Raw genomic sequence first — 72,089 nt, forward strand, 5'->3', positions numbered from 1 at the left:
AAAGTAGGCAGGGATAGCAGAAGACTGCATTGGCTACTTCATAGCCTGCTAGCCAGGTTTTTCCACTCATACCAATTGGTAGAAAATCCTCGGGTGTATGTCTTCCCCCCTTTGTAGAAACGTGTTGAAAGGTTAAATTTGGTCTTGGAGGTCCTGATTGTTTTAATGCCAATTTATCTGGATTTGCACGCCGACTAAAAGGAACTTCTTTCAAAGACACAATGGAATTGCACTGAACGCTAGCCATCTTGAGAGTAGTAAGTGACTTGATCAAAGAAGCTGCCTGCTTTTTTTCTCAGTTACGTATGACATAAGCGCATAAGGACAAGCCCTCCCAGAACCCATAGAGATAGCATTAAAATCTCTGATATTTGATTAAAAAAATGCATTTTACATGAGAGTCTATGAGAGAACCCTGGGGCGATTTTCAACCTGACTGAGATTGCACCTAAAGGGGCGGGGCCATGTGAAGCACGACTCTAGTCTGATTGGACAATGACATTTTTGACAGATCTAAGAACAGTGATTACGACTGCAGCTGTGTTAGAAAAAAAAAAATCCTCTTTTTTCCGTTGGTAGTGCGTCGCCCAAATCACCCTAATACACGAACCGCCCCTGATATGTATCATATATAACAACAACTCTAAGTCCCTCCTGCAGACATCCTGCTGAATACACAGAGGCACAGAGGTGCTGCACGAGGGGATTTAGCTCGCTGATTGTATATTGCGGACGATAGGTTGAGATGTGTGACGTGGGCGGGACGTTGGCAGGAGTTCAATGTAAAGCCAGCCCACATTTCCAATATGACGTCGTAAAGAAAGCAAATCTGGATCAGCTCGTTTGTACCCCTGTTTTTAGAGATGTGAGTTATGAGGAAAAGAGAGAGGGTTGTATTTTCTGACACTTTGTGAGTCTCCTTACACACCGAGGCGGGGACACATATTTATGTATAAAAGACATCAACAAGTGCATTTTGAATAATAGGGGACCTTTAATGGAGGAGCTACATTAAAGCCCATTTCGGTTTAGATTGTATGTCATTAGTTATACAATTACCAGAAAAGTGTGTGATGACGTTACTGCCATGCAGTGGGCCTTTGGGGCCCATGTAGGTTTGGGCCAGTTTAATCAATGCAATCAAATCAGCTGACCCTGGATCAAACAGTAATACTTCAATTGTCCTAACACATTGATGCATCCGTAATAATATTCCAATATATTACACTGACAGAAGCCAATAAACATTACATTTCATTGCCAAAATCACATTCAATGCATGTTAAAAAAAAAGTTCTGACCACTATAGCCAGCCCCCATGAAAACAAGTGATATATTTTGCTGCCTCCATTCTATCAATCTGAAGCTCTCCGTTCCACAAAACGCCAGGTGTAAAAAGACTTGCGCAGTATTTCAGTGTGTGTATGTGAGAGTAAGGGAGGGAGAGGGAGAGATTGAGGGAGATGAGAGGTAGTCTGTTGAGTGCAGGAGCTGTTGATTGTGTGTGAGAGCTTTGAGAAAGGGTGCAGAGAGCATCTATCTGTATCATTCACTCTAAAAGCCTGGAGAGATGGAAAGGATGGATGGGAGGACAAGTAGAAGTCAATAAAGAGATGGTTGGAATGGAGAGAGGAGATGAGAGTAGTTCTATGTGAAGATGACTTAGAGTCGTCTCAGGGAGGGAGGGAGGGAGGGAGGGAGGGAGGGAGGGAGGGAAAGATGTGTACAGTAGTGGAGGAGGGCAAGCCAGGTACCCAGGGATAAAATAAAGTGTAGGGAGGAAAATTTGGCAGGGCAGGAAGAGGAGTCATATGCAGTTGTAAGACAGAGGGAAGGAAACGCTAGGATTGGGAAAAGAGAACAGTGATGTACAGTGAAAGCAAATCATGTTGGGGAATGGAACAGCCAAACGTGCAGTATCCTTGACACAAAAACACACATATTCTACAGCATGAGCCATTTTCACATCTGTAAAGCCTGTTTATATGAGAGATACACATCTGTCCTCTTTGGGTAAATACAGTAAAGTAACCTTATTCCTCCAACATGCTTCACTGTTGACTTTACTGAGCCTGATAGGCCCGAGTGTTTGCACAGTCCTCAGATAGCCCGAGGTTACACTTTTGAGTTATTGCTCGACTTGTATTTCTCTCTCTGCCTATCACTTTGCACAGCACTGCAGAGTCAGACATACGTTTCCACAATCAGGTGATTGAGAGGGAAGAGTATCCCTCTCGCTCCTCTCACATGGTGATTCATGTTTAAAGATGAATGACTAATGCTCTGTTTTTCTCCAAAGTCGGAGTCAAAGGTTGTACACATACAGTACATACACGCTGTTACGAGGCATCCCTTGCGTGTCAGCGTGGCGCTGCATAGTGGTAGTTGTAAATTTACAAGGTAGAACAAGCAGCCACTGATTTGCCTGTTAGCTGCCATACAAGTGAAACAAAAACATATTTTAGCCACTAAGCCAAGGAAAATCACCACAAATATTATCCATCTGCTAAAACGCATTGAAGGGTTGATCCATCCAAAAAGGGCCTACAGATAGGTCAGAGGTCTTAGAGTAAATCCTCAAATTTGTGCTGTGCTAAATGGAGCATTAATCAATGTTTGGCGTCGCTAACTGAGGGGTTTTACTGAACATCTTGTCCTGTCGCTAATCCTGCCAACAGCCACAAGCCAGGGAGAGAAACAAACTCTGACCCTCTTTACACGCGCACTCTCGCGTACATGTGAAAAGACACACGTGCCGGCCCTGTGACATGTAAAAAACACACGCATAAAACACACTTAGTATGTATGAACATGTTCACAAGCAGCAGAAACATGCACATATTCATGAAACACACACAGAAGCTCTGCCTCTTTTGAGCATAACGGTGCTTTTGTATTCAAAACATCTTAGACCAACATGCTTAATGTGATCTACCAGACATTCAACATTAAAAAAAAGAATACTACTGTTGAGAAAAGCAAATTCAAGCTCATGCAAAATCTGCATTTTCAGTCCTTGTTTGAAAAAAAAGGTGCTTTCCCTTCACCCTTTTATACATTTGCATTTTCTGCTCTAAATTCAATCAAGCCCTGGTGAGTAAATAATACAATGTTATAAATGGCATGAATTTCTATTCATTAGCGTAAATCCCCGTGTTGCAACTAGCTGGGGATACTGGTATGTTAATGGATAATAAATCTATATTTAAGGATATAGGAGAGCGGAAATCCAATTTGTGTCAGGGCTCTCCACTCGATCCCCACTTTTATCCCCATACGCGCCTGGCTGGAGGAGTAATCGGCTTTGTGTAATAAAATGATGATGATGACTTTATCTGACATTTGTAAAAGGGGGAGCACCATGATTTCTGTAGGTCTATATTATCAGCCTCTATCCAGTGAATTAATCCTCTGACGGAGTGAGGAAGAGTGAAAATGTTGTTCTTGGGAGTAAACGCAGGGGTTATATTGAGGTGAACAGAAGGAATGTGTTTGCAGAGGGTAGTCTGTTTGCTTTAAGTGTGTCTTTCTCCCTCCCTGTGTGTACGTGTGCGTGCTTACATGCTCTCGCCTTCTCCGGGATCATGCCCTTACCTTCCTCACCTGCGAAGTGGAAGAGGATGATTACATACCAAGGGGTCAACCTTTTTTCTCGAGGGAGATCTCACAAAGAGCACGGATACGAGAAATACGCTCACAATACAGTACCTCTCCCTTACCTGCGGAACAATGGGAGATCGGAAAGAGAGGACAGCAGAAACACAGAGAAAATGACATGTAACCAGTTATCTGTGAGAATTGCCCCATAAAGCAGTATTTCCAGATGAATCTCAGCTGATTCAACCTAATGATCTGAGGAACTCACATCACAGCCTCTCGCTTCATTAGCTTCAAAACACATCAAGTCTCAAAGCCATGACGTGCATTCTCTTTTGCTCCAAATCCGCCGTTTTTCTATACCGGATTTCATGGTGTAGGGTTTCTAGAGTGCTTTCACAAGGGCCAGATTCAATTAATGTGGCAGTGAGTTAAGTGGGCCCTCAGGGGTTAAGGTCTGTCATGTCAGATGGATCTGTTTGTGCGGAGAAGCAGGAATATCCCACACTCCACTTGTCTTGTGGAGGGGGTTGAGATGCCTCAGAGCCCATCTCAGAATTTCCTTCTCAAGTATGGCTCGGAGGAATTTGATCTAAGAATGTTCAAGTGTCCTATAAGGAGATTTCAGAACCTCTCTTTTCCCGTTGGGTTAAAACTCACAACCTGGTTTGAAGCTTGCGGGTTAGAAATGCATAACCTTATTCTGTTTAGGAGCTCTTCAAATTGGCATGTTTCCTTAAAGTCAAGGGAAATTGCTAAGTGCAAGGAGAGCGTCGCCTGCAATGGATTTTTCATAGATAGATCATACATGTTTATATGAGTTGTGTTTAATTTTTAAAGATCTACCATGGAGATAGTTAAAATATTATGACACACTGACAGGAGGAATCCTTGTTGCTTTCATTACACTGTTTTCACAGAGACAGCGTGCGCCTCCTCTTGTAAATGAAATGGAGTGTGATGTAACAGCTAGTGAGAACAGCTACGTTATCATCTAAGACCAGGCTAATTGATGAGTGCTTGTCTGTAGGATTTAGAAAATGGCTTGTTTGTGAACCTCCCTGTATGACGTGCCGATCTTCTCGCTCTCAGAGCAGCGCCGGAAGCAGTCATCTGAATAAAGAGCTTGTCACACATACGGTGACACCGGCAACATATCAAGGGGCAAACGCCCACATGTTTTCTGTAGGGTTCTGCAAGAGAGCACAGCCATTTTAGGAAGAAGAAAAGCAATTGTTTCCTGCAATGTGTATAATGTACAGTTTTCAAACTACATTGATAACCTGGCCACATCATTTTCTCTATTATAGAAAAGGCTACTCAGAATCACATGAATCTACTTCACTTGTAACAGTGATATTGCTTTCGAATAACAGCATCATCTAGGAATTAAATAAATCTTACAATGGATTTGGTTGTTTGTATAAAACACCAACCAAGGCAACAAAAGTGCCCTGTTCCTTTCCATTCATTAAGGTTTTTAATCGATATTTTTATGTTAAGAAAAGTCTGACTCTCTGACTAAGCCTGCAACTCACTGCCTTTTAAGATTACATTCTCCACTGATATCCATCTTGCATGGCCACTAAATTTGGCCAAGCCTCACCCAAAATAAATTCCAACCCAGAGAGTCTAATGGCTAAACGTTTTATCCTCTTTAACTTGTTTTTTTGGTTTCACAGGCTACAACTTTACTGTTTAATTCAAATCAGAAGTGTTTTTAGCCGGTAGATCTAATCAAAACATTCAAGTTAATAGTCAACTGTTCTGATGTTCACCTAGTCAACAGTTTATGTCAGCTTATAGTTTTGAAAGAACATTTTGTTGGCAAGCTAGTCACATATATCGCTCTGCTTAATAAATAGGAACACAAATACATAAAGCAGAAAGAACTTCTAAGATACCAATAAAAAAGTCTTGACTTTAGTCCCTTCAGCTATTTTTGCCGATTCCAATAATTTCACATTATTTATAAAAATCACACATACTACGTCATATGTCTGCATGATATTTGTAGCTTTTTACAAATTTTACAAAGTGGCAAAAGCCTGCTTGAAGCTAAACCCTAGGCTTGACCCTCTATCAACAAGTTAAAATATTAATATAAAAATCAAAGAAATATTTTTTTCATTTGTTTTCGTGAGCTTTATTATTGTCTTATTTAAGTGTTACCACAACGTTACATGATTTTCCATTGTGGTTCTCCTTAAAATAGCGAATGTGAGCTTTGGACAAGCAGCAACATTGTACTGCGGTTGCAGGGAGGGGCCCATTCTCCTCTCCGTCTTATTGTGGTCCATTGAAAGCCTCCAGAGCTTGAGTCCCTATAGATGCATGTGTCAAGAAGGCGCTGGTGAAGACTAACTCATTACGTCACGTCTTTGATAGAGGAATGAGGAGGATATGGAAGGATAAATCCAGCCTCATTAACGCTCTTAGATGTTTGAGTGATAAAGTGAGACAAGATACGCTGGTATTGTGTTTCTCTACCATTTATCTTTATCTGCTCCCTACTTACCATTTTATCCATGTATTTTTCCTGTCCATTTACTCTCCCCACAAGGGCAAATCAAGGCAAGGCCGCTCACTTATTGAATTAACAGCAATCGGAAAGCATTAGGCAGAGGTCCCTCGACTGATTCTCCGCTCAATACTGTGGCAAATGGGGACAAAGCACAGAGACAGAGGCTACAGCTTGTGGTCTGCTTGGTTGGTCAAGTCAAGAGAAGGGAGAAAGTCAAGGGCCGGAGGAGAGCCACCTGAAAAAAAAGGTCAGGGCTAAGGCTATAACTGGACATGCAGCACCACCCCACCCACCCCCATGGAGTGTCATGTCTGGAGTTGGCACAGTAGGAGAGCCAGGAAACTTGGGGCACTATACAAGCCTTGGAGAAAGGGCACAGATCTGGTCTGAACGCTGCTGGGAACATCTTATCACAGCCTGGCTTCTTCGGGCTGACTCACAGCCTCCAAGGACACGGTGAGGGAGGCAGGCTTGGCATGGCATGTGCTCAGGACACAAGCACACATACAGACACGCAAACACACTGGTACAGGGCTAGGCCTCAGCTTTGGTAGAGACTCATAAAGGCTTGTCACCATGGCAACTACTTCATCATTAGAAAGCCACTGGTGGTGGCCAGAGCCAATGCACTTTCCTCCTTTGTCTCTTTTATGCTGCCTTTGTGTCTTTAGCTTTTTGTCTCCATTATTACATCTTACATGGCATTAAACTAGAGACATTCTTACAAATAGTGAACATCTGTTTTGCTTATGCAATATTGAAAAGGAAAAAAATACATCAAATGCATACTTTAGCTACCCTGCAATGCGTGTCATTATCAATCAAAGCAATGCAGAACATGTTCAATAAAACAGAACTTGTTTACCCTTTAATCTGTAAGATTTACGTGTGTTTTCTTTTTTTTGTTTGCAGTATTTGACCTGAGTAAAGCAGTATTGGGGGACTTGGGATGTGTTTCACATTGGCAATACATTTCAGTTACAACATTAGTCAACATAAAAATGTGAGTGAAACTTCAGTTAGAGGAACAATTTCCACAATTCGATCATCCAATGCTTGTCATTGTGGCAGTACCTCCAGCGTATTTGGGCAACTAACATAATTGGTGGCGGTGGGAAGTCGTTGAGGGATCATGTCCTTGTCAGTAGAATAGTACATAGGGACACATTTGATCTGTTGGCAAAGTGTGCTGCTGCCTGTCACAGTATTGTCACCAAAGTTTGATATTGTTAAATTCTCCACAAAAGGGCCTTAAAACAGGAAAGGTTTGATGATTGCTCCCGCTAAATCAAACATATTAGGAAATAGACTGAAAGGAGATGTGAAAGAAAATGGCCAGAAAATGATGTACACGTTATATATGGTCAAATATATTCTCACACCCAAGTCGTCAAAAATGGCAGTTTGTATGGGCAATACACAGCAAACAAGCTAGCTATAAGTGATGTCCTTTAGCCTCAGGAATGGCTGTGTGAATTACCATTTGCTTAAATATAGTAGAAAAGTTTAGTAGTAATTTTAGGCCACAAAATTCCTTGGTTGAGGTAAGTAAAAGAGTGCAGTTGACATAAACGTCTGTGACAAACAACTTAAATGACTAACAATGGCAAACAAGTCATGTAAAAAATTATGTGAAAATAAATAATTCTAGTTAGGTTTCACACTAAATATTTGTTTTCTGAGTAAAGTCTTGTTTTTGGAAGTGAAAAAGGGTTGACTTTATCACAATATATCATTCCAATAGACAGAATAGTCTTTGGTTTATACAAGCTTTTTAGGGCTTGCATTTCGGCATTGTACTCAGATCCAGGAAATTGAAAAAAGCTCATTTGTGTTTAGAAAGTGCTCTATAAATAATGTTTTACTGAAAATGCACCATTTTGTAAGTAGTTTCCTAGATCTGCACACATAGGAAATACTTCTCCAAAGCTCATAAACCATGTACTATTCGATGTTTTACTTGCAAAGAACTGTGTCAGCAGCACTGATATAGACAAATAAGAAAGCCATGAGGCTTTTTACTCATCTGTGCTAAATCATCAGGGACATGGCATTATAGCTGTCATGTACACATCACGCAAATGTAATTTCATAAACCTTACTTTTTCTCCCAAGGCATGGGTGTTTCACTTAGTTGTTGGTCCTTTATCTATTTATGCATCAAATCAAAAGGGACAGTGAACCACATTTAGGGAGTGGAAAGTGTATCCTGAAGAATTTAATAAGAAAAGAGATCTTGATGGATTGCAGACCTTCTCCACATCTGAGACATTTTCAAAATGATAAATCACAAAGGCCTTTTATACTCCCTCTTTCCTTTCTTTTTTCCTGTCTCTCTCTCCCATTCTCGCTTTCCCTCTGCCTCCTCTCCTCATCTCATGAGCCTTTCAATTGTAAGAGATTACAGGAGCATAGCCGGACTGTGGCCCGTCGAGGGTCTTTTATTAATATTTATATGCATATGAAACAAGCCAATTCTAAGCTGTCGGTGAGCAGCTGAACCCTGCACCCTCATTGTGTGCATATATATGCAGGAACCAGTGTGTGTGGCGGTTATGCATCTGAGAATATACAGTATATGTGTGTGTGAGTTTCATACAGTACCTGTGTTTATGTGTGTTCCATTTTGGCCCTAACCGCTTACCATGTCCCAGGCCACCTAAGCCACCAGTTATGTACCAGAGACCACGAGCGGTGTTTCCCACCAGGAATTTGATCGTTAGCAGGACTTCTGGCTCTCTGTCCTCAAGGTTAAACAGGATTCTGAGGGCGGGGGGTGTGTAGTGGTGGGGGCGCTAAATCTGCAAACAAGTGTGGAGCCTGGCAGTCAAGGCTATCGAGGAGCTGATATCCCGCCGGTGGAGAGAGCAGAAGGAGACTAATCCTTCATACATAATAGATAACCAAATCCTCTAAAACACAGAGACACTAGCTGCCTGCACCACAGAGGCCCTGCCATTGCTAACAGATCAGACATCAGGCATCCACCTCCTTGCCACCTTCATTAATACTCAATTACAACAGAGCTCCTCGAGCCGCACACCATTGTCTCCTCCTGAAAAGCTGGCCTTTGTGAAGAGAACAGGTTTAGCTGTACACAGAGATAATGCTGAATAATATTTCTGCCGCCGGAGTTAAGTGGAGAGGAGAAGCCCCTCCTCAGAATAACACCGCCTCTCAATGAAACCACTTTGTCTGTCATGCTGTTGTGATCAAAACAGCAAGAAAATGAATAGATCTGAGGGAACTTGATGTTTATGCTCGCAGCACACTGGAGTGGTTGTTTCATAGAATGAGAATAAACAAAAACACCATTTCATTTAGTCCTTGGTACTATGTGCACCAGCTGCACAACACATTCATTTCAAGGCATGAAGAAGCTGCAGGCTGTAAGCGTTCTCTCTCCCAGATATTGTCTGTAAGCAATATGGGAGTTGACACATGCATAAGGGCCTTTTGATCAAGTGACAGTATGTTTTAGCACCAGTGTCTTAGTGCTGCTTAACACTTATTTGTAATGATAACTTTTACAGTTATTCATTATTCTGTTTTGCAACTGACACATTGCTGAGTTTTCTCTTTTTTCAATTCTTCTCACCCATTTTGTGTTTCAAAGAATGCATCTCTAATTTTGATCTTAAATATAAATTTGTATCGTCAATGCTTTGAAAATATGGAAATGTTGCACTTAATCATACCATATGGTGGTGTTTGCTCTATCATAAGAGGAAAGGTACAACTGAAAACAGTCAAATGTACAGATTTGTATGCTACCAAATCACCTGTCTACAGTATTTTTGAAAGCCCAATAAAGCTCTTTAATTTCACCAGGGGACAAAACCTGACGCTCTGACTTTTGGTTTTTTGGTTTAACAGTTCAAAACAAGCAAACAGAACTGTTGTATTAAAAAGTATTGACATCAAATGCCCAAAGGTCTTTAAAATCCCCCTAGATGCTGCCAATCTGAAAAGTCTATTTCTTCCTCTTTTAAAAGACATAATGAAGCAGGCTTTGAAGCTTCGGAGTTATTACTTTCCATGTTAACATTTAAACCCTGCAATAAAAAACACTTGTTGGAATAATTCCAGTCAGGATTTGCCTCTCAAAATTGTAGTATGTTATTTCACTTTTACAATTTAAAAAATTCTACATTCACCTTCTCTTCGTGGAGTGCACATTCTATCGGGCCATTATAAAGTAATAAAAAAGCACTACGCTGAGTGGAAGATGTCACTTACAACACTTCCTGTCGTAGAATTAGACATGCAGGAATAGAGTACTGCTGCTGTTGTTCCAATTAGCAAGTCCCTGCATGATTTGAATCTCTACTCATCCCTTCTATGCAAGCCTTTACATTGCCCCATCCATCCCCATTATACCCAGTTTCGCCCTCTCACTTACTTGTTTTTTTTCTCTCTCTCTCCTTATTTCCGAAACGTTTGCCTGCTTGCTGACTTTGGTGCTTTGAGATATTCAGAGAGAAATAACCAAGCAGGTGAAGTTCTCTGTATGCCTCGGAGAATGAGAAACCGAAGAAAAACTTCAGCTTTTTCTCTCTGCATCTATCTTTTTCTTTCACTGGGCAGGGCTCCCCAGGCAGCAGAGTCCCCATGGGCCCCTGGGATGATCTGTGGGTGTTTAGCTGTTAATCTGTCAGACTAATTTTATGGACAAACACAGCAGCGATGTATAATTCCCAGTGTACGATAAGAAAGGACGTGGAGGCTAAAGGCCAGCCTGGAGACTGATGAGCCACATGAGCATAATTAAGGCCAGCACCTCCCTCGGGACGAGCCGGCACGTCCTTACCCCTCTCTGTCTATCTATCTGTTTCCTTTATATCTCCCTCTTCTCCTTGTTTTTATCTTCCTTTCCATTATATTGTGTCCCTGGTGGTGGCAGTCGATGAAATATCCTTTTCTTCTGCTGCTTACATTGCAAATAATGAGAGGGAATGAGAAAAGGAGAATGGAGCTGGATCTATTATTTGTGCAATAGTGTTTGTGAGTAGTTATTTCATCAATCTATTATTGCTGCCCACCTCCACTCTAAACCAGTTGCATGTTTAAAAAATGTTTTACACAGTAATGAGGATATTCAGGGAGACACTGAGCTGGCTAAGAACAATGCTTTCCACATAATGGCTGTCAATTCCCCATTTAATTTGCAGCCATTTAAGGATTAGCCTTAAGTGGAAAGGGGGAACCTAAAAACTAACAGTTTATTTCACTTTCTAGATACAATACATTCAAATTTAACAAACACTAGATGGGTTTTCAATGTATCTTTCTGTTAACATAGCTTTGGAAGTCATGCAAGTGACCTCACTGTAGGCAGAAGTCAATGCCGTTACACAAAAGAATAATAAGTAGCAGCGTTAGCTTTTAGCCTGGGGTTCTTGAAAACATGTGAATGAAAGAAATGAAAAACATGTCTTATGTTAGCAAAGAGCTGCTACATGCTATTGACCACAAAAAAAGGACAACTGTTGACCTTAGCTAGATTGACTGATTAGCTGTACAGCTAGCAAAAAGTAATGGCAGTGTTAGCTTCGCTCAAAGCTAGCTTAAAGTTTCAAGCTAAATGCGTTATGAAATATACACTGGTAAAAAATTCCACATATCACAAACATATCTATCAGTGTCCGCGACAAAGTCTTGAGACTCTTGTATGTCCTAAGAATTTGTTTTCTTGCAAATTGTGAGGAGTGTTTCTGCTTTCCACTTGGTTTTGCAATCACCCCACTAACAGCAGCCATTTAGCAAGATGTGGTTTTTCGAGAGAAAGGGGAGTTTTCCAGTTAAAAATACAACTTTAAAGCGTCTGTAGATTCCATTTAATCCCTAATGTATTTAATAACTTCAAACAATGCTATCTTTGTCCCTAAATATACCTTACTTTTAAATTAGCTTTAATTGGGGAAAATGTTACATGTAAAAGTTTGTGAGTAAAGCAAGTGTTTTGTGTGTGGGTGTCTGTCTGAATAGTTTACATGAAATTAGATATAGATTTTTGATGTAAAACAAGCATTAAGCACAGTATGGGTAAAGTCCATGCTGTTATCCTTGTTAAATGTGACCTGTGTTAGCAGTGGGGGCTGTAGCTTTGTTAGCGACGGCATGTGACAGCTCTGGTAGTGGAAATGGTTGTTACTGCTGATCTTGCTGTGAAACACAGTGCCATGTCTCCAGGCAAGCTGGAAGATACTATGACACACACCCTCACACACACACACACACACACACACACACACACACACACATACAACCTCAATACTTAGGATGGAGAGAGGGATTTCAACAGGAATGAGATCGGAAAATAGACATTCGTCTTTTCCTCCCTCACACCTGAGAGTCCCGTAGGCTGTATATAAGAGCACTTTTCTGTAACTCTCTCCATCAAACTCTCCTCCTCCTCTCCCTTTTTCTCTACTTTCTCCTTTCACTGCAGGCGATTGGTTTGATCTCTGATCCCTATAGTCCTGCCACTTCCCTCCCTTCCCCTAAACCAAGTGCTGTTGTTTTCTCGACCTACATGGATCTGCACTCTTCACACAAAACAGCTCTGGTGACATAAGTACACACTCAATATATAAGTATCATATCAGAATCGAGAAGCAAAAATAGGATTAGCTATTTCTTAAACTTTATAACATAAAGAGCGACTATTTCCTTTATTCTCAGGGTTGTTTTGAAAGAGTAATTCCCGTGTGAGAAAAAAGGAAAGCTAATGAAAAACAAGGCATTAAAAGTGATACCTAAATTTATGTTGTTTTGAAAACATCTACCGAATAGCCTTGACCTAGACCTAGAGACACCTCTTAGTTGCACAAAGCATAACTGCCTCCACTCTCAAAGTAAACTATATTCACATGATTGAATGCGAGAGGTGCAAAGTTATTAAATAGATTTTTTTGAGCACTAATATATTCTCACCCAGTCAAACAATAAAACTAAAAAGATGTTTTTGGTTCATCTGAGTTTGTCTTCTTTTGTACTCGTCTAGAATGCAGAGGGTTGTAATGGGTGCTGGGTCATCCACTGAGAAAGAACAGACCTTGTATTAAACATCAAACAATGCAGCATGTAATTTCACTCTCCAGTATGGACCTTTGAAATGGTTCTCCAGGGACTTGTTTTCTTTGAGAACTGTCAAAAAAACATGGTCGGAAACATGTTCTTTCCATCCATATTGCAGAGTCTTCTCTGACACGGAGCTAAACACAAATAATTGTGCTTCTGTGTAAAAATGCCATTAGTCATTTGATTGAGCCCCTCCATCTTGGAAGGGAAAGCATAATGCTGTAACAACAGCAGCACGCTCCAAGCCTTAGCATGGGTTCTCGAGGGGCGAGAACAGCAGTTGTTGTTGTTGAAGAGCTCCATTCATTCTAAGCTGGCGAAAACACACCAAGGACATATGGCGGCTTGATTTAGTTAGCTTGTAAAATGATTTCAGAAACTACATTTGGATGAAGATAACAAAGTAACCAAGCAATTAAATCCAGTATGGTCAATTTGAAGCACCTGACAGCACAGATCCAGCTGTGGTTGAACATCTGGTGGAGGCTCCACAGACTGGTAAAAGTCAAAGCAGTGGATTCAAATCTTCATTTACAGAATCAAACATGTGCACAGGTAAAATTATGTCCCTTTGTATTGGTGCGCTTTTCTTGTAATGTGTTCCTGAAATGCTATATCAAAGGCACATTTAGAGGTTAGCTAAAATAGCAGTGGCATTTGTCAGTGGTGTCGGAAAAGAGAGTGTTCTCTGCCACCTGGCAAATGAAAAGGGCGTTTGCTTTCCCTGATCCCACCAGCATGGCAACAGCAATAAATACTGGCATGTAGCCCTGCTCCCTTGCCAGTATTGACTACTGAGCTGCTGTGAGATTTGATGCTGGATTCAAGTTAACCCTCGGGTCAGGTGCTTCCAAACGTTTTTTCTGTGTTTATCTGACCTCAACGAGTTGCCAGCCTTATCTTCAGCACATATATCTATCCATCAAACGGGCTACACCATCTTAAAAAAGCAATCTGAATCATCTCTCTCTTAAACCAATAATAACTGATGCTTGTTATTGCGCAGTATGAATGTCGGATCAGCGATGAATGCAATCAATAGATACGAGAATCAGTGAAACAAATGAGGGTAAGTAAAACAAATGGTTTTGATTTGAGCCTATAATCTGTGTGTGTGCTGTATGGGGGCTTAAGAGACAGCAACAACTATTATTAATGGTAAACAGTGAATAAAAAGACCATAATAAGGCATGCATGATTAGATAAAGAGGAAAAGGTCACAGCAGGTTGATGCATCTGTCTCATTAGCAGCTTTATTTGTGTCCCTTCGTTTACCCTTCATTAGCCTGCCTGTTTAATGCTCTTTCTTTCACTTTTTCTCATAGTCTCTTCTTTCATTAGGCCCGCCGCTCTCCATCGCTTCCTCTCGATGTGTTGTTTCTTACTGTAATGGCTTTGCACCGAGTGTCTGTCTTTCGAGAATGTCACCCAAGTCTCCATACAGCGTAGTACTTTTGACATGAGCACTATGTGCAGCAGACAGGGCATTGGGATTAATTTGCCATATGTGTATACCTCAGCACCAGACAGGGGTAGAGACTGTGACTGAGGCCTGTCTGACAGCAGAAATGGAGCCTTACTCACTAGATTCCTTACGTCTCCTGCTGCACTTGATGTCACTGGCAGCGGGTAAAAAAAAGGGATGGTTGCGATAGAGGAGGAGGAGGAGGTGTGAATGTAGCCCTGTGAGAACGGGAGACAGAGATGGAGGTTGGGAGAGAGGGAGATACGGGGGGAATTTGTGCACGATATCAGGGTGAAAATAAGTGAAAGGAGATAGAAATGGAGAAGTCCGCTTTGTCGGGAGTTATTACTGTAATGCAGCTCAGTGCCAAAAGAGGTCATGTGTGTGCTGCAGATTCATTAGTTTCAGCAGACATTAATATCCTATAATCATTACTAGTTATAGCAAAGAACAGTCTGTATGTGTGAGGCTTTATTAAGCACCATTCCATAAACCTTAGGTAAAGCCTGAGATTAATGACTCTGTCTCTGCACTCGCCTGATTTGCAGTGCATTTATCTTTGCTCCAAGGATAGAGAAAGGGGTTTTATTACATGTGACTGCATTTATAATAACACAGATGCTCTTTTTACTTTCTTTTATTACTCATTTTCTCTTTGCATTCCCTCATTAGATCCAGTTGTCAGTTTTCATTAAAACACCATGCTGCATAGATGTTCCATTAGCAGTGTGTTGTATAGATGAGTCCTGGCTTTCTTGTTTACAGAGAGGGGAATTAATTTGCAAGGATGCAGTAAGGTTTTTTTGACATAGAAGCAGAACAAAAAATATCCTTTTTAGCTAACAGCTAGCAAAGAATTGTGATTATTCAAAATAAAGTAGAACAAATAAATAAGATGGATCTACCCTTTCATAATCCTGGACAAACACAGTGTGCATGGGAGCTGCCAAAGACATGTGTTGAAATACCATGATTGAAAATGACCATATAGTAAGAACCTGAGCTGATGCTATCTAGCTAACTAGCTTCCTCTTTTCAACTCTTCATATGAAAATGTAATCTAGCTAACTAGGTTTACAAGCTAGCTTACATGATCAAAATGGTTGATCAGGAATTTTGGACTTGTTGAAAAATATTTTTACTATATTTTTTACTCTCTATGACATTTTATTTCTATTTCTATTTTGACATATTTCTATTTTAGATTTGTTTATTTCTACTCTTTGTTTTATGCTGCTGCAACAAAAATTGTTTCCCAATTTGAGATCAATAAAGTACATCTTTTCTTATCTTATCTTATCTTGTAAAAGTGGTGTGGATTATAAAAATTGGCATATAGTAAGTGTTTAATTAATCAATCAATCATGTATTTTATGCTACAGGTTAAAATGTCCTCTTTTGAAACTGAAGAAATATGCACAATAACTGTAGTATCATGAAGGTTGCACTTGTTAGTTGTAAAGAAAATCCTCAGTACATTTTTTCCCGGCTTTCTGCTGCACAAAGTTACAGAAATAGTTTAGAAACGCTCTATATAGTTGACCTGCTGTATCCTGACCTTTCCTTGCCAGCAGGAAGGCACACAGTAATTTACTTTTAGGTAACAGTACAACCCATCCTGCTGTCTTCTCTTGATCATAAACTTAACATTTGCATGCACCACACCTGCATTATTATTGCATTGTTCATGATAGCTCACCGCAGCCTCGCCCTCTTAATAAAGTAATGTCTGGAGTGGCTTTGAGAGCCTTGTCTGGGAGGGTACGCAATGGGCTGGGGAGTAATGAGCAAGTCTGGGATAAATAATGGATCGCTGTCATTCATATTACAGAGGAAATTACTGTAATGGTGCTTGCCGGGTGAAAGACCTCCATCTAACACATTAACACTCAGGACAAAGACAGAGAGGAAAGGGGTACGGAGGGAGGAAGAGGATGAGACATCAAAGTGAAGGAGGGAGGAGATCATCATCCACAAAACATATCCTGCCACTTGAGGACAGACATAAAACAAAGTGAGTCTGGAAAGGCGGAAACGAGCACCTGACTATTTTGAGATTGAGACAGATTGAAACACCTAAAAGCTGCATTACCTGCGTAACTTATGCGAGAAGGAAGTTCTGTCTCTCCTACACTCTTTCTCAATCCCTCCCATTTTTTCACCCATACCCTCCCACCCTCACCCTCTCTCTCTCTCTCCTCTGTGCTCTCCCAGGGCATTAGAAAACAGAATGGTCTGAATGTGAGCCTCCAATAGTGGAGATAAATGGGATTTGAAGCACAGGCTATAAGGAGTGGCAGTCATTAGACAGTAAGTGAGCCAAGCGAGTTGTTAGGACATGAGCAGTGCTAGTCGTTAGGAAAGCATGGAGGGAGAGAGAGATAGAGCGATCGAGGGAAAGGAAGGAGGCCACTGGCTGTTTGTTCTAGGACTAAGTGCTGGATAATGAGATCAGACTGACATGACCCGGCCCCAGAGCTGAGAGAGACAGCTTTGCCATTACACCTCTTCCTCCATCTCTCCATATCATTCTCTTTGTCTTACACATACTTTCTCTTTCTGTCTCGATTCCTCTCCATTTGATCTAATTCTCCTGCTCTTACACAACTGCATGGGCAGCGGCAAGTGAGATCGAAATCATACAAGAGTAAACAATAAAGCAGACTATACTTAGGATATCATGTGGATATTACAACACACAGGTTAAATCTGTTTTTGACTGAGAGAGAAGTGTAAATAAAGGTATATTGTGTTTGTCAGAATGTAAAGGCAAGTGGGTAAACAGACAAGGAGTGAGTATCAAAACCTGGCCTGCACGTAATTTAACTCAGGACATTAACAGCTGTCTTCTTTGTGAAAGTTCTGTCTTCTCTTGACCTAGCAATCCACCCCAACCTCTTTCCCTTTAAACTGAGCTCAAACAAACTGAGCTCAAACAAACTGAGCTCACAACAAACTGATAAACTGATAAACAATAAACTGAGTTCACAACAAACCAAAATTTCCTTTTGGTTTGTTGTGAGCTCAGACTGGAAACAGGCATTACCTTTTTTGGGCCAGGGAAACCAACTTTCAGGAACATATACATCTCTGGAAAAAATGAAAAGACCACTCCAAACTTTTCTTAAATCTTTATTTCTACATGTATGGCAGCCATTCCAGTGTTTGTTGAATTCCAAAACAGATTCCAACTTGTCAGTAGTTTATCGAATACAATAAAATAAAATATAAAATCATTTAACCCAAAGACTTACCTATAAATAATAAAACAAGAGAAAATGATAATGCTGAAGTGGTTTCTTAAGGACCCTCTGGTCTGGAAAGCAGTAGTATTCACATGAATTGACAACTTGAATTTTGTACATCCAGGTCCAACCAATTCCTTACCCTAACCCTAACAAGCAGCCACTGCTACTATTAATAATATAATACTGAAGTTGTTTTCTGAACATTTTGTTTGCCTCTTCATATCCAGGTTTGTTAGCTTCACATCTAAATGCTGATCACCGTGCTGCCATTTTTCAGGATCTGCTAGTTTTCAAGACTGACTAGCAGCCCAGTCCACTTTAAGATACCAGCCATAGTGAGACTTCTTCTCCCCTGTTGAGCTCAGATGCAACGAGGGCATTGAGGCAGAGATTGGCAGTGGCTGTCTAAAGCATTCCACCTCTCATACAATAAGGCTGACAAGAGGCTGTTCTGCAGAGTTATGGAGCCCTGTGCTTTGTGCTGCACTTCTATAGACGCGTCTGGATGTCAGTGGTCATGAAGTCCGTCTGCCTCTTGCCCTTCATGCTGTATCACTCACTTCCTTGAAAGAGCCTACAGATTACCTTCAGTGGAGAGGCCATCATCATTCTCCCAGGTGTTTGCAAAGGGAGCATGAATGTGAAAACTGGCACTCAAATGCAGTCCGTCAATCCGCAATGTTCTGGCTGCCAGCATCATCCCTGGAGCTGTGACCTGATCGGGGAGTCGGAAACCTATCCCTTCACTTATTATGGACAAGGAGATGATGGAAAAGCAAGAAGATATTACTCCTGGCAGTGCAGTCAGAAGGCATAGAGGTGAATTGTTTGGAGGAACCGAATTCCCCTTGTTTTCAGTTGTTGACTGTATCCTAAAAGTAGTTTGCCCTAAACATGAGGACAATGCAGCTGGATATGAAGTCACTAGTGACTTCAAAAAGGCAATATCAGAATAAATAAATTATAAGTTGGACTGAATGAAATGTTTTAACCGTCTAAATATCAGACGACACAACTAAATGGAATTCTCAGTTACATATTGAAACCAAATAAACCATGCCGGACTAGCTTACTATGGATAATAAATATCATGGTTTTGCTTGAAACCAGTACATTTGTTATGTTATGTCAACTGCTTGTGCCTGTGTGACTTACTTATCCTCCCTCAATGACTTCTGTCGTCTATGATTCAAAACGTACTTTTTAATACCTTTCATAAGGGTTCAAATAAGAATTAAAATAAGCCCTTCAAAACGTAGTTGACAAAGCTATTTTGTTGAACATGATTACATTTAGTAAAAGACCAGGCTGTCACAGAAAGTGACAGTTAAAATGTTTTTTTTCCCTTCTTCCTCACAGCACAGCAAAAAATAAACACATGGAAGGGTGATTGGTTAGGTTAAGCTATTCTGCCTAGCAACTGCTTTGAATTTGGCACACACTCTCCTTACTGAAAGCAGCACCTGGACATGTATATTCCTTGCCAGCACAGACCAAAATGTACATGTAGTTTTCAGTCAATCAGGTGTGCTTATTCAGAAACATTATATTTACCTTTGATGTCTCATTCAGGTTACTTCTTTCATTCATTTGAATATGTTTTCTTTGTTCAGGCACTGTGTTTAGTTTGTGAGTAGCTGCATTCAGGCTGCTGCTATTGGTAAAAGAAGCTGGTGCTTACTTCAATGTTAGAAGAGTATGTTTATGGAACCCCACTGACTTGCTGACAAATGCAATTTTCCGATAGTAGTACACCCACACAAGCAGGCACCAGTGCTATTACAGGTTTTATTGTTGCTATAAAGCTAAAGACATTGTAAATCTCTGTAAAGAAGAGAGATATACCCCAAGCATAACCAATAATTAAGGTCATTTTAGAGGCATGTATTAATATTCTCAGTGTTTAAATATTTAGTTTACCATTAAAGAGAGTTGTCAAGATTTGGATTTGATGATATATAGTTTGATTCTGTATGAGGCCTTTGTGCAATTGTAAACAACAATCATTGTAGAAGGTGACTAAAAGCATGCACATTGTTGACATGTTATGTGTGAAAAAGGAACTCATAACTCATCCAAATACCTCAGTTGTAGAGAAATGAGAGATGAATGTGCCATCTTTTAAAAGATTAAAGACGTTTTCTTTGGTTAACTACAGGTTATGTTGGAAAGGGAAAATGGTGGCAGCTGCAGATCATTTATTCAGACGATGATTTTCTCAGTTACTGCAGCCATTTTTGTGCAAAAGGAATCCAGGTGGTCATTATTTGTGCCAAAGCACAGAGTGGGAAGGTTTAGGACACTGAATGTCCAATAATGACTGTTTGACTGACAGTTGTTTGAATGCAACCATCAATGCTTGCTTGGCAGAATGTTAATTGATTTGTTTGGATGATGCAACACCTTGAGATTTCTGAAGTTACTTCAAGCCTCTTTAAGCTGTATGTGTGATCTTGACGCTTTTTTTAATTATAGAAGTTAGTTAGAATTGCAAAAAAGTACATTTTTTAGAAACTGATTTAAATGGTTCCTAATTTCACCACTTGTAAGATGGTGAACTTTGTGGCGTGGAAAGTAGCTTGATCCTGATTCAAATAGATAGAGACAACCAAAGTAAACATTTATGATCATTAACAAAATAGATTTACAGCTCTGCTTATTTTACTGGTGTTGCAGTATATATATATATATATACACATCATGTATATTGTAGTTATCTGGCAATGCACAATTGGCTAAGACTCCTTACATGTTTTTTTTGTCTCAACCTTACATTGAAGCAGCTGTTATACACACATTGACTCAAGTACTGCACTCACTTTGGTATACTTTATTTAAATATTTCCATTAAATGCTACTTTATACTTTTTGTAGTCACAATTTACATTTAAAACATCTGTCCGTCGGGCCGAAGCCTTTATATTCTTTTTTGGGTTTATTTTCATAAATCAATGCTTTTGGGCATTTCTCTGGATTTTACAAACATTTAACAAATAAAAAATATTACAAAGAGCTTGTGACTTAATATTGTAACTGAATTGGATCGACAAACTGTTGGCAAAATGTCACAATTCCAACCAGCTTATTGATTTTACTCGAAAGCAGCACACACAGCAGATAAATGATTTTGTCTTGTGCAGTATTTCCTACAGATATACAATAGCCTGTCAAAGTTTCAAAATGGAACCAAAAACATTTTACAGCCTGTTACATGCTGCATGTCTGATAAGGTGGCTTGAATGGTCCTTCTGGGACCTCTGACTCTCTACACCCTGTCATGAATTGGCTTGGGGCGAAGACAGTGCCCGTTGTCAACACCTCGCTGCTCAGTAGCAAAGTAGCATAGTTGTAATATGCATTTGGCCTACGGTTTTAGAAATACATGGTTTCCACCGCATCAAACTCATTGTCTGTTTTGTTTCTGTATTTTATAAATACCATCAGCCCCAACATATGGTTTAAAAAAATAGTATACTGTAGATCCAAGACTGAACTGAAAGAAGGGCGGGACACAGCATCACAGACAGCGCAATGGATTAATCAATTCCAAGCGCAATTAGGCTACCAATATTTTAGTCAGGGACATAGACTCTAACTTCAACTACTCTGTCACAGCAGTCTCTCTACTACAGGATGGAGAGGTGCGGTGGCAGGTTGACTTGAGTACAGCAAGGCAACAGGCGAAAACTTCAAAGTGCTGTTAAACAGGTTTGTTGAGAGAGTCTTAGATGAAGAACTATATGTGTTCCAAGACACATACACACACTCCCACACAAACACACGCTGACATGACAGCATCAAACTTTGTAAAAATGGACAAAATTGTACACACTTGTCACAAATACCATAACTCAAAAATACTTGCACATACCAGACATGAGTGAGAGTCAGGCATCTGTCTGTCGGCCTGTGATTTCCCTTGAAATGTTGGGAAAGAGTGTGCAGACTGAAGGGGGCTGTAACCAACACAGTAGGAGGTCTGCTGAAACGTTTTTCTTCTTCTCCATGAAACCAACGGGGGGGTTTCAGAGAAAATGCTACCATTTTCTTTTTCTAACAAGTGGTTGTGTAGAATTCCATTGGTGTGTGTGTGGGGTGTGTGTGTGTGTGTGTGTGTGTGTGTGTGTTGATCAGTATACTTTTTAACCTTCTGGGGTCCAATTTGCTGGCGATGTATATGTGTATATCGTTACCTGTATGCATATGCGTCAACTCTGTGCGTAAACCCTGAGCTTGGATTGAAAGATGCAAGGCAAAGGGGAGATGGGCTCCACTAACAAATCGACAAAATGCCACAGCAAAGCGAAATGTGGTGTGTGCTGCCGGATATGTGAAGATGCAGGAAAGCAAATTGAATCAAGTGGCTTTTCTATTTGATGAAATGTGTGTGAGCAATTTATGAAATGAAATCTTTTGATAAAGAACCACTGCCCACTTTGGGGGGTTTTTTCAATCTAATTTTAAAGCATATGTACTCTGCTTATTAAAGAACTCGCACCTCCTCACACCACCGTTAGACCAGTGTTAATGGATTGAGAAAAGGGGAGAATATAAGTAAAGTGGGTGTCATTTTTTTTCACTATAACAGCTCCTTTAACTAGACCTGTGGACAGATTTTGGAAGGTGTTCTCTAAATTTTTTGGAGCTACTTGAGCTGTGAAGTCACAACTCGAGTATTTCAAATGACCACCAAAGCTGTTTTATGTTATTGATGCGTTACCACAGTGCCCTGTTGGTTGCTCCAGGGCCTGAATCTGGGAAATGTCACACATTATCTTTACACAGTTATTATGCAATTGCTCTGGCAATTTTACAAAAAAGAACATAAACAAATAGAGAGCGCAGCAATGCATTATCATCTAGATTACCATACAGGAAATAAAAGCAATTGGCGAATTTCAAAGCGCAAATTAAAACTGAACTCCTTATCAAGGTTCTAGACACAAGTAAAGTGATAAGAATTACCTATCTACAATATCAAAAAACCCTCTCAGGTAAGTAAAAAATAGACCACAAGTATTAACTCATTTTGATAAAGTAATGAAAGGTGAAGCCAGAGGTCTGTTTGTGTTGAACAGACCTCTGGTGAGCGGTTGCTATGGTTACTAACATGCAGTAGGGAATCAGCAACAGGCTGGATTATTAATACTGCTAAAAGTAAATGATGAATGGTTTATTGAAAGCATAGCAAGATGCTACTAACCCGACCGTTTGAAAAAACGAAAGATGGCAGGTCATATTTGCCCTGTTAATCACTAGAGGACCATTGGTTATATGTTTATGGAGGTTATGTGTTTGTGTGCTCCAAGTTGGACTGTCATCCCACAAGGGCTTGTAGCAGCCACTCAACCTCGCTGCTACAGACTGTAGCAGAGCTAACCGGTTTCTCGCTTGCAGGGACAAATATTACTAGTTCATATGGATGGCGATGTGGATCTGTGACGTCAGTCCCTTCTCTGATGATGGTCCCATCTGTACTTTTTGGGTGTCTCGCTAGAGTTAATTACTGGTCCATAACTTGGTTTTGCAGTTCAGCAACTGCCTCTGGGAGAGATCTTAGCTGCTTTATAGATCCTTCAGCTGACCCCGTTTTCTCATATTTTTTCTAGCGTCAGTCATCCTGTGTAGTACCAAACCTCCCAATGCCCTGCCTCGACTCAGTCTACCCTTGTCTGTTCTTTGGAAATATCTCTTTGCAGTTTATTCTTGGCTGATACCCTACAGATGAACTTTGCAATACTTTTGTGTCATAAGGGATGTAGTTGACACACTCTTTCAGCCTTCGTCCTGTTTTCTCAGTTGTTGTGTTTTATATAACTGATGCTTTTTTGTTTGCTTGACTTAAGTCGACAGTTTCTGATGTCATATTTTGTTGGCAGATGGAACACCAGCTGGATATCTGATGGAATGATGATTGAAAGGGTGCATGTGTTTCTGGCTGGCATGTTTTTTTAATTCAGTTTGTGCTTGAGTACCTGTCATAATCTGTCAAGATACATGGATGTTAATATCTCTCTTGTGTTATTGTGGCTCCTGAGAAACAGTGGAACCCCTACTGATTTGCAGCTGTTCTCTGTGGCCCTCTGATAGTTTGACTCTCCCACAGCCAATTGTCTTTCCTTTCTTCACTGTCATCCACCAACGGTTCCCCTGTCTGACAGAGACACCATTGCCTTCACATCTGTGCTTTATGAGGATCTGGCTCTGAGCAAAACAGCGGTGGAGATAAACAATTACAGAATATCGTACTTGATGGTTGTTTGTGGATTTACCTTTGAGTTTGTTTTGAAAGATTTTCTACCAACTTTTTATTGAGTTCAATCAATGATCCATGTTTGGTGTCAAATGTATTCTTGAAGAACCAAGCTAAACATCACGTTTCAAATAGCATTAAACAAAATGGGATGTCCCACAAACGAGCTGTATCAGATTTATCTGGTATGATCATATGAGTAGTCGAGTTTCCAGTAGACGGACTCAGTAGTGCTGATTAGTCTGAGCACAACACACATAAGTATTTATGGGAAGCCACATCATTAGCTCTGCCTGCTGTATCCTGTATCAGCTGCGTGTGAGTCATGTTTCTAGGAGATGGGCTCAGTAGTCTCAAACACATATTTATAAGAACATATAGATAGTAATTCTAAACACTTTCTGAAGCCACTGGTCTAGTCCATTAACGGTTGTCCAGTTGTACTGAAAAATGTCAGCAAAGGGCAATGAGTTTGTACAGCTACAGTTTGAGATGAAATAATATTTAATACAAACACTACAAAGACTAAGCGACACGCTGACACTGTAACTCGTACAGTTGGGAGTCACTTGGCAACGTTGGATATACGTTTTATTGTCTTAGTACTGGCAGGATGTAGCTGACATGGAAACATGGTAAGGAACAAGCCATGACTAAATACATGATGTTGTAAGACTTCTGTGGTTACACATGACCCACTAAACGCAGACAGAAAAAGAAAGCTCCCACCATTGGCAGTTACAAATGAGCACATGAAATATGTTTATTACCTCGGTTTGTTGTTGCCTCGGTTGTCAGTAGGATTAACCTACATCAGCCTGATTTACATAAAACTTGCTGAAAGTGTAACATGGGCCAATGAGGAACCTATTTGATTCTGGAGCGGATTAATCACAACTATTTTTTTAGTTTTTGTAACATTGCAAGATAAGGCATGGCCTCAGCCAAGGTGTGCCCTCTGGTTGACTGTAATGAAAAGATCACTCCGGGTTGTAGAAAGCATTTGTCAAAGTAACTGGTGTGAGGAAGGACTCTTGAATCTTTCCTTTTGGTTTGCCCTCACCACAATAGACTTATTATGATCCGCAGGTGCCCTTGTGGAAACCACTGCGTGTTCTGGGCGGACACAGCTGAGCTCCAGACCAGGGTTACAATCTGGCAGGTGGTGTTCCACAGCTGCCTCAGAACATCATCTCTCAATTATACTTTAACATAGATTACCAGAGGGACTGTAAAGAGTTGTATGTGCCACACTTTGAAAGTATATAGAGTGTTAAAGGTACTATACTGTGTGTACAAAGTCTGTATTCATTATGTTTAAGTGCAAGAATTTCTGTCATTCGATCCGGATCTCATATCCAAGACGGCTCGACAGCGGCTCTTCTTCCTCCGCAGGCTGCGGAAGTTCAACATGGACTCCAGGATACTCTGCAACTTCTACAGGTGCACCATCGAGAGTATCCTGACTGGCTGCATCACCGCCTGGTATGGCAGTTGCACCGCCCTCAACCGTAAGACTCTACAGAGGGTGGTGAAAACTGCTCAGCACATCACCAGGACGGAGCTGCCATCCATGGAGGACCTCTACACCCAGCGGTGTAGGAAGAAGGCCGGTAGGATATTAAAGGACCCCCATCACCCCAGCAACAATCTGTTCTGTCTGCTGCCGTCTGGCAGACGGTACCGCAGCATCCGGACCAAGACCACCAGACTCAGAGACAGTTTTATACCACAGGCTATAAGACTACTGAACTCCTGAGCTGTGTGAATGTCTACTCACATCTGTTTATAGTACACACATACATATATATTATACACATCTGCCATACATATCTGTTTATAGTACACATATCTATATATTGTACATATCTGCCATATACATCTGTTATACATAATATATGCATCTGTCCATACCTCCTCATTCAACAGTGTAAAGTATTTAAATACTTTCAATGTATTCCACATATGTATATATTTCACATCCTCAAATCTTTATTGTTAATATTGTAAATATTCTTCTCTCTTTTTGCACTACTTTATTTATCTTTTGCACCATGCATGTTGAGTTGTTGGAGGAGCACGCGACATAAGATTTTCATTGCCAACATATACGCTGTATCTGCTGTGCATATGACAAATAAAACCTTGAAACCTTGAAACCTTGAAATCCTGGTGACCACAAAGAATGTTCAGCATGTCAACACTGAGTGTTTAAAGGCTATGATTTTCCAAAAGCAGTATATTTTAATGGACCTTGGAATGTTTTCCTGATTCTCTTTCCACATTTTCTTTCTTCGCATGGTCTGTCTCTCTTTTTTTTATATGACAGTGCAGTGCCTTGGACACTGTTGGCATTGAGACAAACCCAGTCAGAGGCACAGTTTGAATGCGGTTTAGGGTAAGATACAGGGGTAAGACACAGCTGAATATGTTTCTAGTTTATTCAAAATCTTTGCAAAATACTAAATGTCAATTTGATCAAGTTCCAAAGTGTTACATGTAAAATGTTCAGCCCAAATGCATCTTTGGGACTCATAGCTGACTTTGCATACATGCAGTTTTATGCTTTTGGATTTAATGCAAAGAACCATCATTTTCCCTACCAATCATATAACGATTCAAATGATAATTAAACCAACGGAATTAAATTACACTTCACGATTTAAAAAACAAAGACATTTTGACATTTACCACTTGCATTTTTACCAACATTAGGAAAGATATCCATGAGAAAATAAATTCTTCTTTTTGCAATCCCCGGAGTCTGTTCTTATAATCCTCCAGTCTAGACAATAATTGTCTGTCCCAAAACACTGACAAATAATCCTTACAATACTCCACAGGATCAGGCCTTGTTTCTCTAGTGGAGACGTGCTTTAGGTGGAGTGGAGATACTTTGTGACTCAGTCATTTGAGGGGAGGTGAAGAAACCACAAAACAACATTTATCTTGTTTATAACCCTGTTGCCCTGCATGACAACCTGCATGCCCCCTTCAGAAACAGTTGCCAACAATGGCCTCTAGCTAAAAAAACTAGGTAATTTTTCTTGTGCCTCAGGTTTTACTAGTTATCGAAAAACTTTTATAGTGGGCTGGTATAATAGGCACTTTTGAGGTACTCAGACTTTACTGAAATATCCTGGTTTTAGGGTTTTAGTTCCATCAGCCACAGGAAGTCTTCCCTCCAAACACATTAAGAAAGCACTAGTCAACAGAAAGTCATTTCCTAGCTGAGTTATTGATGGACCAAGCCAAAACCTCTCTACTTTCTACAGCAAATATTAACTGTCATCTTGAAAAAAACAGCTGCTAGCATAACCTTCTATCACAGGAGGAGGGTAGAAAATGTAAAAAAACAAGCAACATTTAAAGGATCTTGGAAACTTACCAACCCAGAAAATGATATCATCCTTTGCTAAAAGCTGTCCTGGCACCTACAGGCAACAATAAACCAGCCACCACCTACAGTCTGACAGAACAAAAAGGGTCCGAACAGAGCAGCCATTCTCTGGGGATTATACTTTTACTGGTTTTCCATTCTACAAGCATATTCATTGCAGTCACCTGGTGTTGCAGGCGTAAATCACTTACTGATTTGGTGTCAGCAGCTACACGAGCAGAAACTGTAATTGAGAGCCATTGCAACTTTATAGGCACCCTAAAACACTGTTTAAAGGTGAAGATCTTCTTTGTCAGACCTGTTTCCATTAGGTGTTCGGCAGTGTCTGATTTCTATGTGCCTCGACTAAGTGAGACAAAATGATGAATTATAATGCAGCTAGAAAGGTTTTTAATAGGGGATAAATATCAGGGGAAAAAACAGCATGTTTTGACTATACTGAGATTAAAAGGGTAAGTACAAACACGCAATGTCACCCATGACATATTACACTGAGACAAGTTATTTATTGTTATTATTATATTATTTTATGTATGTAATTGTTATCAATTGCAACACGTGCAAAAATAGTCTTTGTCTCTGCTACATAATGTGGTTTAGGCTTTTCTGTGAAATTAAATGTAATCTTTTTATAAACTGTGTGATTTGATGGCTAGCAGGTTTTAACAAGGGGAAGGCTGTGTTGGAGTCGTTTTTGTTATATAACAAGATAAGATGTACTTTATTGACCCCAAACTGGGAAATGTTTTTTTCGTTGCAGCAGAATAAAAAAACAAGGCATTAATTAAAATGAAAGAGTAGAAATAAGCAATTCTAAAATAGAAACATTTCAAAATAGAAATAAACTGGCATTAGAGAGTAGAATTTTGGCATTACAGAACTTTTTTTTCTCAAATTAATCTCAAAAACAGATACAAAAATATATACAGCACTACAGTGGTGCACTGTAGTGCCATTTTAGTAATGGATCACAAATATTTTCAAAAATCATAAAGGAAAAAAAACTGTTTCATTTTCTTTCCAAAATATGTTTGTTTTAACATTCAACAGAAGATTGTAGTTTTTCTCAGAACACACCCACATACAGTTTCCAGATCTTCTTTTCTTCTCCCTGACAGTGTGTGTATTGATTCAATTACCTGAAAGTCATGCCAGTGTTTGTCTGTCCACCTCTCCCACTTTTCTTCACAATGTTCTCTTTGTCCAGCTTTCCACACGTATCAGTCTTCCTCTACCTCCCTGGTTGTCAGTCTCGCTCTCCGTCCATCCACGTGCATCGAGATCGTCTTCCACTCCTCGTATGTCGACATCTCACATTCATTACCGCGTGGCCTTGGCTCAGTCTGCTCTCTTCCCTTCTGTGGTGCTCAATTACTCTGTCTTCCTGGGGCAAGCACTGGTGTCAAGCCACTGTAATGACTTTCTGATTATCTGTCTTTATGTGATGAATGAGATGGAAATGTACCACCACGGCCAAACGGGCTGGCGCTGTGCCAAGCTGCCACACCAGAGTCAAGGCGGAGTGGAGCAGGGAGGGGTAAGCAACAAAACAAATAACATTAGATTGTAATACAGATGTTGTTATCTGTATCACTGCAAACAACGGACTTGAGCTTAAATTTGCTATTTGGGTTGTGGGGAAATGTTTCATTTACAACGCTTTGAAACCATCCAGTGATTGTTTGATTAACTCGTTTGTGAGGAAGGCATCAATACAGCTTGGACGGAGTCTTTAAACGAAATAAAGTCTTTGTAGCATCCCAGTGAGACATGGGCTTAACCTCTACCTGGGTGGACGTGCTCTGTGTGCAGATGGAGGACTCACCCCGAGTCAAGAAAACACGCCAATCAAGGACAAAATCACCCCCCATTTTAGCATCTAAATCTACTGGGCTTGGAGATGTAAAGTGATTGTTGATGCTTGACCTTCTAAAACTCTCCTATTGATCCCCCATACACCCCACCCAACCCCACCCCCGATTCCTCCAGATGAGTGTTGATGCCTGTTCAGCCTCTAATGTGCTAGAAGAGAAAAATTAGGTTGACGTAGACACGGTTAACCATAATGCCAAGGCGGATGCCACCCGATAGCAGCCAGACACCTGAGAGAGCAGGCCTTGGTCCAGCTCGTCACTCACCCCCCCTCTCCACTTATATTATTCATCCCTCTTTCAAATGCCTTTTATGCTGCTCAATTACCCCTCCAGCGGCCCAGTGTGGACACTATAATGACATTCTGATTATCAGTCTGTAAATGAGAAATGAAATGAGTGTGTGATGCCGTGCCAGGGAAAGAAAGGAATGGCTAGAAGCTTTTCAAAAAGGGAAGCTGTGGAGGAGGGGACAGGGTGAATGGAGGACAGAGTGAGGGGGTGAGTGCAGTACTCTGGTGATCATCGACAAGACGATAAAAAGAGGAAACATTTTGTAACACACTGCAAATGTATGAAATTACACTTTAGGATTTAATTGCCCCCCATTCAAGGCTTCACTGTGCGGTCTAACAATGCAAGGAGATCCTTTATGTTTTCAAACAATCAGTCGGGTATAAAGGAGCCGTGTTGAAATTGAAAATATGTCCAATCATCTCGGAGAGCTTAAAAAGCAGATATCCTCTTCATATGCTGAATTGGGCTGACTGGAGAAATGAAATGTCCCTGCTTATAACTTTAATATCAGACTACACTGGCAAGGCTCTTCAAACATTGTGCAAATACAGCAAAAGCCTGGAAAAAAAAAATACCATCACCTCGAGATAAGACATTGTTGAAACAAATTTACCACTCCAGCAAAGAAGACATGTCAAAGTTTACTCAATCAATCTGTAAATGAGAATCAGCGCACCATACAGTAACTGAACTATGACTGCCATTGAGTTTAATGAAAAATAAATGTTGGCTTTAGTCTGTTGCAATGATGGATCCTTTGACAAATACCGTAGTGTTTAATACAATGTGTAAAAGGGACATTTCTTTTTTTCATTTCCCTCGCTCTTTTTAAAACAACATGGATACCTGTCTGTTTCTAGCTCAGCCATGTAGAAAGTTGTCTGTTGTGTTTTACAGCTCCATGAAATGCCTTTCAGTAGCAATTACCCAAAGTTGTTCTTGTCCAGGTTATCTGGCAATAAAATGCAACTCTGGGCCATCACTGTGTTCATTAGATCTGCAATCTAACTGGCCCACTAAACTACAGTCACTCCATCCTGGAGAGTCTCTCTCATTTGAGCCCAATCAACAGAAATGCTCTGCAGCCCCAGACTGCTGTTTAATAGGATATTAACATCCTGATCAATCACCTTAATTGATATTTTTTAGGCATTAACGCTCTCAAATTCTAACAGATGTAATTGTCAGATAGGGAGTGGGATCCCCATCGGCAGTAATTGGGCCATTATGGATGCAGGCATGACTGAGAGATTTGGAATGCCAATGACATGGGAGATGGATAGAGCCAGTGCCTTTGTGGGTGGATCTGTACATCACTCATGCTTGGGCACCAGAGGATTTTCTGTTACAACGTGGGTCTAAATTAGCCGGGGATGCACTCAGAAGTAATTTAGACGATCCTGCGCATGTGTGCCCAAATCGATATGTGCGTGGCGTGTACCTTTTTGTCTAGTCTGTGCCAGGGTTTCGGCCCAAAAGTTCCCAGTGTGTCAGTGGAAATGATGCCATATGGCATCTTGTCTTGACTACATTTGCATTGTGTGTTGTGCCATTAGAGGCAGGAGCTGAAGAGTGACTTTGGCATCTTCATTAATCCTGGCTAACTCCTGTGTGCCAGGGAGCCCATTGCACGAGAGCCTGCTGATGCTAGCACAATGTCACGGCTCACTCAGTCACTTCTCCTTCTTTCTGTGCACAGTGGGAGGAAAGGGACCAATTGTTTGCAAAACACCTTTCATTACTCAATTGGCTAGGGAAGGGAAGGGAGTTTGTGTGAATTATTGCCCATAGCTGAGTTTATGATGAGAAATTTCCGTAAGTGCACTTCGAAGATGCTTTTTATTGAAGCTTGGTAAAAGCAAAGCACAGAAAAAGGACTTTGGAGGCTAAGTAGAAAAAGACACCCATGTCATGTTTTCATTCTTGTTGAATACTTTTTATTTTTTTCCTTCAAAGTTATTAAAAGCAACCTTGTTCGCTTACATTTGTGTTTTATGAGGTCAGGATCAAATGTAAAAAAGATGGAATTGTCTCTTCTTAACACCCAAAGGATATACCAGGTGAAGACTGTTTTATCCTTTGAAATAAAAAATGGTCTTTAAGTTATAAAAAACAGTTATATTGAATCAAATGTATTCAGCTTTCTGAATTCTGCTAGACTATCTAGATTCCTGAGAGGATGCACATGATTGTTACATGAAGTGCCATATGATTGGTGTGTAGCCGTGTTTATCTCTCAACACTTGAAAATAATTGAGCAACGCTTTGATCATGTGAACTTTACATTGAAAATCATTGCCTGGGGTGCTTTCTTCAGGAAAAGTGGAACACGCACATTGTTTCCATGACAACAGGATGTTTATTTCAGTATACCTGTTGTATTATTGAAGGTGTTAGGTCAGTGAACAGTTTAATTGTAACTTTATTGTTTTGCTATATGATGTGAAAGGTGGAGGTTTCAATAAACTGTAACATAATAGGTTGGTGTGGCCAGATGTGAAACATGCTTTTCTTCTGAATGTCTGAACCAACAAAAAACATAGTTAATAATGAAAAATTACTCGTTTTTTGATATACAGGAATATTTGTATATTTTTTATAATGTACTGCATCCTACTTATTTGTATAACTTCAAAATAACTATGAATCTGGTTAAGTGGTGACAGTGATAAATACAGGGGATACTTAGGACGGTATGATATTGAATCATTGCTCAATGAGGATAAAATATTCATAATACTTGTGTAAATCATTTTAAAACAATACCTGCTTATGATAAAGCAAGATTATTACCAAATGGAATAATAAAGTAATGAAAATATTTGAAACATATCAGTTTTATTTCATGTGTGCCTGTGTACATTTGGCTCAGTGTCACATATTCTGTCTCAATTAAGATACTTTCCTGAAGACACAGTCAGGCCATGCACTGTTAACAATTAGGAAATGTGCAAGTTTGGATAGTTTGGTTTCAAAGCACGCAAAATCCCAGCAATAGAAGGAATCTTTGGTAGTATTGAAGGGATTGCACATGAGCATCCTACATAAGTTATTTCTTCTGCCCCTTATTATACAATCATGGGAACGCTTCATTACATCATGTAATTTAGAAGAAGCTGTTTGCTAATATTGTTTTTCTGGCCATGGCTATCATGCATTACCAAAGCGAACACTCTACGCAAACGTGTCACTATCTGTTTTACATTGCAAACACCTACTGCTTTTTTGAACTGTAAGCTTTAAATGCACGCTTTGTGCCTTTATACTACAGCTCAAAAACACTCATACAGTTGAGCAGTTTGCCCTTTATTGCTTCTGATTGCAAGTATCAATGTGACAGTGAATAAAAATGTTAATTTTGTGGCAAAATCACATTGGCACAACAATGGTAGAGAGTGAAAGAACATTTTTTATAACAAACTGTAGTTTCTTACCAACAGGGTGCAAACGCATATCTCAAAATCTTGGCCAAGGTATTTAAACGAGACAAATTGTAGTTATGCTTTAAAGGTCCACTATTATGCAAAATGCACCTTTTGATGTCTTTTATACACAAATATGTGTCCCCGGTGTGTGAGATCACTCACAAAGTGTCAGAAAATACAACCCTCTCTCTTTTCCTCCTTACCCACATCTCTAAAAACGGGGGAACAAACAAGCTGATCCAGATTTGCTTCGGTTATGACGTCACAACCAAAATGTGGGCTGGCTTTACAGTATATAAAATTCCTGGCAACATCCCACCCACGTGACACGTCCCAACCTATCGTCCGCAATATACAGTCGCGTGCTGAATCCCCTCCACAGCACTTCGGTGTGTCTGTGTAATCAGCAGGATGTCTGCAGGAGGGACTTAGAGTAAAGTTGTTATATAATACATATAATGTCACTGTTCTAGTGGTAAACACTGAGAAGTGTTTCAGAAATAATGATTGATTGTCCAGCAGTGGCTCAGTCAGTAGGGGCTTGGACTGGGAATCGTAGGGTCGTCGGTTCAAGTCCCCAAACAGACTTGAAATATGGAAGGTGGACTGCTACTTGGAGAGGTCCCAGTTCACCACCTAGGCCCTGATGTGGTGCCCTTGAGCAAGGCACCGGACACCTCCAATCCCCCCTCCTTATTGCTCCCCGGGCGCTGCACAATAGCTGCCCACTAGTGATGCGCGGGTTAAGGATTTTTAACCCCCGCACCAACCCAACCCATCGTGACAGCCAATCCGCACCGCCCGACCCGCAAAATTACGCTCTGATTTTTTAACCCAACCCGACCCAACCCGCAAAAATGGGAGAAAAAAAAAAAAAGATACCAGTGAGTTTACGTCGTGATTTGCCAAACGGTAGGCCTATTAACGAGGGGTTTTGCTCACAATTATGAGGAGATGCACGGCAGGCTATTATTTTCGCTAAACAAATGATTGACAGGAGGCATAGCTCGCAGCTTGCTGCTGCCTTCTGACGTGCTGCCTGTGTGCGGTGCATGAGACGGAGCGGGAAGAGAGGGAGAAAACCCCATTTTATCCTTACACAAAAGACAAGCATATGAACGGATACATATAACTATAATAGCTGGAATAATTGCGATTTTTACCCGACCCGCCCGCTACCCGCATTTTCCACGGAAAAAACAACCCGGCCCGCCCGACCCGCGGGCTAGCCCGCGGGACCCACGGGTTTTGGGCCAGCCCGCGCATCACTACTGCCCACTGCTCCTAGTACTAGGATGGGTTAAATGCAGAGGACCAATTTCACTGTGTGTGCTCTGCTGTGTGCATGTATGTGACTAATAAAGAGGGTTTCATCCTCCGATTCTATCTGATGTGGACTTGAACATAATACGGCATTTAATCGCGGCAGCGTTTAGCTGAGTATCTTTTCCTGGCAGAAAACTTTCACAGAGGACAGAGAGCGGCATGATGCTGCCATCGGGCGTGGCCAGCTTCAGCTCAGCTCAAATTTAAAGCGAAATTCACAGAATCAGCACTTCAGGAACAGGGTTGAAATACAGGGGTATGAGGCATGCTACAATGGGTGATATGTTTGGTATTTTGAGCAAAACACTTCACAGACAGGTTTTGTAAAGATATTGCCCAACAATATATTGTTCAAATATAGCATAATAGGAGACCTTTAACATCCCAGTCCGTCAGTGCTGTTGGTGTTGTTAAACCCAAACAAACAGACTGTAAAAGAAGTTGGTATGATTTGAAGCGTAGCAAAAAACAAAGTATATCATTCAATGCTGCCCTAACTACTGTAAAATCTCTGTAGGACTCCATTTATAAATGTGCCTTAGTTATTATTAATTCTCTGAAGACACTCATAACTTAACTGTCACTGAATGGAGTTAATAACGCTAATCTTTTCATTTTGACTGTTTTTTCAATGAGTCTCATTTGCATAAAAAAGGGACAGATTTTGCACCAAATGTGTTACTAATTTGAATATTTGTAAATAGCACAGGAGCCCCGGTATGCTATTTGCTTGGCGGTGTGAATTTGCCCCATATGTTTTTAATAATTAATCCTTTCTTATAAGTTCTTATACGCATTTAAATGTCAGGTTATTTGAAATTGAATCTGCTGATTCAACTCCCACAATGACATGGTTTTTTGACTGAACAGGAAAGCCGCTCTGAACAGTGCTATTACACCAAGGTCAATTTTATTTGTCACAATGTGTCAAACTGACATTTTATCATTGTTTTTCCTTTAGGGCCTGTGCATCTGTTCAACTGGCAAATGAGCCCAGAAAAGAAGCCATTGCTGACAGTTTTCCTGCCGTTGTATTCAGGTCACAGTGTCTGGTAGTTAGATAGGCTGATCAAACCACTTCATTGCCGGAGGAGACTCCTCTGTTTTGAAATGTTTTTCGCATACTGTATATGTAATCAGTTCGTGCTAGACTATATTCAAAGTATATTTTGTGCAATGTGTGTTTTATGAAAACATTTCAAACCTGCATATGTCTCGCGTTTCATGTTCCCAAATCTACGTCTGCAGCAACTGAGAGAGAGACAGAAACAAAAATAGGAGCCAGAAAGTGTTGCTCATACAACATTGCTGTTAGCATCTTCTGCATTTATTTTCTATTCACCTTTGTTTAAATGTACTGTTGCCATGACTGTCAAACTGCTTATTCACTTACTGTACGATCATTTTTAATAAACTCCCCATTATTTAGGAAAGGGAAATGGAACACGTTGGACGTCTATTAAAGAAATATATATGCTTTTTTGAATGTTCTCATGACAGTGTTCTGAGGTAACCTAAGGACTCTAATGTGTGTTAAACCTTAGCTCAATGGTGGGAGCTCGTGGTTTTCCGTATTGGACCAGGGTAAAGCGTACCACCAGGGCTTCCTGGATGAAGAGAGCCGTCCCTTAACAGCCTTCATCACACCCTGGGGGCTCTACGAATTGGTACGCATCCCCCTTTGGCTTGAGCTCTGCACCCGCCGAGTTCCAACGAAGCATAGAGCACTGTTTAGCTGGCCTGAGGGACACTGTTTGCCTTCCATACCTGGATGATAACTTGGTACACAGTGGCAGTTTCGATGAACATCTGGAACATGTTCGCCTTGTTCTCCAGTGTTACAAGGAACACGGTGTAAAGTTGACACCAAAGAAATGTGAACTGTTCCAACGAAATGTGAGGTTCCTGGTAAAGATGGTAACAGGAGAGGGCTACACAATGGACCCTGCAGAGACTACGCCTGTGATGGCTCTGAAGGAGAGAACGCCTGCAACGGTGGGGGACCTACGCCAGATGCTAGGTTTCCTGTCCTATTATCGCTCATTCATCCCCAACTTTGCCCAGAAAGCCAAGCCATTGTACAACCTACTTGCCCCGTCCAAGTCTGAACAACACGACCCAGAACCACCGCCTGGAAAACAAAAGAAACTGAGGAAGACAAATAAAGGTCACTTACCCTCTCGCACACCAATACAGTGGACCACAGAGCACCAGGAAGTGCTGAATCAGCTGATCGAGTCCCTCACCAAACCCCCCATCCTTGGGCAACCTGACTTCGACCAGCCTTTCGCACTTCGCTGTGACGCCTCCCAGGATGGGTTGGGTGCGGTGCTGTACCAACGGCAACAGGGAAATATGAGAGTGGTAGTGTACGGCTCCCGCAGCCTCAGCCAGCCAGAGAAAAGGTCAAATTAAAAGAAAATTAATTCTACATGAATGTTGTCTGTGAAGGCTATGTTTTTTAACCAGCCTACACAGCTCACGATGAGCTGGGGTATTATAGAGGTTTTCACTAAGCAAACCCTCATTGGTATAACTGCCGTCAGCCATGATTAAAACAGTTGGTAGTCCTGCTTTTTACATAATGTTTCCCGTAATGTAGAAACAAGCACACTCCCTGACAACAGTAAAATAAAAACATGTATTAAAGTATGTTAACAACTCAATTAATTTAACAATGACAGATTTATTGCTTATGCCCACAGTGAAAAGGACTCCTAGCAACAGGCAGAAGCAGGGTTACCACAACAAAAGGGGAAATTGGAAGAAATGTATAGAAAAGACGAATGGACACTAAAATGAATCTGAGGAAGAAGAGGGAAGGGGATTAACAATATAAAAAAGAGTTTACAGCCTGCTCTATGAAGCTGTACCTAGAAATGACTTATACTTATTGCTAACATCAGCATACTAACATATACAAGTTGTATAACTCTATTTCTGTATCCACTACTCTGAAAACATAAGGTCTGTGTCGCATGATCAGAAACATGTTGCTCACATCTGCTTGTAATTTGAACATACCCTTATTATATTAATAATGGCTCTGTCTGTCATACTATGAGAATTCAAAGCAGAAAAAAAGGTCTACAGCCTCCCTTATGTCACGTCTGGTAAAATGTAATCAATCAATCAATCAGATACAGAAAAAGGAGAAAAGAAAAGAAAAACATTTGCTAAACATACAGAAAAAGTAAGTAGATCCACTAATAATGCATGACTGATCAACACACTGTATGTTTACCATAGGTTGCTAATAAAGGTGAAATTGACGCTCACCAACCAGTGGTTGATTGCTTATATAAAAGACTGCAGATGTTCCCCTTTTGACAAGAAAAGGAGAATAGAGGAAACATTGAGAAAGTCAGTAAAATTAACACATGATTTACCTTATCTGTGTTGGTGTATACATGATAAACGTTCTCACAACGGACTGGTGTCTTCATAATGTTTTGACACGTGTCAATCATAACTCTAGGTTAAAGTTGCACTTCATTGTCAGCACTGAACTGGGTGAGAGTACATCAGAGATAAGCACATTCATTTGGCTGTGGGCATTCTTTTGCAGATGGGCTGTCTGACTTTGCACATTTGTCTTCTGCACTGAGGCACATCAGCAGTTCATCTTGATAACAGAAAGGGCTATGTGAGCGGATTTGGTGAAATAACCTTTTGTGAATATAATTTGATTAGCAACGTGTGGTTGCATGCGGGGTGCAAATAAAAAGAAATAACTATATGATTGTATCATCAAAGATTGTATATCAATGCCTTTTGTACAGCTGACCTGTGACTAAAAAAGTCTTTCTTGACAGCAGTATGCTATACTTTCTGTGTGCTCATTTGTTTGAGTTTTTTCATATAATAAGTGCTCTCAGAGATGTTAGCAGAGATACCATACTGTTGTATCAGTGGATGACAAAGAGAATGAAGTTGTACTCAAAGTTTTTCTCAATGCAACTAAGATCTCTATTTTTCATGTGAATAGGACAGTGAAGTGGCTGGATGGAACATACGGCAGAAAGAGCCCGTGAGTGGGTCTCTTAGGGGCCAAATGGAACCCTCTTCAGCCAATTAGAGGATGGAGTGCGATCGATCCCCATGGTAACGCAGATGAAGGGCACAACACTCTATACCTCCTTCTGCTCCTTCTCTGCCCCCATCTTTTCATATGGAAATATCCGTGGACAGAGATGTTTTGTACAGGGGGGTGAGAGGGAAAAAAATTGTACTTTAGGAGCAACAGAAAAAACATCTGAGATGAGGTGAAGGAAAGGCTGGTACGGATGGGTTCTTTGTTTACCTGTTTCATCAAGAAGTTGCTAAAAGAAAAGTACTTTGTCTTTTGTTTGAGCAGTGCAGGAAAGTATTTCAAGTGATACAGAAGTACATTAGCACATGCATTAAAATGGCATTGATTGTTTCAACATCCTGCCATAAAAGTCCCGCCTGGAAAATAGATGGGTTTTTAAAACCAAAAATGATCTGAAATACACTCAATCCTGTGGGCGGGTAACACTCCATAATAAGGGTCCATAATAAATAGCATACTAGTCATTACTTAACCCTTTAATTAACATTTGCAAATTGTTACTAAAATATCTATTTGCCATTACTTAATGTTTTTGTCATCATTAATTAAATATTAGTTATCTGCATAAAATCTGTATGTTAATGTTTTAACAAATAGAAAACAATCTATTAACTAATATTGTATTTTATATTTGTTAATAGTTAACTAAATGTATTTTGGCACTAATTAACAGTTATTTCTTACATTATTAAAATGTTAAATGTGTATATTCAAACTATATGTTAATATAAAAGTTATTGACATATTATTATTTAACTAATTGTTATTAAACTGTTTCTGCCTATCCCAATATGAACCATCCTCATAGGACCCTTATAATAAAGTTGGTTAAGTAAGGGATAACGGCCGCCGAGGAACAGCATCTCGTTCCAGAGGGAGATAAGCTTAATTAGAGTAATATATAACTATCAGTATTGGGGCCCCTTATAAAAAGTTGGTTAAGGGTTATTAATATATTAGTACTATATAACTATCAGTATTGGGGACCTTATAATAAAGTTGGTTAAGGGTTATTAATATATTAGTAATATCTAACTATCAGTAATGGGGACCCTTATAATAAAGTTGGTTAAGTAGCCACTTAATTAGTTTTAAATTTGTTTAGTTGATCGGCGACCCTCAATAAGCATTCTAAATGTTCTAGCTAAAGCTGTCATTGTGTATGCTACAGTAGGCAACACAGTGAATGTCTTCAGACCCATCTGCTTGACTGAGAGCGCTATTAGCGCCAATTCTTCCTCGGGGTTATAGGTAGCGAGACCTAGATTTTTTTTTATCAATACATATTTATTACACAGTCGGAGTACATATGTGGTTATTTTTGACCAGGCATTATGTAATTCTTAAAACTTTTATAAACAACCAAATAAATATGCATACATATATATAGAGTCTATATATATTATTTTTTTTCAAATGCGCCAATCACAGTTTGGTCTGCATAGGCTACATCTGACTACTCCTGTTGGAAGTCACAGTCAGTCAGTCACTCACTTCACAGAGCTCAAGTTAGTAACAAGCACAAGACAAGACACTTGGCTGAAGTTCACATTGATGCTCTCTTGATTGCGCAAGCCAGGCTGGAAAGTTTATTTGAAAGTGTAGGTAAATATGTCGGCAGGCACAGATCTGGGAAAGGCTTAAGAAAGAACACAACAGCATTGAAGAACAAAATGCTCCCCTCCGCCTCCGCTGTCATCAACCATCTGTCGTCTGTCATCAACCTTGAAAGCGGTGGTGATGACTCCACAGACATCCCCAACGTCTCTAAATCTTCTAAGGACGGTAAGTTCGAATACCATGACTTATCAGTTCATAACAAATAAGCTAACTGGTTAGCATTAACACTGGCAACCTGCTTAAAATGTCGACAGGCAACAGATCAGGGAAAGTTCCTAGAAAGAACCCAAAACAGCACGAAGAAGGAAAAAACGGTCCCAGCCACCTCCCCACTCAAACTTTTGACTCAACCTTTGAAAAGGGGATGACTCTAAAACCCCCCATGTCTAAAATCCAAGAAAGGTAAGTTCGACACGGATATGACCTAGAAATTACTTCATGAAAATGGGCTAGCAAACGGTTTATGGTTAGCACAAACACTAGAAACCTCAATGTCATTTTTGTAAGTGTAAAAAAATTGTCCAAAAAAGAAAAAAAAGACTTTTAACAATTTTTGTTTTTCAAATCTTTTTTCTAAAATGGTTTGTTAACTGTGGAGTTACTAAGTCTCCCAGCCCGAAATTTGTTAGAAACTTACCAAAGTCATGTAGCATTGCGGATTGCCATGATGTTTATCTTCACAGCCTTTTTTAAAAAGAGTTGCAAAGGGAGAAACAACTTTTTTTTTTATTTACTTAATTAAATTAAAATGAGGAAAAGAAAAAACTGTGGCGTTAAAAATTCGCTAATGCGGGCGAATGTAACAGTTTTTTTTACGGGGATTTTTTTGCAAACATTAGAATAAAGGGCAACGGTAGGGGAGGCACGTAGCACGGTTCTGTCGTCGGACTGCAGAGAATTTGCGCGCAAATGGACTTGAAGGTCCCATTACAGGGACGCCCAAAATTTTTAAAGTTTTTTTTTTGGTTCCCATTGCTGTTTACAGTTTAAAAGAACTTTTAAATCATCCCAAAATACAAAATAATGCAAGCCCCAAACTTCAGGATTTTAAAAAAGGCATGTTTTGGTTGTTTAGCATGTTCTCTTGTATTAAGGGTATAAGGGGGAAATGCTAATTTGGTTATCTCATCTGTCCACATAGGGCCTATGTGAAAGATTTGTAAATCCCAAATGAACCAAGAGTACAATACTTAAAGGTGCTGTCGGCAGCATTTTTTTTAATTCATATTAGCTAGAATTGTCATGGGATTCTGGAAGTAGAATATTAAATAGGCTGTTTAGGAAAAATCCCGAATTCTCTACCCTCCCTCTACAAGCCTGTAATCGTGCTTGCAAAAATCGAGCACTCCCCGGCTGTTTTAAACCAATCACGTTAGGGGAAGGAATCGCTACCTGTCAATCACAGCTTGTGCACAAGCTGCTACGCTCGTCTCCAGAGGGGGAGGGGTTTAGGGGGCAGTTGAGTTTGGAGCTTGGTAGAGGTTGGGGGGAGGGACCTGAAAGTTGTATCAGTTCGAATTTTCTACTTTCCCCGGGAATTTTTGAAGACCCCCCGACAGCACTTTAAGTTAAACTAATTTTTCTGAAATGTTTATTTTAGATTTTCTCTAGACGTGCCCAAAACTTCCCCCATCCATCATAATTTTTAGTTTTCTACTGTTTTTCATTGAAAAAAATGGCTTTAAAACCTTGTTTTTTAGGGACACACATCCGTGGGGTGAAAACAGGTAGTCTCCCCCAAAATGTTCAATTTTACATTCAAATTAAAAATTTGGAAAGGCCAAGGGTTTGGTTTAAATTGGAGGTGGGCGGGGGGGTGAAATTTGGGCCCCGGGCCCCCATTAAAGCCGGGCCCATGCAAATAACCTGGTCTTGTCAATGTAAAAAATGTGTTTTTTTTTTCTGCATAAATTACATTACAGTTTAGTGGCTATTTTCCCAAAAGATTTACTACTTCTTTTCCAAAAACTCTAAGCTTTTCGAAATAAAAATTTTTTGCCCCAAAACAGTATTTTCATAAAAAAACTTTAAAAATCTCTGAAATGTGGCTTGATAGACAATGGCCGCTTTTCCCCAATTTTTAAGCGCTCTTACGCTAAGACCGCTTAAGGGCGCTCTCAACAATCACGTTCGAGACGCTCCAAACCTTTTAGCGTTAAGAGCTTTTTAAAAACAATCGGGAGGACATGGCGCAATTCCGACATGCCCTTCCGACGTTGATCTCTTTTGTGAAATACCGCCCCTTTTTCACCGCCCCGCTATTCCGACATGTCGCTACCCGAATTTTTGCAATTCTTTTGTTGCATTGCCTTCATTTTTTAATAAAAAGGCTATAAATATACCATTTCTGTTTTTCTTTCCCCTTCTATCTGTTAAATCAAAAAAAGGGCTGCCCCATGGTGGGTTCTGAAATCACGATAAGACATTTTCCCCACGTTACTGCTTAAAGGGGATACACTTTGTACCTCCCTGCCGATCCCAACAGAATTTCCGCAATTGTTATCAAAACATGCAGCGACATTTTGGCCACACCCTTGTCTTTTTTTTTTTGTTTGTTTTTTTAGTTCCAGAGCGAAGTGTAGGCTGGTGCGCTAAGCGCTGGGGGTGGGGCACAGGCGCACATGAACCTGTTTGCAATTGGCAGGTGCACCTGTGGTGGTCGCGGCGGATGAGGCAAGGTGTGTTTTTAAATGGTGTTTAGGCTCATTGTTCGAGAGAGTAGGGTCAGAGCAGGGCTGCTGAGTCTGCCACAAGCTGTCGTGCCGGGACGTGGGCTGTACGTATATCCATTGCGTGCGGACGGTCGCTTTGGGAACTGTGGGTAAGTTGCATTTGGGTATTGCGCGTGTTAGTGTTGAATTAAGACGCACATAGCACTACTACGCTGCTGGCTGCATGGGCACTGTGTTTTATTTTATTTTTCTTCTGAATTGTATTTTAATATGAAATTGTAAATTAAAACTACCATAACCTTTACTCCTTGGGTCTGTCTTTCCTGAATAGTGTCACTAAGTGTCCAGTAGAACCTGTATGGTCTAAATTTCACCTCTTACAGAAGAGCTGTTTGTCGAGTCCAAAAGGTTGGTTGTTTCGGGGCAAAAAAAAAAAAAAAAACTGTGAGGAATTCCAAAAGGCAAGTCTTACAAACCCAGACACCAATTTACAATAGGCCTATTAATCTGAAGTAGTACCGCCTCTTCCCCGTTTTGCACAGGCCTCTTACATTCAATCCATCATTTAAATGGCTTGTTCGTCCACCGCCGGTTCCACGGAGAGAACCCGACTCTCAGCGGCACTTCAGGACTGAAGGCAGGTGCAGTGGATTTATTTCAACACTCAGGTTTTAAATAAACAGACTTAAATCCTGAGACTTTCTCATACAAAAAGCACCAACTTCATGTCGCATTTACAGTCTTGACGGGCGCGTGTGATCATTTCAGAGCTTTGTAAGTTGAATGGATGACTTTCTGCCACAGTCTGACGTGCTGGGACAATTAAATTATTTATTATTTATCATTATTAAATTAGGTGTAATAAGTAGGCCTAACCTAAAAGTCTAGTCTGTGTGCATTAAACCAGCGCTGTAGCCTGTCGGAAACATTGTTACCAGCTTGCGTTGGCAGTTTGCCAGCGGATATCGGAGCAGCGCAGGAGGAAAAAACAAGACAAATAGGCTATTTGGTGTTCTTATTTTCTCATACATTTTTAAGTGGTTGACATAGTCCACATTAAATAGGCTTCCACATTAAATAGGCTACACTAATAGACAGTTGGGGCCTAAATGGCACCCAGCTCACATACCATCGTGAAAATCCGCTCAAATTATATTTAAAAAATAAATTGCTGCGTGTAAGCTACCTCCAGCGCAGTTGCCGTTGGGAGCCTTGTTGGTGTGGGAGACTCTATTTTCATGCATATTCTCTGCTGCAATTAAAAATAGTTCATGCTCTTCCATCAGTGTGAATTAGTCATCATGAAGCAATGATCATGAAGCAATGATGCGCTAGGGATGAAGGTGTCGGAATAGCGTTATGTCGGAATAGCGGCATGTCGTTACAGTGGTATGTCGTAATAGCGGTATGTCGGAATAGCGCTTGCCCCCCATCTGGGAAACCCGGGCCAATGTTGGTGGTATTTGTTACCGGATTTGCTATATAATATAAACAGTCATTGCTGTGTGTTAGCTGTAAAACCATGCTGAAATGACCTTTTCTTTTAGACAGGTCACCAACGGTGAAGAATCTCCTCCAAAAGGCCAAGATGAGAGAACGGTCTCAAAATAAGAAACTCCAGAAAGTGATAAAGGAGAGAGATGCTCTTCGCAAACAACTGGCATGTAAGGTTCATCAAGCCTACATTTTCAGTGTATGACACAAAAATGTATACAGTCAGTCAAACGTGGTATTCCAAGTAGGAGGTTAAGTGGTACACTGGGGGGTATTCCTTGTACGTGGTTAGTGTTTAACCGGATAAAGTTAACTCAGAGTAAGTGGTAACCTCCTAACAGAAAAACCTGATGGCTGTGTTTTTCTAGGAGAATAAAGCTATAGGGCACTTCTATTAGAAGGTTTACCACTTACTCTGAGTTAACTTTATCAGGTTAAACACTAAACCACGTACGAGGAATACCCCCCTGGTTAGTTAAGTTAGAGGAAGTGGTAAACCTCCTTATAGTAACCTGCTTGCTTTCTGTAGTTAAGAGAATGGAGACCATCATATTTACCACTACCTCTATGTTAGGATTGTGTTCTGTCTTTGCTTTATGTTTTGTTGTTCCCTCCATGTTCTCCTTGTGTTTGTCTTTGTACTTGTGCTTCCTGTGTTTGTGTTTTGACATGTTTCCTAGTGTTTGTTTATTTTTTCCATGTGTTCCTTTGTTTTCATTCTGAGCTCCGCCCCCACCTGTCATCTGTCACTTCCTGGTTTTCTCCTTCACCCAACACACCTGCCTCGTTAGTCACCCTGTTCGTTTCCCTGATTACTTTCTCCTGTGTCTTGTTAATTCCCCTTGTTTAGTCCACCTGTGTCTTGTTGTCTGTCTCCCTGTGTTACTATTTAAGTTCAGTCTGTCCTTTGTTCCCTGTCGTGTCGTCATGTTGTTTCAGTGGTTTTTCCCCAGTAGTCTTGTCAGCGTGTCTTGTTAGGGTGCCTTTGGATTGGTGAGATTCTGTTTTCGGTTCCTTTCTCTGCCTTTCTTCTGTGTTTTGTTTCGGCTGTTTATCTTCTGTGCGTTAACCCTTTTGGATTCTTTGTTTAAAACGTTTTGAAAATAAGTCTTAAGTTTTTTTCCCGGTATCTGGTCTGCAATTGGGTCCTTACCTGCCGAACCCTGACACTCTAGCTTCATTTACCTGGTTTGACACTTAACCACCTAATAGTAACACATCCCAGGTCTATGGTTATCTATGTTTTGACTTTCCACAAAATATTACCTTTGTTGGAACAAAAAGGAAGAATGGTATTCTGTGTAAGGCGTCAGCAACATCAGTTTAATCTTTTGTTATTGTTGTTTTGCAATGTGTAGACCTGTCTAAAGCTGCCAAAGAAGACTCTTCAGAGGAAGACACAGCCTCCTGCTCATCCAACAGTTCTTCAATGAGCCAGTCCTCCTCCTGCTCTTCCTCCTCCTCCTCAGATGATGATGATGATGATGATAAGATGAGACGAAAGGGCAAGGGCAAGGCCAAACTCAGACTTACGAAGAACAAAAAGAAGATGAAGAAGCACCACAAAGCCGATGTCCGCAAAAGAGGTAAAGATCTAGTAAAATGTTGAATCCATCCTTTATGAAGCAAATTAAATGTTTAAAGGGATACGCCACCATTTGGGGAAATACACAAATTTCTCACCTCCCCTTATCTTGAACAAGAGATCTAGCTTTCTCCAGGTCATTCAGCCTTTCTCTGAGTTTGACCGGAGAGGTTAAAGCGAAACGAGAAGCACACATGTCCGTTAAGTTCTGTGTTCTGTTTTCAGAAGGGTGAGGGTGGGAAATCCTAGAGTTGAGCCCTCACACGCTGATACAGAAGTTCATTGAAAAGTGACATTATGTGACACTCCCACTTATGCAGACTGGAACTATTCACGTTTGCTCCCATTATAATGTATTATGTTGCTCTACCTTGGTCTGTAACTTTGGTCTGACTAGCTGTAGCCTAGCATAGATCATCTAATCTGATTCAATGTTCTAAAACTGATAGGTCCGGTTCTTGATCATGATTGGCTGAATTGCGTTCGATGCCGGTGTAAAACCCATCACAAACATACACCTTGACCGCTTTTGGTTCAATAGTAATGTGCTAACACAAAGTGAGTTTAGCTGCGCTTTGATGTTGCATGGCAGCCATTCTGATACAGGAAATATATTTCTTGGCGGAAGAATGATTAGATATGAATACATCGTTACATTTTTCGTTGCTGTGCCATTTCATGAAATCTTGCCGAATAGACGTAGTTACAGTTTTAGAAAAGCAATAAACCACTCGAGTCCGTCGTTTGCACTGATTTCAGAACAGATAAGGGGGGTTTTAGGCACTCCGCTTGCGCGTTGTAAAATCAGTGCAAACGACGGCTTTCGGGGCTTATTGCTTAAATCTATGCTTGGCTGGAGCCAAAAATGCTACCGTCAGACTCAGAATGGCTGGATGAACAGGAGAAGGATAAATCTCAATTACTTAACTCGAGGGAAAGTGGAAAATTGGTGTAATTCCCCAAATGGTGACGTATCCCTTTAATTCTACCCTAACATAAAGTGGACAAACTATTTAAAGGAGCTAGGTGGAATTCTGTATTGTCTTGTATGCTGCCACATAATAATACAATAAGCATTTCAACTCTGTTGTGAACACACATTTTTATGTACCGTCCATAATGTAGGTTTTTCTTTATGATTTGCTCCTTGCAGCCCGTGGCCCTTTTGAAGTCATTCGAAGATATAAGAAGGTCCTAAAGGCTTACAACCGAGGTTTGAAACTGTCAGCTGCTTGCGCATATGCCGGGGTGAATGAACTGACAGTCAGGTCAACGGCGAGCATTGCCGAGCTTGCAACAGCGTCCCCCGGCCGAATTCACGAAGCTCCTTAAGCAAGCCAAACAAGCAAAGCTCAAAGATGTGGCAGTTGTTTGCGAAAATTACATAAAAGGTGATGTCCAGATTCAAACCAAAGTAGGAGACTTAAAAAGTCAATGCCAATTAATTCCATATGGAAAGAGAGCATAATTGTTTTTTTTTTTACCCCAGTTTGTGGGGTTTTTTTGTGTGTGGTGTGGTACTGTTATACAGAATGTAGATGGCCTGTGTCATTCATTCTGTTTAAGTGGTCGGTGTTCCAGTTTTCCACTTTATAAATAAAGTGTTTTCATCCCCCTTCCCAACTGTGTGTGCTGTGATCAATCATTTCCAGTGTGAGAGACCCAGTGTAAAATATTTGTTGTCTTTAAATATTTGTAAATAATTAATAATTACTGTTCCAACTTTATTATAAGGGTCCCCCATACTGATAGTTATATATTGCTAATATATTAATTAAGCTTAACCAACTTTATTATAAGGTCCCCCATACTAATAGTTATATATTACTAATATATTAATAACCCTTAACCAACTTTATTATAAGGGTCCCCAATACTGATAGTTATATATTACTAATATATTAATAACCCTTAACCAACTTTATTATAAGGGTCCCCAATACTGATAGTTATATATTACTAATATATTAATAACCCTTAACCAACTTTATTATAAGGGGCCCCACGCTGATAGCTATATATTACTGATATATTAATAACCCTTAACCAACTTTATTATAAGGGTCCCCAATACTGATAGTTATATATTACTAATATATTAATAACCCTTAACCAACTTTATTATAAGGGTCCCCAATACTGATAGTTATATATTGCTAATATATTAATTAAGCTTAACCAACTTTATTATAAGGGTCCCCCATACTGATAGTTATATATTACTAATATATTAATAACCCTTAACCAACTTTATTATAAGGGTCCCCACGCTGATAGCTATATATTACTGATATATTAATTAAGCTTAACCAACTTTATTATAAGGGTCCCCCATACTGATAGTTATATATTACTAATATATTAATAACCCTTAACCAACTTTATTATAAGGGTCCCCACGCTGATAGCTATATATTACTGATATATTAATTAAGCTTAACCAACTTTATTATAAGGGGCCCCACGCTGATAGCTATATATTACTGATATATTAATTAAGCTTAACCAACTTTATTATAAGGGTCTTATAAGGAGTGGTTCATATTGGGATAGGCAGAAACAGTTTAATAACAGTTAGTTAAATAATAATATGTCAATAACTTTTATATTAACATATAGTTTGTATATAAACATTTAACATTTTAATAATGTAAGAAATAACTGTTAATTAGTGCCAAAATACATTTAGTTAACTATTAACAAATATAAAATACAATATTAGTTAATAGATTGTTTTCTATTTGTTAAAACATTAACAGACAGATTGTATGCAAATAACTAATATTTAATGAATGATGAAAAAAATGTTAAGTAATGGCAAATAGATACTGTAGTAACAATTTGCACATGTTAATAAAGGGTTAAGTAATGACTAGTATGCTATTTATTATGGACCCTTATTATGGAGTGTTACCGAAAAGCTGTATGGAAATGCTAAAAGTTTGATAAAGATTCCAGAATTGGGAAAAGGTTTTCTCTATTATTGTGTTGATGTGCAAGCATCTTTGTTTTGTTCCAGGTTTGCAACCTTTACTTCTTCTACGCTCATACAGCCCCAAACCAGTTAATAGAATTGTGCCTGATTCTCAAAGTATCCAAGCAACGTTTCAGAAGTTTGCTTGACAGTAGAATGCAAAAGAGGTAAGACTGTCATTTGAACCAGGCATCTCTAAAAGGTTTTGGAATTCTAAATTGACTTCAAATTCTATGGATGTAAGTGCTAAAGTACAATTTTTGCGAGACTTGGGGATTTTTCATTTGATACAACTTATACATTTTGTTAGGCAATTATACAATTATCTAACCTTTATACATTTGATTCTTTTATCAGGGCTTTTTTAGGTTAACCGCAAGGAATTATGAGTCCCGCATGTGTTCATTACACGCCAGCACAGACTCTCCTTTCTACTCACGTCTGTCACAGCAGGGTGAGACACACTAAAGCCTTTATCAAAATAATGACAAACCTTTCTCTATAATCGCTTCTGTGTGTACAACTATGTTTGTGAGGGAGTAATTAAGGACTGCCCATTTGGGCGTCTACGTGCATGTATTTGCTTTCCAGCGCTAGGCCTACTCGATGACCAAACGACAGTACAAAAAGCAATTACACCCCCAGCTTCCCCTCAGATGAATTCAGCTGCAAATGTGGACCTTTAGGAGAGCCTGGGGTGATCCGGCAATTGGAGCACACGACGGAAATGGGGTGAGACAGATGAAAAACAGGAGAGGAAAGAGATAGGTGTGTTAGTGAAAATGCTCAATCTGGAAGAGTGGCGATGTGCTATTATAGCTGCAGAGCACGGCAATCTTGTGGAGTTGAATAGTGTTGAAAGTGCTTAGATAGAAAGGTAAAAAAAGTGCTTAGTCTGAGCCGCATGCTATTGTAAAGCAAAGGTCACGCACTGAAGGACAGGTCCACTAGACTGCTCACGTCGTCCTTGTGTGAGAGCTGGTGGGGAGTTTATGCTTTACAGTTTTTCAATATTTTGCCTTGCTGTATTTGCGCTCTTCAGTTGGATCAGAAGGGATCGATGACCTCGGGTCACCTTCATCAAAGAAGACCGTGGCGAAGTTGTACCAAACATCCCAAAGGCAGTTGCATCACAGATTTCGGTGTGTGTGAGGACACACCGATGAAAGAACAGAAGGTGCAACATTCAAATGTCAGATCAAAGCTTGCAGGAGGGCAGAGGATGAAAAGATTGTGGCCTTGATCTCGGAGACAGCCAAGCCAAAACACATGCAAACACATGAACACTGAAACAGGAAGCCAAAAGGACATGTTTCCTTCGTACTGTTCATCCAGATGGTTTGAATGATGAGCTTCAAATTAAAGGATTTCTTTTGGACGCAATTTAAAAGATGTGAGAAGACTTCATAGAATGGTTATTGGTAATGCAGGCAGTCAACTTTACTTCAAGTCAAGCCATTCTTTTTCATGTAGTTTATCACTATATCTTTGTTGAAGTTATTTAATATCTCTGTCGTTCTCTTTCGTGGAACCTTTGGCATTTTTTGCTAATTTGTTTTTGGATCCAACTTCACAGAAGTCCAACGTTTTTTGATTGTATGCCTCCTCTTGAAAGTCACATTTGCATCCTCTTCTTCTCTAGATCATGCTTTTTCTTCATTTGCTTCAGCAATAGTGACAGTTTTCCCAGAATAAAAAGGGAATGCTCCCTGTACACACAAGTCAGTTGATGTGTGAGTGTGTTGGGTATCTCTGCTTACATTTACTTGTAACCAACCTTGGCCGGGTGATAGGTAAACCTTAATTGAAAATAACTACAAAATAACACTATATTAAAAAAAAAACTGACTGTTACAACATACAAGAAAATAAGTTAGAGTGCAGTTTAAAAATAATATTATCATTGATTTACTCAAAGACAGCAGCAAACCATGCCTTTGTTTGGTGTGTCTGAATATTGATCTGAAGAAGACTGGAGGCTGCTTCAAATATGCGACAGCTAGATTTTGTTAGGATGTTTTACCGCTTAAAGTGCACCAACATTTGGCAAAGTCCACCAATAAATGGTGAGTCCCGCTGGATTTATTCAACCAGAAACACATCGCTTCTTGAGGTGTCAAAAGCAGGGACACGGCTAGAAACTATCGGCCAGCTTTAAAAACGCTGACTCTGCATCCTGAAACAATATGGTATAATCCCTGTACATTACCTTCCACTTGATGCCCCCTATCAAGAGTAGCTGAAAGGATAGATAAGACAGCTAAAGATGACATCTGAGAATCCATAATGTCCCATAACAGGTATTCAGTCTGCCGGTATTGAAGCGGATCCCAGGAGAAAGACAAATCCCCACCGGTTGCTCCTCAGAGATAATGAGCGTCTGAGTGCTGAGTGAGATGTTTGCAGGGCCAGAGGGCTGGCATTGGAGTTGCTTCACTGGCTCTGTATGGAGAGGGCCTGGGCTCGGCTCTAAATTAGTGAGCCCGCTCGATCAATGTGGGCTGTAATTAGCTGCTATTGATCCCAGACACAGATCAGCTACTACTGTAGGCCACAGCCAAGCACCTCTCAACGTCCATCACGCTACACTCCCCCAGCACAGCCTCAGATCCATCTGAGAGGCAAACAAATAATATCAGCCAGCACACTCAGCTCCTGGTAAGTGCACTAAAGACATTGTTCGACATTTCTGGACTCACTTACGTATTCCATTAGTGCGCAGCCCAATGCATCTTTTTGATTCAGTGTTTTATCTTGCGTTCCATTAAATCATATAGATAACATTATGGGCTTGCGTAACATGCAGGAAAAAAAATTGACCAAATCTCTGGCTATTATGCCGATGCATCACACATAAATCAGTGGTGATTATGCGCCAAGAGTGTGGACAACACCCGAGATGATGGTAATGCAATCTGGCATTCGGAAAAAGAGATCCAATCTTCTCCGAAATGATCACAATCAAGACTTTTTATATATCTCATCAAAGTGAACAAAGTGGTTTTCACTAATGTTAATGATGAGGGCTCATTAGTAATGCAATAGGTGTTTTTCTCATGTGCTCCAAAGAAGCCTTACGTGGCACTCCTTAAGTGATTAGAAACAACTAGACTTTATTCTTTGCAGAATTTTCACTCCTTTTAAAAACCTTTGATACTTTTAAATTTCCTTTTTTTTCCACTTCTTGCTTGAATTTGTAATAATAATGAGATATATGGCCTGTAATTATAATAGGCCTGCCTGCCAGAGATATGAAACTGATTTCAAAGCTTGAATTATTTAGCTATATCTATTGGAAATGCAATTCAAACAAAGGCAAAAGAACTCTCAGAAGTGGTCAAATTTACGCTCTTCACATTCTCATTTCTCTAGAAGGGCCTCGTGCTTTCACGCCTAATAGACTTGAAATCTCTCCCAGCGTCAGTTGGAAATGGCCATGCTCAAATCGTTATGTTTCCGAGAGCATGCTTCAGAGAACAATAATGGCGCATTAAAGATTCAAACCTGTCCATTCTGTTAAGAGACAGTTTATGAACAGCATCTTCAATCTCACAGGGACATTCATCCTTGCGAGGTGTATAATTAACAGCGTTGACCTTTTGTTACAAACAATTTCTCTATTTAGAAAGGCTGCCAAGGAGAGCTGATCATCGCCCATGGGAGGAAGTTAAGTCAGGGCCCAGTAGGAAAGCAGTGGGATAGCAATAATGGCTAATGTTTTCAGTCATCTGGGTCATAAGATATGTAGAAATACTAAGTCAATAGCAGCTGGGCTTGTTTGTTCTGGAGGGCTTTTTAACTTAGAGGCTTTTATTATCTCTACTGATAGCCGGAATGATCCCATTTAGTAGCGTTGTTTTGTTGAAAAGCATACCAGATGTTAGCCAACTTCACTGGTGAACATGAATAATTGTCTTCCTCTCGATCCAGTCCCGTCCTCAAACTTATTGAACTACTAGAATATCCAATTTCATCCAGCCCAAATGTCCTTTCTCTGCAGTCTGGCTTGGTTAGATTCAATATCGCAGTGATGTGTGCAATTCCAGGCCCAAATGAATCTCCCAACGCTAGCCCATCTCAGAAAAGATGTTCCCAAAGATTGAAGCACGGGAAAACCAAGTGGAAGAGTAGTGGTGCAAAGTGAGTGCGAGCAATTTGCACTCTGCAGGTTAAAGCAAACTTTCTCGGATACATAAAGAAGAAACTTGATTCGGCAAGAAAAAAAAAACAAAAACCGATGAAAGTGATTTTCTCAGACTTGGTAGAATGTTTGATTTTTTAAAAAAGATTTTAAAAAGGACATTGCCTGGACTGAACATGCTGAAAAGCACAGCCACAACTCTTTGTAACTAGAGAGTGTTTGCTTACGCTAACAAGCACTTGTTTAAGAAAGTTGTACGCAAAAACCTAAACAAATATATTTTAAAATGGCCTGAAACAAATCCAACGCCCCAGGATCTGTATCTTACAATATGCCCATTCACCAGTAGCCATAAGTTATTTATTTTAAGCCATTGTGATTTATCACATCATATCAGACAACTCAAATTACTGTACCAGCAATTAAATCAATGATATGTGCATGATCCAAACAACATGGGACTCCTAAAAAACATTGCTCCATAGCGATATTTGCGGCTGAAAACTCCAGAGGGGCTTTTTAACTGCTTACGCACCTCACAGTCTTATGAATAAATGTAATAAATTAGGGTGAAAACGTTTTTATATTGCCCTATGGACAAGTAAATATTATTAACACGGGGCAGTGCATCACCAGAACAGCAACACTATTCAGCAATAGAGGGATAGTGGATTTTTTTTGGAAGTCATGTGATGGCAGTAAAACTTAACATGCAAAGCTTGCATACTCAATCTTATGTGTGGTACATTATTGTAAAAGAAAACTAGACTTCATTGCAATCAGTAAATTGCTTCTCATTTAAACCACACTTATTACTGACTGTAAAGAACATTTGTAATTAAAAACCATTACGCCTTAGTTTATCATTTTTATTTATCTACTAACATATTTACTGTAAGAAGTGTCAACGAGATGGTTAATGTATTCCTCATAGAAATCTCCATGCACTCTTATTCAGCGGAAATGTACAACCTCCACTTGGACAACATTGCCTCTTTTGGTTTTTGCAACACATCTTACAGATGTCAGTGTTAATGAAGATAATTTGCTCTTGCTCTTTCATTCATTAAAGGACATAGGCCTATAGGAAATGCAAAGTAAGTGTAAGTCGGGAAATGAACCCGGGTCGCCGGAGTACGGTGCAGGTGCCCCAGCCAGTTGCGCCACGGCCGGGGCCTGTGATGCAAGATTTGAAGGTGAAGTTGTATAAAGCATATATCCTGATCATCACTGGACTACAATCTTAGAAGTCACCATCAAACGAAGTGTTGCAGAGTGTCTGAGAGCAAAGAGGTCCAATTTACCTGTGGCCTATTGAGTGACAGCAGCAAAGCCATTAAATATCATACCAAAACTATAGATATTTGCTTAATGCTCGTTTTCATTAAAAGTGGCAGGTGCTCAAGCACTGGTTGCTAAGAACGGTGGTGAGTTTCAATTCTGTCTACTAAGTTTTTATTACATGATCTCACCAGTAAAAAGAAACAAATCTGAGACACCGTCGACATTGTCATATTGTCGGAATTAAATTGAACTCATTTACTGACGGTGAAGAGAGATGTTTGGGTTGATCACAGTAGGCAATAGCCCCCTCGGACAGATGAATTAGCCCCATACAGTTTCTAAATCACTAATTTCAAATTGGTTCCCACAGCTTTGATAAAAAAAAAAGGTCTTATCTTTTTGTCCAACCTCCACAGGATAGATATGAAAGTTCTTTGAAGTAATTAAACCCAGCTGGTATTACCTTGCAATCTATTCCTTGCATTGTAATTAGAAATATGTAGTTTACTTCATATCTGAAACACTTTAAATTGTAAGTTACGATGATGTGCAAGTTATATAAAGAGTCATTTTGGTATGTTTGAAAGTGTCAGATTTTGTTTTTGCATCTATTCATGACACTTTGGAGAATACAGAGTAATGTCATTCAAATGTCCCTGCCTGGGTGACTCTTTGAGATTCTAGCTGTAGTGCGTCCTGCAGTGTCCACCTCAGTCAGTGCTCAGCCTTGGAAATGTGTCAGTGGCTCCGATGCGGCTTGTCAGGCATGCTTTAGCTCCTGGCCAGCCTGGTCCAGCCAGCCCCAACACTCCACACACCCTTGGGACCGTTCATAGACAGCCATCATAACTTCGGTCTCTCTTTGTCTCTCATCCTTTCATCACCCGTCTCCTTGTCCCTCAAGTCTTGCCATTGGAGTGTGAACATCAGGATTAAGTAAATGACAGGAGGAATCCGCAAAGTTGACTAAGCAAATGTCCTTTGGGCATGTCTGTTATCCTGATATGTGGACTTTGGAAAGAAAATACTTTTTTTTGGTTTCGATTTGAAAAAGTTGGACACATAGGGAGTTTTAGTTCAATCTCTCCATTAGTTTGATCAATTACAATCAATACCCACATCAATCGTGTTACAGCACTTTAATAGGTCTTTGTTACAGCATGAGGCCAATCAGGAAGCTCCTTCATGTAGAGACCAGGAAATAGGAACACGCTAGACTGACTCACATCACTTAATGTCATTACCACCGGAGGGGAAGCTGTCAAAATGAAGATGAGCCTCAGCACATTACACCTTCATCGCTCAATGTGCTCCCATGAGTAAGATACACACTCCAAAACAAGGCAGCCACTCTCCACACACTCCCAGCATTCCATTTTCTTGATTTCTTTTTTTCAGCTCACTAATTTCAGGAATAGACAGAAACCCCAATGCAGAAAATTAAATGCAATGGCTTCTGTTACTTGAAATTAACTCTCAGAGCTGTAAGAGAGTCCCTGCATTCACAACACTATTCGGTAAACCTTTGCTCAGCTGCATTGTGATGCTGCGCGCTTGAGTCCCATGGGAAGGTTATTAGGTGGTCATTAGTTTAGTTTCTATGGAGTAAAATTGTTGACAGCATGCTAAACCCTGCCATGTGGTACTTCCTTTGCCAGAACAATATTTCAGTCATTGTAACAATTATAAATTGCAGTATGAAATGGCGCAAGGAAAATAATTTATTTGTCAGCACTCAATGTTGGTAATGGCAATGGGATAACCTGTCAGGTATGAAAAGGGCATAATGTTCTCTTTATTCCATCAACAATATTATAACAATAAATAGAAAAACAATATTTTTTAGGCCATTTGTCCCTTTATCACACATTGCTACTGCAGTCTCAGGGTAAGCAGTACATGGACGGCTCATTACGCCAGCTCTCAATTTAACTCTACTTATTTTGTTCCCATATGCGCATAAACAATTTCTTTACAACAACAAAAAGGGATAAAAAAAATAGCTATTTGTTAAACATCTGCCTCTTTATCACAAGATGGCACCACTGTTGACTTTTAATGTAATTAAGATTTAAAGAATACTCTGGCGATTACCTGTCTAATGGGGCGTTTATCAGCCCTCATTCTCCAAGCTGTCTATCTTACTGGCTGGCTCGCGGAGAGGCAGGCGGATGCATGTGTAATTGCTGCCAATAGAAGAGACGGAGAAGCAGCTAAAGCAGGACAATTGTCTTTCTTGATGCCTGAGGACTCAGGGTTTTGACTCTCTGCTTCTTCCATGAAGTCGATCAAAGTTATTGGAGGAGAAAAGGCAGATATTTCCAAGGTAGGAGAAGGTGTCGATCACCTCACCCACCAACGAGCCGGAGTCCCGCTACCTGTTCCTGTCACTCGAGCATGATCTGTGAAGGGAGGGTGCCGCGAGGAGTGGAAGCGTAACCACATGGAACAATCCATATTCAGTGATTGACTGATGTGTGTGGGGGGGGTTATCTTTTCTATCCCTGGTGACACCTGAAAGACACCCTGCAGTGTTGCCGTGACAACAGTTTTGAACCTGCTTGCCCTCCCTTCCCATATGTGGGAGGTCAGGGTTGAGTGACATCTTGTCTTTTCTGTCTCTGTGCTCCAGTGGGTGTTGCAGACTGATTTTGGCTCAACGGGATGTGTGTGGAGGCATCTTGAGAGGAGTTTCATTTTAGCGGTTGAATGTAGCAGTATCGTTCACAAATGTTTGCAAAGAGTTGTGAAAGTGTATCTTAGATTTGTGTGTGTGTGTAAAAGGATCTCAAAATGTGCATTGATTTGTATACAACTCCAGGCTCGCACTGTCAGGCTGACCCTTGCAAACTTTCCTGCTGTTGGCGTTAAAAACTTGTTCTCGGCTATGTCTGGGACTCTCATGCTGCCCAAACTAATCTTATGCCAAATGAGAGGAAGTCTCAAGGCAGCTCCTTAAAAAATATGGTTTTACAGGTTATAGGCCATTTCCTGCAAACAGAACCAAATGTAAATATCAGGCTTTTTTCCACTTTCCACCACCATATCTTTGTCCCCAAACAACCATTACTAAATTAAATGTTCATAGAAAATACAGCTTTTAATGCGATAAGACAGAGCCTGTAGCAGCTTGGATTAATGAGGCTCAACAATAATGTGTCCTTATGCCACTGAATGTAATCTAGGTTTTGTAAAATGTAAATGCTCACTGAAGTTATGCGTTGCTTACAGCTGTTTGTTCTTTGAGTTCATTAAATACCTATCATAAAGTAAATAATATTATGTTTGTTCCTTGAAGGTACTTAAGGTAGATAACATACATTTGTTTATCGATACAAGATAAGGGTTACAAACCACCAGAAACAAAATACAGATAAAGAGTGCACATTTAAATAGGGAAATCATGTAAAAGAACTTCTACATCAACATACATAATGTATTGAACAGAATAATTAAAACCTAAGGCAAGACTGTAAATGTAGTTGTTTTATCTTTGAGGCTTCTATTGGGGTTTTTGAAGAAAGCTATATATTGTATTTGTCATTCATAACAACACTGTAATTAAAATGTCCAAGTCATGAATGAAGTTAAGCACTGTTCTGTCTTTCTGTCAGTCAAAATCACAATATGCAACTTCTAACAAAAAATTCTGCAAAATCTAACTGTCATATAGCAAGTGAAATATGTAAAAAAAAGAGAGATAACAGCACATGGTGCGATGGCCAATTAGGTTTGGGCAGGGAAGCATTGCTCTAATGTACATATTCACAGAGATAAGCATGCATTTTCAGATTGCTGATTGAGTGACAGTACCTCGTTTAATTTTATAACGTCACTTTTTTGTGTAAACATACTTTTCTTACCATGGTGTACTTTTTTTAACTTTTATTTTAAATTAATAACATGAGCATTACTTAAAAAAAAAAATGTTTAAGTATATTCTCTTCACATTATCTGCCCTATACTTCTGCTGTTATAATAATGTAAACGTTGTAGGACAAATAAAGGAATTCTAATTCTTATCTGATTCTGAATTATGCATATACAAATTGAGATCCGCACTATTGCAATAACTACACCCCTCTAATTGCAACAGAGGGAGGATGTGAAATTGGTTGACTCTGAAGTTTTGATGTGAGTTTGTGTGTACATGTTAAGCGGGGTTTTGAAACAGTTAGCATGGTGGTTAAGTTAATGGAAAATAGCAGGGGAGGTGAAGGAGAGATAAGATATGACTGCACAGATTGAATTGTTTTCTTTTAGTTTAGTATAACCAGCTAACCCACTGTTTCATATTGTACTGCTTAGAGAACACAACTCATTTAAAATTGTAGCAATGTTGTATCTTCAAATCAAAACGGCCCTAAAATCCAACCCAAAATAATCTTTAAAACATTAAACATGCCATGTTGAATGCACTCATAACTCTGGATTATAGATTGATAGTTTCTGCATTAATATTTCATGCAGACTTGTCCTCTTAGCCCAATACTACTTGAACAGCTGGGATTCTGTCTGATATCATCATTGACATTGGGAACACAACTCAGAAATCTACAGTAAAGGTTCAAATGAATGACCCAATGTGAGGAGTAATACAGATCAGTACCTTTGTCCCACAACCTGCCTGTTCTTTTTTTATAATACTTTTAAAAATATATAGACATCAAATATGACTAAAGATGTTTTTCATATACATATGTCATTAAGCTTGAGGTGTGCATGGTCGTTATTTTACACATCTGCAGTTTTATCAATCTTTATAAGTATTCTAAGTGTCTTCTCATTCCCATTGTATTCAATGGCTTTTCGAAAAATATAGCAATGGTTTGGGTGAACATAACAATGTCCATCCGCTCAGCTATACATAAACTGCAGCTAGCCTGTAGTTAATCAGGGCTACTATAGTATTATAGTGCAAGTTGTAAAATGTCAAAGTTACAGCTATAATATACTGTATTTAAATGAAATGTGTAATCTGCAAATACAGTGATCAGTGGGTGGTGGTTGATTTATACACAGCTATCACTCAAATAAATATAAAAAGGATAAACCAAGAAGGCTATTTATATACACCACACAGCCATATAATCACCTTTGTAAATACACACATTGCAATATCAACATTTTACACAAACAAGTACAGCGCTGACATGTGAACTGAACTGTTTAATAATATAACCTTTTTCTTTAAGCTGTATATGCACACGAAGGGCCCACATAAAACAATGCGCAAAATCAGCTTATTAAACTTTGAACAAGGTCACCTGCCTGCAAGACTGTTCTCAGGTAAAATAATGTATTCATCCTACGATCTGCCTGCAAGACTCTGATTAGGTAAAAGAAACACAATCACGCCGTGCATCGAAAGCTTACCTTTCTGCATCTGCACGTGCCAACCGTGGCGGAATATCTTCTAAAGTATTACCAAACTTAAAAACAATCTAACCACTTCGAAATAAAACTTGATTTAAATGAGCTGACATTGATATTGTTTACTAACTACTAACCTGTAAATACAGATAGAGAGAAGGAAGGGATAAAATAGTTGGGCGGAAGTTTGCCCCTGAGACAACCCGGGCGAAACTGCTCTTTTGTCATAAGTTCCACTTTGTGTTGGATGGCAGTTATAAAGCAAAGCACTCAGCATATGCCTATAGTTTATAACCCGATACGTCTACACATGGCACATAGCAGCCCAGACTAAGCTAGCTATCTATCCTCTGTTCAGTTAGCTGCTTCCTTGGCTGTAGGATATGAGCTGCTGCATGTCAAACCATTTGTGCTGTAAAAGCTGCAAGTGGTGGACTCGTATAGGTCTACTATGACTCACAATTCACCATATAGTTTACTTCAAATAGCTGCTGTCAACAAACAGCATTTCCTCAAGCGAAATCTCATCACTTTTTGTTGGATTTTTAGCAATGATGCCTATTCACTTTTTGTCTAAACTTTGTTACCAACAAGAGGACTTTTAAAAGCAACGGCACCCACAGGAAAAGGAGAGCAGGTGGCAAGCTAAATGTAAGTGTTTACCTACACTAACTTATAGGCTTGAACATATAATGATGTTTGCTTGTTTGGTTGCTGACATAGCAGTTAGCTGACATTTCGGGCTGTTATTGTTTTTAACTGACTTTTCTGGGGTATATTGTTTGGTTATAGCAGTATTGTTGTTGATAAAATAAAGCATACTCCTCAAAAGTATTGCAAAATTTTAGCCTGACCAACCTAACATGTGGCAGATGTATATTTTGTTTCACACTAATAGTAGGAGCATTTTTAAATAAACTTCAGTCGCACATTTAATTTGTTTTTGTTTCTAAAAGCCAGCCTAAGGAGGTGGTAGTGGAAGTGCTAAATTACAACAAATCTGTAGACAGAAGGTTTAAGGGCCCATTAAATGTATGTGGGTAGCAAAACAAATTAGAGCAAGACACTAAATTGAGAAATGAACTGTTTTTGAATTTCTTAGAGACAACAGTCAAGATTGACAACAATAAAATATGTGTTTGAAATAATCTAACAGAGCTAGGCTATATCCCCAATGATTTAAGCCTTGTTGTGTTTTGTAGCAGTGTGTTGTATCTGTGTTTGCTGAAGTGCAGAAAAGGCAGGTTTGTCCACATGGATTGATCAGTGGGTGGTGGTTGATTAATTTAAGTGGGGTCCAGGGCGCATCAGGTTAGTGGTTGTCAGATTACAGCCCTTAATTGATTGATTCATTTTTATTTGTCATGTAATGAAATTAGCTATTGACAAGCCAGGCAGGCTGGTTGTGATCAATAAACACTGCTAGTGGATAGAGTTTCAACAACCATCTGCATTCTAAGATAGCTTTTAAGTTTTGTTGTACATTGATCGGAGCTAGGAGTATGAGCCTCAGTGTTTTAAATATCACATTCAATAATGAACTTTATGTAGCCTACTGCCAATTAATATTATAGTTTCAATTATAAGGAAGAGTTGTGATGTTTTCTATTGAAAAATGTCTCTTTATATTTAGAGAATATATAATTTGATAAATATAATTGTATTAAACTAAGATTAAGCAAGCATAAGGCCTTCACTTAAAAATCAGTATGTCTCCCTGTAATTTTGTATGAATTTCAAGCAATCCTATTCTATTATGAGTCTGCTTTTTTTTGAACATTTTAGATGATTACGGGACATTTCGTTTTACTCTACATCGAGTTATTACTCACAACACATTAATCATTTCATCACACTGAGAGCACTTACAATTCCTGGCAATTTACTCCAAAGTAATGTAACACACTGTTATCCCCCAAACTTGGATAGAAATTGAGCTACTTAGTGCCCGTATTCTTTTACATTACAGTTTTTGAAATATAAACAACGTTTCATGGCTAAAGGTACTATGCGACAATAGCGGTAATATTATAAAGTCATTCTATTAAGATGCAACAATTTATTGTATTATGAATTGAATTCAAAATTACATATTTATTTCAAGTTTCCACTCATTGAAAGAAAAGTAAATGCCTTAAGGGTAGACATCCGCTTGAGTAGTCATCGTATCTTGATTCCTTACAATAAAAGTCAAAAGGATGCATTTGTTGTCTAACCCCCGTGCCGCTCTCTTAATTGGGAGCATCATGTAGCTACTAGCTCAAAAGCACATTTTTCTGAGTTGTATTCCAAGCAGCACCACCAAACACTCTACTGTCATTCTGCAGTTCATTTTAATACTTGGCTCCCTTCTTTTTGCTCCAGGCCTCTGCTAATAGGGACCTTGCCTGAGGCGCTTCACCTCACACCCGGTGTATTGCTGTATCAACACTGGACCATGATATGCATAACATTAATTTGGCTGTACCCTAACAGAAATATCTGCTGCTCCTTAGAATAACAGATATTCAAGGTGAATGAGTATGTTGTCCTCTGTAGGCCAAGGGACATTATCAGTCGCAGCATGCTGGGTCTGAACTCCTCCAACAGTCTGACCTAGTTACCAAATCACTCTCCCACACAAAGACACACACATCTATCTGGCGGGTATTGTAGGGGGATAAGCAAAGTGTCATTCCCTCAGCAGTGTCGTGGTTCAGTGTAAGGCAGGATAGCGTCAGCTCAAGGAGACTAAAGGAAAGGAGGAAACATTGGCTCAGAGGACTCCTTTCAATGTGTTTTTACTCAGCGTGTGTTTGTGTGATGCACATGCTGGCTGACTTCCCTCTTCCCTCCATGGCAGAGCTGCGCCGTAGCACACATAGCTCACTGTTCCTCCCAGTTTAGCCTCCACTAAATCAGCTGGCGTTTACACTCGCTCTTCCCTCTCCCTCTCTGTCAGCTTTCCTACAGTATTCGTCTCTCCTTTTCTCCCTCGACCTTTCTTTTCCATTGTAGCTTGCTTTAGAGTTTTCTTTCTCCATTTTCTTTCCAATTTAAGTGCAGTTTTTAATATCAAATCTGTCCGTGCCCAGTCGTTTTATTTTTCCTTTTTAATTAATTTACTGAAATGAAATTAAATCTAATCCAGTCCAGCAAATGTCAGTATGTGTGTCCTACGGCTCTTTACCAGTCATTTCTAGTGGTTGGTCGATTGTTATAGAAATGTGCATTATAAAGCAGTCGGAACCTATCATTTTTTGCGCCCATAGAAAAAATATGATCGCTTTATCGAACCCCCGACAGGGAGTGTGTATTGAATATGTTTGTGTGTTGCACGATAGGTAACTGAAATAGCAGGACAGTTTTTGTACAGTGTGTGGGTGATGTAAGTGCGCACACTCCTCAAAGACGGTCCAAAGGATATATTGTTAGAGCAATCTGCCCACATGCTGTCAGACACGAGTTTGTAGTGTGTATTAGGAATAAATCACATGTTTATGGGTTTGTCTGTATGCATTCGGTGGGTCCATACCCTGGAGGCTAGAAGCCATTCAATCTTACATCCACGCTGAGTGTTTGGGAGAGGAGGGAATGTAGGTAGACAGCACACTCGTAGCCTAAGGCGTGAAAACCTGCATTTAATTTTCAGTGTTTCTCATCTCATCGACACCTTAAACAGAGCTGGGTGTTATCATCCCGAGCAAGTTGTCTAGTTGTAGGGTGTATTGTGAAATTGTTAAGTGCATGGGCTCGTGCCATGAAAGGAGCAGGCACTGGAGGTGGAGGCAGAGGCCTGCAGCAGAGGCACAGAGCCATCATCTTTGGCCAGGGCTTATGTCAGGGCTGTGGCAGTGGCCGCCATGTCACGCAGCCCGGGGATATGCGGTATAGCGGGCGGCTCTCACTCCTGTCTGCTCCCCTGTCCTCCATGTTGTGAGACACACTGCTGCCCTGGAGCTGGGAGCAATGGCACGGAGCCTAGCTGGCCTACCTGCGTCTGCCCTTATCCCATCAGCCAGGATGTGGCAGCGCCATGTGTGAAGAGACGAAAAATGTGTGTGTGTGTGTCTGTGTCTGTGGCTTGAGCAAAAATCCGAGACAGAGCATTTAGCCGCATGCAGACCTTTGTTTTTGGGGAAAATCCAATGGGGATTCATTTATTTTGAGGGCCCAACCTATTATTGTGCAGACTGTACTCTTGAAGAAAACCATAATATTACAAATGAGAATGTCTGAAGAATCCATGGCGACGGTTCAAACTGCCATTTTGTTATTCAGAAGCAATTCTTTCAAGTGGGAGACAGGCAGGCCAGTCCATTTCACAAAAGACATGTTATCCATCAGCCAATTGATTTGCAAGAGACTTGGAAGAGAGAGCACTCCCTTTTCTCACTACAGCTGCATCATACCGCCTGGATATGCCAATATTTCCAACCATGGCTGTCTTATCAATATCTTAATTTTCAAATGGAGGCAATAAAAATATGATCGCCCTATTCTCTTCGTTGTCGATTGCCTTTCATTGTTGTAATTTTTGCTTTATCATTCACTTATCCGGAAACGGTTATAGCAAGACAATTCTCAACCAATTCCTGCAGTGACTTGTGCACTGTGTGTTGCCTTTTACGACCCTAATATGTCACAGAATTTGCCGAAGCATCTGCAATAGAAATATGTGGTAAAAGGAACAAGATGGATTTAAAAAAATAAATTGACCAACGTAAAATAAAATAAGATGTACCCTTTATTAATCCCTGTGGGGAAATTCAGGAGTTTAAGCAGCAACAGTGAGAATGAAAAACAGGACAGTTCAGAATCACACAAGAGAATACAATTAAAGATAAAGTTCAAATGATATAAAGGTAAGTAACTGTTAAAACGGTAAATGAACATATACACATTTGTTAGTCTGACAAAGGCCAACAATACATATACATGCGTTTTTGTGTCAATACCATCAAACATCCTTATTCCCAACATGCGTTCCTGCGTATAAAGTACATTAAACATATGGTTTTGTATTTTTTTTTAAACATTTTAAATATTTCCTAAAACAGGTGGGCACTGTGGTTTTAAGCAAATGTGACTGAAACTGGGGAAAAACGTACATGTTGTTTTGGACTATTTTCGGCTGTGGATTTGGTGCTATAATGAGTATTTACAGCAGCAGGCTCGTGTATGTGGGACACTCAAAATAATCTTACAGGGCTCACATTTGTGGTAATTAAGAAACGTGGCACAGTGCACCAGTGTGGCTTATTAATGTGTTTTTAATATTTTGTGGATTGCAAGGGGCTTTAATATCAAGAATTACACATCAACATTGTTAGTAGGAAAACATATATTGTTGGTTTTTCATGGGCTTTTTTGACTCCAGGATAAACAAAGAAATCTGGAAGACTAAGTGTGTTCTTCAGAGGCACATAGGCAAGGGTGAGTTTTTTTAGAAGTATTGACTTAAGTCGTACATTTCCCCTGACTAAATTATCCCATTTTAAGATCTGAGCAAATGAACATCCTATATTGGCAGATTGTAGGTAGATTTCCCAGTGGAAATCTACTTCAAGGTGTATACTTTATCCTAATATGACACTGCAGGAGCAACACTCCTTTGGTAAACAATTTGACACAGCAGAAATGCGTAGTAAAAGCAATATTTCTTTAAGAAAGGTAAAAGTTATAAAGATGTGTAAAGCAGTGACTTCATTATCCTGGAAGCAACATTTAAATTAGTCTCCTGACACATGCATTGAGATGTAGCTGGTAACAGCCAAAAGGTGTAAATTCAAACACATTGCAATATGCTTTATGAGCTTCTCCCTGATTATGTACCTCCCCCCTTCGCCCCCTGTTCCTGTGCAGAGAGCAGAGGGAGGTCTGCTTAATACGAGAGTTTAGGCTTTAATTTTACTAAAGTGGTCAGATTTATGCATTTTGAATAATTCACATCAGTTTGCATTACCTCTGCACCCAAATCCACATGCTCTCACTCACGCACTTTCTGAAACACATTCAAAGCTAGTGCACACACAGAGGCACACACACATGAGCGGGATCGCAGACTCTTATGTAGGGCTGATGCTAATTTAAAAAGTGCTTTATCATCCTTTGATAAAATGAAACAGAAGCACAAAAATGGTGGTACATCATAAAAAAGTAAGTACAAAAGGGGAACCAAAGTTATTTAATATTAGATGAACAAAAGGAAAAGGACTTTTTAACTTATTAAATATTATTGATTGTAAAGAAGGCAAAACACAACACGAGAAATAACAAGGAAACACTTGGTCCCTGATATCATAGAAACCAAATCACTGTACAGATTCCCTAAAGCCATAGGCATCTAACCAGGACAGCGTACAAGTAATAAATACCAACATGTACCTTGTGTCTTGAAAAAAGCACCAAAGCTCACATTTTTAAGGAAGCATAGTGACAAAAAACAATAAGATGAAAACAACAAACAAACAATAAAACACCCAGAACCTGCTTGTGATATTAAAGTTGGGTGTCCTCCCCCAGACGAGCCAAGACATGACCTTTGAAAAATTATTTTGAATTTGTCCTGCTTGTTTAGCGGAAGGCTATAGATAATTTATTTTAATGGTGTAATAACTTACATTTACAGATAGATAAAAGCTGGTCTTTGAAGCTTTTGGTTCATACGCAGAAACACAAACACTTCCTGTTCCCCCCCAGCTGCACAATCCCAGAGAATAAGTCCTCCAATTGCCTAATGCTGATATATGCTGCCACATACGCGCCCTTTATTTCCAGTGTCCTGAATACATTCATGACCCCAGCCACTCACCCAAGAGTACCCACTTATCTTTCACGTTACCCGGAGTCACCCCTCAGTCTTCCGCCTCAGGCCTGTAGCCCCCTCCTTTGTCCCAGATCCCTCTCAGCAGGATGCAGCATTCTCCCTAACAACCATGGGGTCCATTTGGGCTTGCTCCAGTTACCACCAAAAAATCTGTGACGCAAACAGTTCTTCGGACGCAGAGATACAGACACGCATGTTCATCCGCTTATGCACACAGGTACATCTGCGGAGAAGCAACGTTCCTGTTTGCACCGGTCGACCTACATGCCACATGACCAGCAAGAGGCACTGTGCTGATATTGTCCTGCTGGCATTTTCAGTAAACTAAAAGGCCTGCTAATGCGTTCTGCTCCATCTACCATTTATTTAATGCTCCAAGGCACAGCAACGCTGCTTAAAGAAATGCCCCCTGGTGAAACCCAGAACACGTCAATACACAAAACCCTGAATTTCTTTCCTCCTCTGTCTTCTCGTTCATACCCAGACACACTGACCTAAACACTGAAAGATAAGTAACTGTTCAACACACACACAAAAGCATTTTTTCAAGCTGCAAAGAGGCATCGTGGTGTGACCTCGAAGAAAGCCGCTGCTATGTCCCATTGACAGTGCGTGCCCACACACGGATACGCAGAAATAAGCACGAGGACGTCGGAGTGCCCCTTGGGCAAAACTCACGCCTCAATGAAAGGAAAACAAACCTCAAAGACTTCCTATATTTATGTCCCCTTTTCCCTCAACCTCACCATTTGTCTTGTGTTGAATTCCTCGCTTTATCTCATTTCTATCGATCTGCTTCTAAGGTGCAAGTGTCAGAATTGAAAGCCGCGTAGAGGCTATGGTCACACACAGCATTCAACTGGCTAATTCAAAGCAATAAAAATACTTTTGTGTTAGGAAAGGGACAAACAACAGGTGTGTGATCATACACACACACACACACACACACACGACAGCCTGCTGCTGATATCCAAGGTTGTGAGCGGAGCCCCTTTTGATGGTGCTGTCCAAGGTCCTGACCAGCTGATGTAGCACAGGAGCTGTCCGCGGTCCTGAAACATGCGCTGGCTTCTTCATGCTGTGTTGTAGAGTGCCGCAGAAGGCCTGTTTCAGACTAAAAAATAGTCCCTTGTAATGAATTGGAGGTGCGTTGGTTTTTCAAACAGCCAAATGAAGAAAAAAAATCCTATATTTTTCCGCTGCATTTTTTATCTACTTCCCTCTATGCATAGTACCTTTACACTTTACTTGCTAGTTCAGTTTTGGCGCAGCAATAAGCGAAGTTATCGCGGATTTAGGAAAGGCAGGAATATTCTATACAGCTGGGGCAGGGACAGCCTTTCCATGGTGCAGCCTGAGTCATGACGCTGGTGGCAGACCCACCGTTTAATGTGATTTCTGCGACTTCTTCGCACTTAGCAATGTGGGACACAGTTCAAACGAAGAGCTCAGACAGAATATATATTGGGGGAGCTGTGTGTGTGGGGGGGGGGGGGGGAGCTGTGTGTATGAGTATGTGCAGGCTGGCGGATGAAGTTTGTGTGTGCACGTAAGCGGTGTGTTTGTACGCGCCGGTGTGCATGCTTGCACGCGCTCGCACTAAGTTGGGCGTAACGATGGATTCAAAGGGAGCCTTTGAAGTATTTTGATGTTCCCTGGCTGCTCTCTTGCCAGTTTCCTAAATAGGTCAGAGACTCTGCTCTCTGCCTTCTGCAATGTGCTGCTGCAGCCTGCTAGAAAGAGTCAGAAAGGGCAGGCGGAAGGAAAACAATCTACTTAACTTTACATTGCCTCTTTTGAACTAAAACTCCAGCTGTGTTGGACTTTATTGTAAGTTGTTTGTTTTGATGCACAACAGTGCGACCACATGGACATGTAGTAATTTTGTCTGAAAAACATCGAGGAAAGACACAGAAATTGGATAGAGTTCGAGCAGACAAGACATAAGAGAATAGAATAAGAGAGAGAGGTATGCAATTGCTGGTGTGGTCCTGCAGGCCATCTGTCCGTGGTGCTGTGAGAGTTCTGGCTTCGTGCTGCTAGCTCCATGTAGGCCAGTCATTTGCATCTTCCAGCCTGCTGATTAATTTGGTATCTGGAGGAGGCCTTTTTCTCAGACACATCAACCAAGTCATGCCCATTTCGGTGCATGCGTGTGTCTCTTACGTGCGTGTGTGGCTCTTAATTTTGTACTTGGAGGAGGTCTTCTTCCAACCTCCACAGGTGCCAGGGTAAGGCCATCTCAGAGCCAGACTCGCATTTGATTGCCAACCCTACATAGAGGCAAAAAAGATATCAGGGTGGTCTAAACTTAGAAAAACATAGCTGTCCGTTTGTCCTCTTTTCGCTATAATTGGCATATGAGTACACACATCCAGGCGACTTCTTCTCACCATTCCCAGGGACCCTGTTAGCACCTCCTCTTCTCCTCCTTGCAATGGGGAGGAATAAATCAGAGTGAGTGAAGTGCTTGTTTTAGTTGCCAGTGGTGGCACGTCCAAACCTTCCAGAGGGGATGGTGGTGGTGGTGGTGGTGGGAGGGTGGGGAGGGTGGGGGGGGTGGTGGTTTGGGGGGGGGAGACTATGATTTATTGTCGAGTGGCACAAAGCGAACAAATTCTGCCATGGGAACAGGAAAGACACTCCCACAGAATGCAATTTGCCTTCTGTTGGGCTGGACGGTGTTGGCAAATAAGGCAGAACCCATCCGCTCCCCGCTCCAACACACACTATTCTTGCGGCGGAAATTCTACTGGGGACAGGATAGAAGGCGTGTGAAGGAGGGAAGTATTTCTGTGCTACCAATAGCCAGATCCCTCTTTCACTCCGCTCCATTCTCATCGCGTGACACAACCCAAAAAAAAAAAAAATGCCCCCAAGTGGAACTTCCTCTGATCCTCCCCGCTATCCTTCATTGGGCCCCCCAGCAGGAGGTTTGGACTCAACCAGAAACCCTCGGCCTCCCTCTGGGCTTGTGTGATCCTCTCCATGTCCCCGCCATGGATAAAAGTAGTGTTACATCCTCACAGATGTTAGGCCAATTTTCCAACAGTAAAGGCCCCACGCAGATGCGCAGGTTTGCGTCAAGGGCACACACACACACACCACCGCGTTCATACTCTTATACACAGAACGTATGTGTGTCACTGCTGCAAATCAAAGACTGTATGCGTCCCAGAGGACACTAACATGCACCCACATGCACTCTGCCGCTTTCAAAGACTCACTTTTTAGCATACCTTTTATTTTTTCCATTGTTGTTGTGCTCCAAGTTTCTGCTAAAATAACCATGATATTAAATGGAAATAACTCAAAAACCAGACAGATGCCCTATCATATTTGAAGTATCGCCACCTGCTTTGTTTTGAAAAATGAGCAGCTATATTTGAAGCATGGGCGTCGGGTCTGCTTCTCGCCGCTGTTTATCTTAGTTGACTTCCCATGGGGGATTGTAATGCCTGTGTCAGTGGACACACTAATAGAGATGTGTGAGGTTAAGACTATTGTATACATCAACGCCAAGGATCTGCGCTCCACTATTATAGGGCTGTCACCTTACTCCAGGGATTATACAGGTTTTAAATGGAAGAACAGCTTCTTACAATACAATACTGAGGGGATTTAATCTAGACAAACAACACCTTCATATGAGGTATTACAGCAGACTGTCATCCGTGGATCTCACCTCTTGTAGAACTGGATATAGGCGCGTTCGCTGAAGGCCTGCCACAGACCACATTGAAGAGGATTAGTCGGAGTCAATCTACCTGGGAAATGTTAATGTGCTGAACCACATGCAACTCCCTGAGCCTGAAATAAGAGTTATGTATCGGCAGGGTTGAGAAGGTTACTTTTAAAATGTCATCCGTATCAGAATAGAGATATACTGCTAAAGAACATGGGTAATAGCACATTTGTGGGACTTTTTAACTGCTATTCCAATCCTTTAGTATATCTCAGCTATAATTCTGAAGGCATGCTGGCGGCATGGCTCAAGGGATGGTGATGTCAGTAGGTCTACCGCTTTGATCAAGACTGAAATTACCCACTGGATGGATTGCCATTAAAGTTGTACAGATACCCATTTTACTAAGAAGATGAAACTTTCCATATAGTGCCACCGGTGGTTTTTACATATCCAGTAATGGCTCTCCATATCTACGGGATGGAGTGGCTCACAATTGGGTGCAGATGTTCATAGCTCCCCAAGGATGTATCTTAATGACTTTTTGTGTTCCCCCAACGTTTCCTTTAGCACATGGTTTCAAGTGAAATGTCTATAAAAATGGATTGCTCTAAAAATTTGACCATCCATAAACATTGATGTTCATCGTCGTAACTTCAGTGGCTTAATCAGGTCAAAATGCAAATACGTCCAATACATTCCTTTGTGATTAAATAACTGCAGAGATAATGACATTCCTATCAGCCTCAGCTTCTTTGTTTTGTTCTAGCTAGCAAGCATTAGCATGCTAAAACAGAAAGATTAGGGTTGCTATTGTTAGTTAGTGAGTTCATTAGCTCAAAGTACAGCACAAAGCCGTTAGCATGGCTGTAGACTCGTATTTGTTATAAACACTCAAGTAATTAATTCAGGACATGTAAAGACATTTGGTTTTCCTTGCCATATGATTAAACATTAATTTATCCGACAAAGGTTTCAATTAAATTAGACCCCATTAGAGAATCTAGGGGCTCAACACTTTAATGAAAAATAAATGTCAGACTTTTTTTTATTGATCAGTAAATCAAAACTAAAGAAATAGACCTAGTATTTTGTCATATTGATGTACATTACATTACATTTAACTTGGCTGATGCTTTTGTCCAAAGCGACTTACAATAAGTGCAAAAAACCAAAGAGATTTAAAATCCGAACAACAAGTGCAAATATATTCACTTCAAGCAAGTCATACCATTGTAAGTGCTGGTGAATGAGTTACAAGGCCTAAGCTAACTCTTTAAAGTGCTTTTTTTTTTTTTTTTACAATCATTTAATTGACACGGTACAATCGAACCAGATGCATTTTTAGAGTTTTTGCTGTCTGAATGTCCTTGGGGAGCTCATTCCACCATTTAGGAGCCAGGATAGCAAACAGATGTGTTTTGAGGGGTACCTTGATCCCACTCGCTGGGATGGAGAAGCAAGCAATGTACAGAAATAAGCATTGAATATGAATGTACTAGTCAAAACAAAGTAAAATCTTTAGCCAGTACAGTTTGTCTTCTGTTGGTTTGGATAAAAAACCAAGAGGTTCCTTTTATGTAAAATAATTTACTCCTGGCACGAAGCAATTCCAGATATCTTGAGTGTCTGTACAGAGTTGAAGTACAGTTTCCTTTAACCCTGAAAAAAGTGTGTGTGTGTGTGTGTGTGTGTGTGTGTGTGTGTGTGTGTGTGTGTGTGTGTGTGTGTGTGTGTGTGTGTGTGTGTGTGTGTGTGTGTGTGTGTGTGTGTGTGTGTGTGTGTGTGTGTGTGTGTGTGTGTGTGTGTGTGTGTGTGTGTGTGTGTGTGTGTGTGTGTGTGTGTGTGTGTGTGTGCCTTGAACTTGTGCC

At 40.2% G+C, this 72,089-nt stretch overlaps 1 protein-coding gene across 1 annotated transcript; it reads left to right on the plus strand.

The window, feature by feature from the left end:
- The first annotated feature begins 42,935 nt into the window (after window positions 1-42,935).
- LOC134860146 (ADP-ribosylation factor-like protein 6-interacting protein 4) lies at window positions 42,936-47,285 on the plus strand. The gene is made up of 4 exons (XM_063876987.1): window positions 42,936-43,023; window positions 44,422-44,538; window positions 45,727-45,954; window positions 47,107-47,285. Exons 2-4 carry the CDS (start codon window positions 44,463-44,465, stop codon window positions 47,283-47,285), a joined length of 483 nt encoding a protein of 160 aa, XP_063733057.1. The 5' UTR covers window positions 42,936-43,023; window positions 44,422-44,462.
- Window positions 47,286-72,089: the final 24,804 nt, after the last annotated feature.

The sequence above is a fragment of the Eleginops maclovinus genome, chromosome 23 (genome assembly GCF_036324505.1).
Source record: "Eleginops maclovinus isolate JMC-PN-2008 ecotype Puerto Natales chromosome 23, JC_Emac_rtc_rv5, whole genome shotgun sequence".
Taxonomy (NCBI): domain Eukaryota; kingdom Metazoa; phylum Chordata; class Actinopteri; order Perciformes; family Eleginopidae; genus Eleginops; species Eleginops maclovinus.

Bases quoted from the DNA above. Each gene is read 5' to 3' on its own strand.
- LOC134860146 (XM_063876987.1), top strand. From the start codon at position 44,463: ATGAGAGAACGGTCTCAAAATAAGAAACTCCAGAAAGTGATAAAGGAG. The intron at 44,539-45,726 runs GTAAGGTTCATC...TGCAATGTGTAG, and splicing joins TCTTCGCAAACAACTGGCAT to ACCTGTCTAAAGCTGCCAAA. The intron at 45,955-47,106 runs GTAAAGATCTAG...TGCTCCTTGCAG, and splicing joins AGCCGATGTCCGCAAAAGAG to CCCGTGGCCCTTTTGAAGTC.